This window comes from Drosophila willistoni (assembly GCF_018902025.1).
Source record: "Drosophila willistoni isolate 14030-0811.24 chromosome XR unlocalized genomic scaffold, UCI_dwil_1.1 Seg8, whole genome shotgun sequence".
NCBI lineage: Eukaryota > Metazoa > Arthropoda > Insecta > Diptera > Drosophilidae > Drosophila > Drosophila willistoni.
In genome coordinates, this window is record NW_025814059.1 from 570,441 (window position 1) to 642,529 (window position 72,089).

Sequence of the window (72,089 nt, forward strand, 5' to 3'; positions counted from 1 at the left end):
GCAGCTCCAGCTGCGTCTGCTCCATTGTCTAGCTTTGAATTTATAAATCTATAAACTAAGGGTTTGCGGTGAGGAAATGTGAAATGAACTGGTTTGAACATTTTCAAAAACCCGGAGTTCAAATCAACTTCCATCTTATGGCCCCGGACTAGATTTGAAGTGCGCCCTAAAATAGGAAAGTTTTTGCAATTATTAATAAATCCTGATTAACCTAAAAACAAAATGAAAATCTCTGAGTTATGAAACTTAATTAAAACCTTTTCAATTAGAATTTTATGAAGTTTAAAAGAAATTTATACAAATTAAAAAAAAAAAAATTTAACTTCATAAACTTTAGTTTATGATCTTTATTCTTTATACTTGATTTCAAACTTATGCAAATTTTTAGCACAAGATTAAGAAAATCGAGTATTACGTTTTTATTAGGTAACAAAATTTACAAATGTTTTAGTGTCAAGATAAACTAGTATATCGTTTTGGGAAACTTAAAAAAAATCAATTAATAGCACTCGAAAAACGCACGGAAAAACGCAATATACGTATAGATATTGGATTACTTAAAAAGTATAGTTTTAACTAGTTTTCTATTCCTGGCAAAAAACTTTTTGCAACCTCTTTAAGCTACTTTCTATGCACTTTCTAATGGAACTTAGACGTTGACATTTCTAAACTGTAACATATCTCAATTTACACCACTCGCCACTTCACTCACACCACAAACCCTTCACAGAGTTGACTATGCTAAGCACTCTTCCTGTATATGTTTTGGTATGTGTGTGTGTGTGTGTGTGTGTGTGAGTATGTCTCTCAACACAATTGTCATCATGCAATTGTAGAGGAAAGGATAAAAAAAATGGAGAAAAAGAAACCCCTCAAACCTTTTTCCCATACATATATGCATATAAAAATCTACAGCTACAACTTGTTACATATTTCTTCAGTGAGTTCTTAGTGGAACCCTTTGCCACTCACACTTACACACACATACACAGCAGTCTATTTGCCCCATCATTTCTGCTGGTGCTGCACAATAGCTATAGCTATATACGTTTCATTTGCATTGTGCTGCCCTGTTCTGAGGCTAAGCATACGTCGCGTATAAATTGCATAATTTATGTGAATTATGCCGCATAACATTGTCCTCGCGGTCCCCTTTCCCCATCACTTTATCCTCTTCTCCCTCTCTCACTCTCTCTTTCTCTCTCTCTGTCTCTCTCTCTCTCTCTCTATCCTTATCTGTATTGTGTTTAGCCCTTGGGGGTGCAATGAACTTGGAGGTTAAGTGGCCTTGTCCAGGACATTGGCATGCCTTGTCCACTTAATTGTCACAATTGTCAAAACACACACTTCTACTTCTATGGCAGAGAATCCAATTAGTTGCGGGTGGAAAGTACACGAACCCTACAACTCAATCACTCACTCATTCACTTACTCATCCATCCATCCACCCACTTACTCACTCACTCAGTAATTCAGTCAATAATTTAGCAAACGTTTTCAAAATGCCAAAGCAAAAAAAAAAAAAATAGTAAAAAAAATAAAATAAAAATATTTAATGGCAGGGAACTAGGATAGCTTACTTTTACCTTTTTATTTTGCGGGTCATTTGGCGTCAGTAAAACGTTTCGTGTTGTTTCAATCAATGATGCCAATCAAATATGAGAGATTTTTGAACTAACCAAAAGGAAAAGGGCAATGGGAAAGCAGAACGGGCGCCCTATATATGTATGTATACTTTACTTAGACAGGTTAAAGTGGTGAGGGCTTGGGGTCGAGGTTGATTCGACTGAAATGATAGTAATAAGTGACATCACTATTGGACTATTTAGTTAGTTCAATCATGGCGTTTTTTCTTTTCCTTCAGGGAAAGGGAAAGATAAAAAGAGTGTGCATTAAAAGACTGCCTGAAATGCTTATGCTAACCAATTAAATGAATGCTTAGATATTATATAGGATTACTGGGACAAACAAAACGAGTACTCAAGTCTTAAAACGGTTAAACTGAATAGGTTTCATTGCTTGCAAATGTCTATTAACAAATTGGCCAACTACTTTATTAACAGCTTATCACATAGATGTTTTTCCAAGTGTCTAATTTAGTAGGATACAAAGTTTAGAAGATCTTTGCATTAATTATAATAATTAAATGAAAAAGAATTTTTAAATTTTCGTAATTATAATTTGAAAAGTGCTGGCTCCTTGACATATATCAGCTAAAAAAATAATTATTTTGAAACTTTTCTCTTTGACATTTCTTTGATTAAAGAAAATGAACCAAATATGTAATTAATCTAATAACATTTAAAAAAACATTAAATTTCGCTTGATAAATTTTCATTTCTGCCTTCTGCCTTACACCGATCCTTACCTTTTTCAAGTCGTCTACACATTGAGAAATCCCCATAAATTTTGGCAGCCACATATTTAGAGCAATTTTGTTAAGAGTTCCGCCATTCGATGCCATTTAAAATGTAAGCAGCAACATGTACAAAACGTGCCTTAACCTTTTGGAAATTTATACAAAATTTATGTACAACTTTTTGGCCCAAAGTTTGGTTTGGTTTTCCTTGATATCCAGGGGGAGGAGTTCAAATGTATCAATTATGCATAAAAGGCTCTTAAATTAAATAATAAAGAAAAAAAACCTACATACATATATGGAAAGTTATATACTTAGGTAGGTATTGAATTCACCCACATATGCCTTTTTCTTGGTCTTTAATTATTGCCATAATTTAAGTTCTAAGGTTGCACAATCAAACGGGGCGTATACGCAATGTCATCAATAGAAATTGAAAAGATCTTTCAATTGGTGGGCGGTCGTGTGGCAGACAGCAAGCAAGTAAACAAAAAATCCTCAATATACAAAAAAAAAGAGACATTTATTCTAAACCAATTTTGTATAACATTGCGCCACGTTGTTCAATTACCGCCAAGAATAATGCTTGGCCAAAAACCCTTGAAACCAAAAGCAAAGGCAACACACAAAAAAAAAAGGCAACTCGATGTAGCCAAAAAACCAACGAATCTTCGTTTCGGTTTCAATGGTTCTGCTCCTCATTCTTGTTGTGTCCAAACCAAAGGAAGAAAAACAAAAACCGACAAAACAAAAAAATTGGAGAAAAAGGTAAAGAAATGCGCAAGCTTGTTTTCTCATTGTTTCTTTGTCCTCGCCCCCCCGTTGCCACCCTTTCACCCTACGACCATCAAGTGGTGGTAGCCCTTCCTTTGCATAATTTTTGGCATGCAAATTTTTTCAATTGAACACCAAAGAAATAAAACAAAACAAAGGCACACGATGAAGAATCAGTTCAGTTGGCATGGAAATTGTTGGATGAAAAAGTGCCAGCGATGCTACAATAATTTGTTCATGAAACGCCAAAAAAAAAAAACGAAAAACAAAATAAGAAAAATAAAATCGAAGGTCAACAAAATTTGGAAACGAAAATGGAAAGCGGTGAATTGAAATGGAATTATCGATTTGAAGACTACAATATTTTCTCTTTTCAAAATGTTCATCTTTATCTAATTTTATATAGACAAAAAAAAAACGAAAAACAAAAACAAATCAATGATTAAAGAATGTTAAAAGAGATTTCACAATTGATTTTTTTTGGTGCCATTCTTTGTCTATAACACGAACGAAATGTTTATGGCACAGATTAGTTGAGAGCTATTTGTCAAAAAAAGAGAAAAAATTAAAAATAATTCTAGTTTTTTTTTGTTATAAGTTTCACAATGCCTTTTGGTAAATCTGGTTCAATATTTTTCACCATCACCGTATTCGCTATATTGTTAAGCATGATTTTTATCTTTCGTTTATCTGGTATATCGCATGAGGCAAAGAAATTCAAAGCCATTTGGGTTATGTTCTTTTTGGTAGTGCTCTTTCAGTTTCTTATCGGTGATCCGATACGATTTGCCATTCAGGCCATCGATGGGGCCACATGGCCGCCACAACAACGTAAATTTACCCCCGATCCGGATGCAAGTCAACACAATCGTATGGATTATTTAAAATTAAGATTACGTAGCCTGCGTAGTCAACTTGTGATCACCGAGGGACATCGGAATGAGAAATTAAATTTGAAATATAAACATATTGCCGGTGAAATGTTGGTATATGCCAGTTATTTTGTTCTCTTATTGTGCATGATCCTGGTGACACGTGATGAATATTTGTATTACAATACATTGGATATTAAGACATTATTTCTGGTCAATCAAACGGTATCCATGGGCATGGATAAATTATTACATTTGTGGCATGTGTATTCATTCATTGAGCTGTCATTGATTAGGCCATTTAATCCGAATTTCACGGAAACCGGTTTCACTGGCTGGGAGCATGCTGACCAGGTTCGGATGCTGGGTGTAGTTCGTTTACGTCAATTGAGAGTTGCGACGCGTAATTATGGCCTTAATGAGCCCGAATTCACGGATATATTATATACGACCGATTGGAAGTTACCATACGAACGTTTACATTATACGGATAAATATTGGCGTATCTATGAGCCATGGCTGCCAATGTCATCGCACAATGGACTTGTTAGCTATTTGCTATTAAATTTCGTACATGAAGGCGGCTTTCTAAGCTATCCCGAACTGAAAGGTTATGTTGCCCTATTGGCACGCAGTAGAGAGAATAGCATGAAGGTTATCCATTATCTGCATAATCATAATTGGCTTAATTATAATACATCGGCAATATTTATGGATTTTACATTATACAATGCCGATGCGAATATGTTTTCCGTTTGCACACTGTGGGCAGAGCGTACACCATTTGGCTTAATGATACCACACGCCGATATCGAGAGTGTTAAAATGATGGAAAATTTATCCCAACTTCCAGTATCAGCTCTAGTTGTTGTATTTCTATATTTTGTTGTTGTCATACAGTTGGCAAAAAATCTGTTCCTTCGTCTGTGGTATGAGCCCAAGCAGATACAACAAGTGTGGATTAAAATCGATCTATTGATATTCATTATGAACTTTTTAGTAATTATAGTTATATTTTTACGTGAAACTCTGGTCAATTCGATGCTCAAGAAAGTCGAAGGTGCCAGTAAATTGGATTTTATTGATTTTCGACAACCGACAAGATTAAATTCATTATGCAATATAATGATTGGTCTACTCATCTGTACGGCCACAATACGTTTGTGGAAAGTATTGCAGTTTGCTAGCATATTTCAATTATTTACGGATACATTATATCTGGCATGGCATTCCATGTTCCATACGGCATGTGTTATAGCCATCTTGGTGATGGCCTTTGGCATCGCTGTTGTTGTTATCAATGGCAGCTATTGCAGTGGCTTCAATCGTCTGATCAAAAGTATTGTCGCCTGTATGTGCTTTTCCTTTGGATTCAGCTCTCAAGTCAATCCCAATGATCTTTTCTATGGCGGCACTGTGGTTGGCATTTTTCTATATGCCATTTTGTCATTCGTCATTGCGGTGCTGTTAATCAATGTTTTTGTTTCAATGTTAAGTGATTATTTCACAACAGCAAAATTGAAACGTGATCGAAGACTTGTATATCGTATAAATTTTTTAGAATTCCTTAAAGTTGAATGCGCCGATATTATCAATTATATAGCCAGTTTTTTTTGTCTTAAGCGTTCGTATAAGCGTGGAAATCGTACAGTCGCTCAGAATATTAAAAGGAAATTGGATTCAATTGATAAGAAGAATATAAAGCAGCGGCACGAAGCCTTAACAAATGTTAGGGGCCATATTGATCAACATCAAAACATCGATGATGCTAGACTGCATTTGAAATATCGAAGACGTATTGAAAGACTTTTTACATTGGCAGCCATTATGCAAACACAAATGGAAATATTTGAACGTTATTTCTTCTATGACAAAGATGGCAATCTTCTCTATAGAGAGGAAACTAGACATTCAAGGAGTTTTCAAAATCTACCCAGAGAATATAGATGAGAAGCAGAAGGCAAAGAAATTTTAGAATAAACCACAGAACATTTTCTAGATCTAACCATAGAGTATATGTAGATGAAAAGAAGGCAAAGAAAACTTTAAAATAAAGCATTTACTATATTTTAAATCTTGTAGTCCATAATTTAAAGGATGATTCGCCTCTTTAAGGGCAGAGAACAAACCAGAGCTAATACTGTGAATAATTGTGAGTTATTAAGCAGTTGCAGTACTAAAGATAATCCCTAGCAATGAAAAAACGTTAAGAATCATTAAAATTTATATATTTTAACACATTTTATAAGTATCAAATGAGTTTGGGCTTAAGTAACGTCAGTTGCACTTTCAAAACTTCAAGCAGTCTTTATCTACAAAGGAATAATAACCTTTCGAGCTAGGCAAAAAGGGCATCAAGTATTCGATTCTCTATGCTGCATTTCCATTTCAATTTCAAACAAAAAAAAATTTGTTTGTTTTTTTTTTTTTTTGTTTGCTGTTTTTTTTTACATTTTGCAAAGTGCAAAAAATTTTCTTTTGGTGGTGGAGAAGGAAGTGGGGGTTGAGATGCTTCTTCTCGACGACGTTTGGGTTCGTGCGGCGTAATATTATTATTTGATAAAGATGCTAAAAGTAACGAAAACACATTTTCTCAGTTAAAAGGGGTCGTTAGGGAATGAAATATGCGCACGTACGCACAGAACTGGCTGGTTAGAGGTTGGAGAGAGGGAAACAAGGGGCATGGGGGAATGAGAATGAGAATGAGAATGGGAACAACAACACCAACCAACTAGAGGAGCAAAAGGAGGCGACTCTAGATGGGTGTGTGTGTGTTTGTGTGTGTGTGTGTGTGAGGGATGCCGGCACAGCATGCGAGTTTATAGTCGATTTTTATCACAGTATTTGAATTATTATTTCAGGAAGCGCGCTATTTGCGCATCGCGCTTTTTGCGGATACGATTTTATTCACATATATATATATATATATATACATTTTTTTCTTTCTTCTTTTTTTCTGTGTTCTCTCTGGCTTTGGCCTTTTATGTATTTGCATATGAATGCGGCTCGACAACGGCTATGGCGGCGGCAACAATATTTGTAGCCTGCTTTTGAGGCGTTGCCTATGCTCTGAGTACGTGTTGGGAAAAATCAGTTTTAATGCTAAAATATTATACATGGGCAACACAGACTCCACTCAGCAGTGGTCAGGGTTGGAAAGAAAAAAAAAAACACACAATAAACCAAAACCAAAACCTTTTTCTGTTTTGATTTATTTTAGGTTAGTTTTTTTGAATTAATTAAACTAGTTGTCGAGTAGTTTATTTTAAAATAAAACTATGTATTAAATAAAGTAAAGAGGGAAAACTAAAAATGAAAATTGAAACTTCTTTGTTATTTGATTTTGAATAAAAAATAAATCAAATTCAATTAAACTTCTTGGTAAAATATTAAAGACACAGAATAGACCAAAAATTATAATTGAAAAAGGATTTTCATAGCTTGTAATTTTCTCAGGAGTTATAGCTGAAGAAATAATGGAAAATAATACTTTTAAATATATTTCATTAATAAAATTCTTTGTTATTAAAAAATTATGACCTAAAAATGCCCGAAATCTCATCGTTTGAGCTACGAGTATTTGCTGAATAAATTCTGTCAATTCAGATTGTCCATTTTCATCATTTTTTTTTTTTTGTCAGCCCTGTGTATATCAATTTTATTCAGTGGGGGCTTATATATATACATTTTTTTTTCCGTTTTTTTGTTTTTTTTTTGTTCATCATTCCTTTGACAAATTAATAAAAAAGTGAACGAGTGGGGGTAACTGAAATGCCCGCCCCTTTGCTACAAAAGTAAAGCAAAGCAAAGACGAGACAAGCCTGGTAATAACAATTGAGTAGAGGGCCATCTTTTTGTTTGGCTATACGAGAGATGATGGTAAAGGGGGGGAGGTGTGCGGGCGTTAGGGGAGGGAGGGGTTCATCGTCGCATCAAAAGGCATAACTGTTATTGTAAGAGATTTCATGTAAATATTGCATGTAAACGCCGTAAATAAGGCCGCTTTTTAGTGCCTCCACCGACCCAGGTCGCCATTGCTGTGTCCTCCATACTCAATGATGGTCGGTGTTGTTGTTGTTGTTGTTGTTAAGGTCCTGCGGAAACTGGAGAATCGGTTGGTTTATTGTTTACCAAACGCGCACAGACAGAAACACCCGAGTTCTTTCTTCCTTATGCCTGGGTAAGGTAAATAAAGAAGGCAAAAAAAAAAAAACAAAAAAACATATTTTGTGCGTGAGTGCGGTTTTTAAGCTGCGTGAAATTTTTTGGCTACCACCCCCACACCCCCTCACATGCTCCCCTTATCGCCCCCCTCGGTGTGTTTATTTTTTGTATGGAAATTTCGGCGCCTTTTTTTTATGTGGCATGCATCGCTCTTTATGTTTTGTTAGCAATGCCTACGGCAAATTGACTTTTAAGGTTTTTTTTTTTTTAACTTGTTCCTTGCTGCTTTGTTCTTTATATGTATTTTGTATATATTTTTTTTTCATGCGAGAGTTGTCTATCGGTTGGCGTTGCTTAGGGGCATGTGTCTGTGGCGGCGGGATTGATTGAAGTTTATTTAAAAATATGTTTATAAATGTCAAAAGAGACAATTATTAAAGCCACCAGAGACGATTGAGCAACAAAAAAAAAAAAAGGGAAAGAGTGAGGGCTTAAATTGCATTGCCTTGGGGAGAAGTGATATGACAATATCTAAGCTGGCTTATCTTGGGGTTAACTGCCAGCCATTAGGTTAAATTGGTCTAGACAAAATTTAGTTACAATATTTTGCTTTCATTTTGGGTCAAGTAAGTGACAGAGAGAAAGTCAGAGGAGACAATAAAAATTTCAAGTTGAAATTACCGCAAACAGAAATCGATTTAAGCTAAGTCGGCCACAAGACTTGTAAATCAATTCACAATTTTTAACCTTCCCCCCACTCGCTTTCTCTCTTTCTCAATATATTTTACTTTCCTTCACTTGAATGCACTTGACCAAATTTCCACTTAAAAAACTTTGCTAATTGCATTTTTGCTGAGGGCAACCAAAAAAAAAAAAAAAAATTGGTCCTCTTACCCGCTTTCTTTTCATATTGACTTCAATAAACAAAATGTTAATTTAATCATAGCAACATAAAAAGCATATTTAAAATTTTGTAATACAAATTCATGACTCGGCGGATTGGGCAAATGAAATATTAAAAGCTTTGCTTTTAGTCAAATGTTCAGTGCCTTTTACTGTGTGTGTGACTTGTGTGTGTGTGTGTGTGTTTTTTTTTTTGTCAATTTGTTTTCTTTTATGCGTGTTTTTTTTGTTTTTGTTTTATTTTATTTTATTTTTTTTTTTTTGTGTGACTGATACTTCATTTGTTTCCGTTTCTGTCAATGGCTTCCACAGGAGGCAAGCAACCCAAGTAATTATGATTGACAAAAGTTAAACAAATAATGGCAAACAAAAAAAATGTATAAAAGCCCAAGGGAAATGCATTAAAAGACGAATATTAAATACACTTAAAAACCAAACAGCAAAACGAGACCTTTCTACTTAAGCAAATAAGTAATTAGTTTGAGAGACAGAAATAATATTTTTAATCCTAATTCGTATATGATCTCAAGTTAAGCTCTTAATGGGTTATTCGGGATATTTTCATTTAAAAGTCAAAATGGAAGGCTTAGTCATGATGCTCGCTTTCTATTTGGGATTGTCATTTCCTTTTTGTACAATCCATCAAAACAAAAACGAAGATGAAAAAAAAAAAGATGAGTGCTTTTCAAGATGATTTCTCCATTGCGTCGTCTTCTCTTATATAGAATTTACCTAACGCCCCAGAAGTCTTTGCCGCGGCTCGTTTCGTCATTTCACATTTTACAGTCGCGCTTTTGCCTCACTCTCCCTCTCTTTCCCCATCTCTAGCAGTGGCCCATTTATAAATTTATGAGCTCAAGTGCCAGGGGAGTTATCGCGTTAAAATGCAGCACAAAGATACAGGACAGAACGAAGTTGAGAATGGAGAAGAATGAGAATAAAAACAAGAGGGAGAATAAAATAAAAATTAGCAATAAAAAGTAGAAAAGCATGTTTGTTTGTTAACAACAACAGCAACCAGCAAGCAACAACAATTGCAGCTGGCAAGAGAGAAGGTAAAAGGCAGACGACAACGGCGACATCAAATGGATTTCATGTCACGTTACACAAATGTGCCAAGGAATTAAAAATGAGCAGAAGTAGTAAGATGATGAGAAAGAGAGAGAAAGAGAGAGTGAGAAAAAGCAAGACAGAGAGAGAGAGAGAGAGAGGTGGCTTAGTAGGTGGCAGTTAGCAACTGTTGCTGCCGCCTGACTCTTGTAGTTGTTGCTGCTGCTCCTGCTGCTTGCCCCATTAGCGTGCTGCAGCACACTTAAATGCGAAAAGTGTGTTCATTACTTCGCCTGCGACGACTACAACGACAACAACAACAATAACAACAACGACGACGACGACTTTTCCTTCTTATACATACATATATATATTTTTTTCTACCTCATTCTCATCACTTGAAGGAAAAATTATTTTCATTTTTGCTTTGGTGCGCTCACTTGCCCAAAAGCTAAACACCATAACGCACAACTCGTTCTGAGTTTCTTTTTTTTGCCCACCCCCCTTACTGCCCTGGATGTCTCCTGTGCTCTTGTGTTGTTGGCCCCTTGGGTGAAAATTTCAATTATTTATTACGCATACGCAATGTTGTTAGCTTAATGACCAAAAGGCAAGTGTAGTTCAAGTAATAAAGAAAATTAGCCCAGTTTTTTGCAAATTATGATAAAGGCATACAAAACAAAAATAAATTTCATATACATACATATATAAGAACTGAAATGAGAAGACCAAGGGCAATTGAAGATACACACAATAGAAAACTGAAATATAACAAAATTAAGCAAAAATGGAATATTCAATTTTTTGTATGGGTTTACTTATCAACTTATGATAAATTCGCAAAAAGTTTACTGTCTGTCTCTCTCTCTCTCTCTTTCCATAGACAAGATATCATCTAGGCTGAAACGATGCCATCAGTTTTTGTAATAACTTGTACGACTTCCACGAAAGGTGAATAAACATTATTTTCTTTCGTCTATATTTTTCTGCTTAAATAAATTGATTAAAAATTTTTATTGCCTACTTTTTGGCTGGCTGTTAAGCTACCCTGATTTCTGATTTCCATGAATTTTACCATCCTTACAAAATGGTTACATTCCTTAGCCCCCTCCTGGTTTTTTGGTGCTGCCCCGCCTTGTATTGATTTCACAAGTGGCCCCAAAAATAAACTGAACGATTTCCATTTCCAGTGAAATTGTATTCTGTCGCCATTAGGTTGAAATTAAAATTTTTGCATTGCCTGCCCTTTTTTTTTTGCTTTTCGTTTTTGGTGGAAGGGCGCTCTCTTTGACACGTGTATAAAAAGACACTTTCTCTATTGCTATCTCTACTTTCGCCCTCTCGCTTTCTCTCTCCCTCTTTTTTTCTCTCTCTCCCTCTCTGTCTCCCTCGCTTCGGTGTCATGCCGTGTGTCTGGCATATAAAACACGTACTTACAGAGCATTTATATTGAGAAACCCAACATCCACGCAAATTTCCCATAGATTTTTTGTTCGTATTTCCCTCTGATGTGGTTAATTAGACTTTGAAAACAAACAGACGACCAAACAGAAGATGTTGGCTGTAGGATGTATACGATAGTAGGAGGATGCGGGAGGTGACGCCGCTGAGATCTGGCGTTGGAGCTGGGAGTTGGAGGTGATTGGGGCAAACAAATTGTACAATTGTCCTTACATTTGTTTCGACTGTTGTTTGTGTTATTGCATATTTTATTTAACAAGAGGACACAATGAGGATTGGTTGCCAGTTTTTGTGAATATTGGAATCGAACTGAAAATACCCTTTTGATAGTGATTTTGTTGTTATTTTATCTTTTACTATGCATATTAATAACAAATGGTTAGCTTAAAACATCAACGAAGTCGCCATGAATGTTGTTTTAAAGCTTTTTTTGTTTTATAAACACATATTTTGTCTAATTTTTTAGTAAAGGCATAATCTAAAGTATTACATAAATTACAATTCTCTTTTATCTATTTCTTTTGATTTTTCTTCTTCTTTTTCAATCCAATGATTCAAAAAGGAAAATATCTTTGGAGTACTTAAGATACTCTTTTCTTGAGATAGACTATAATCGACATCTTGGTAGTTGGCATAAAAAGTTTTTCATTGTTTTTCTCCCCTTGCCGGGACCCGTAACTGTTCTGGCACCCCGTACCCTTTAGGTTATTCGAACCATTTAGCAAAGTGAGTCACGTTCAAGACTGTAAATCGTTTGGGGCCCTGCAGCAAGTAAAAGCTTACACCTACACTCTCCTACACAGTACATTTTTACAGCTTGTCACTTGTTGTGAGGAAGCAAACTAAGATGAAGAGAGACTGGGCATGGTGGGACTATGACTGAAATGAGATGAGTGCCAGTAGAAGTATCAACCAACCATCCAGCTATCCAGTCATCCAGTCAGTCAGCCAAGCAGGCAACCCCTCACTCACGATTCCTACTAAGTTTACTAGGCCCTCGGGATGTCTTTAATTGAGTCGGGTTTTTCGGCGCGAGTTTATGGCCCAACCATCAACAATAATAAAACTCAAAAGCGCAACCTTTGGCGTCAATAAAAAATTGTTGAACAATTTTAAAGTCACACAACAGAGCACACAAGTCACGCATCCTGAAATGGGAAAGACAGCCATGATGATGGCTGAAGCAGGAGCAGGAGCTGGATTTGAAGCAGGATCAGACGAGCAAGACGACGAACAGCGGCGCTTGTGAGTGGGAATCAATTTGTAATAGTTTTGGCATATCTCCAGGAACAGACAGAAACCGCATTGCCATGGGCCGCACACCAAGACCCTTGTCATTTGGTTTTCATTTTTATGTCATATTATAGATTTTTCCTCGCTTCACTGACACACACACACACACACACACTTGCAATCACACATACATGTAGCATACAAAGAAGCACATACATCCTGAGTTCATTTTTCATTCCTAACATGGTTTAGTTTGCCGGAAATGTTGAGCCGCTTCGCTTTTGCCTTCTCCATTTCGCCTTCTCTTCTCTCTCTCCCTCCCATCTTTCTCCCTTTTAGCTCCCTTATTCTAAGCTTTGATTAAATGTTCGTTTTGTGAATTGATTTTGTTTATTGATATGGCAATTTACTTGCAGTTCGGACTTGTCTTATATATCAGTCATTAAATGAGCTTGCAACATCAACATAATCCAATCTTGAGGGCCTGGGGGCCCACCTAGTAATGTTGCGTATCAAGTGGCAAGGTATGGGGTCGCCATTACCAAATGCTACCCCTCTTAGCATCTGTGTGTGTTGTGTGTGTGTTTGTGTGTGCAACCTGTAACATATTTAATTGTTCAATTATAATTGAAATACCATTTAAATGGGATTACGATCAATTTCTATTTACCCCTGGTCAGGTAAACTTTGTGAGTAAATTATGGCCGGAAATGTAAGTTTAATTTCCTGTTTGAGTCACAGATTTTTGGGAAAATATTTATGAGCCAAAATGGAAACAAGTCAACACATATATGTACATACATATGTGAAGATGTTCTCATAACTGAAATATGTGTACCCGTAGCTGTAGCTCAATGCTGGAAGAAAATTAATAAGGAACTCTTGATTTTATGTAGAGTTCTATGGAATAAAGAAAAAGTATTTTTTTTTTGTGCATATTTTAAATAGTTATGAATATTACATAATTAATTTTATTTACTTTAAAGGTGACATCACAGTTTTTTGTCTATAAAAGAGCTGCATGAAAAACACTTTTAATTTGTAGTTTAAGTTAATGGCACCTTCAGACATAATCTATTTGTATATCTTAAGACTTCATTCATGATATTTTCATTCATTTAACCTAAAGCTTAATTGCTAAAACTAAAAGATTGTGGGTGAGGTTGTGGGAGTTGTTAACTCCTTACCTGAATTTCTTGTCTAGCCATAGAAAAAAGAGATTATACTTTAATAAACTCAAGTGTATGTTAAAGTTACTCTCTTTTTTGCGGATACTTATGATTATCACTTGCTTTATGCGAAAAATTGCTGCAGTTCTCGTGTTCTGCCTGGCTGATATCTTTTACCACTTGATTAAACTTTCGTTTTGAGTGGGCAAGTTTTCCTATCTATGGCTTTTATAATATATAATAATTTTTTTGTCATAATGGTTTTATTTTTTTTTTCTTGTTGTTTTTCTTATATAGAGGTTATCTTTGTGTCCACCACCCCTGATACCCCCATCTAAAATATAATTAAAATTTAAGCCAATGCAACCATTAAAAAGCTCTCACGCACTTTGCCAAAGTTTTTCCCTATTGCCACACAACCCGCTAAACTACCACTCACACCACCAGCACCACCACCTCTTCTCTGGTCCTCTACCCTCTCTCTACTCTTCCACTCGATTTATTGCCCTGCAAAAGAAAAAAATTAAAACTTTTATTCAAGCAAAAGCCGTGCGAAAACTTTTGCATAATAGACTCGCTCCAGCCGAGGCATGAGAGTTGAAAGTTCAAAGCTTTTGTAGGTTATGCAAATTAGAAATTAATAATACGCCCGACACTCTCCACACAGAGACAGAGTGTGAGATAGATAGGGGAACGGGGAGGGGGAAGATATACATATCTGTTTGTATGTACATGTTCAAATACAAAAGGGATGGGGGGAAGACGACTAAAGCAGGGTAAACTAATACCAATATACACATAAATTAGGCCCAAGCTCAACGTTTTTATCAAAACGGCGAATTGAGAGCTGCTGGGGGAATTCCACAAAATTATGATAAATGATTTGGAAATGCGCACAAGCAGGCGGGCCACAACCCCAACACACACCCGAAAAAAAAAGAAAGGGGGGAAACTGAACGGGGGAATGATGGTAGCCACAACGCAGAACCGAACACATCCTTTTCCTGTGTTGTCCTTGCCTGTACGAAAAACTTTTCGAGTTGAAGGAAATGTAATTTTTGTTGTATTTTCTTTTTCTTCCAACTGGTTTCGTTCTTTTTTTTTTCTCATGTTTTGCTTGCGGCAGCTGCCTAAAATCACTGAACTAAAACCGCTTGAGAGCAAACAGGGGAAATCCCCTACTAAAAAAGAGAGAGAGAAAAAAAAAAACTATTACAAGTGCACTGACGGGACCCCGGCGAAGAGAAGATGGGGATATTCATGTCGTCGTTGTCTAGCCACAGGAAGCGCTGATCATAAAATATTGATATTTTGCTGCTGCCTTTCGATATTTCTTCTTCTCTTTTTTTTGAATGTGTTTTTTTTTTTTATTTTCTTCTTATTCTCTCAACTCGCAGTGTTTAAGTAATGGCAACTCGGGACAACGACAACGACAACATGACGACAATTCTCATTGAAACCTCGAAAACCTCGACACTGTCTAAGGGCAAATGCCAAACCAGAGATAGAAACAAATATATATGTATATGTATGTATCTGCAAGTTTAAGTGTATATATGTATGTATATGTATAGGAAAGGAGCGCAACAATCCACGAATTTAGTTGCCATTTGGGAGGGTTTAGGCACAAGCACAAGTGTATGATGCTAAAAGATGCCCGACCATTTGGACTGAAAACAGAAACACTAACCCAAGACAGCGACTGAAACGTAGATAAGAAAAAAAAAAAAAAAACCAAAACCGAGATGAACGAAGATGGAGACAACAACTGCAGTCGTAGAGAGCATTCAACTTGTATCCATGGGTAAATAAGCAACAAACCGAAAAAGATGGAAAAGTTTTTGTGCCTGTCGCTTGTCGCTTCTTCTTCTTCTTCTTAGCTGCGGTTTGTTACTTTTCAAGTTTGATTTCAAACAAACAAAAAAAATCATTAAATAAATTTTACAAAATTTCTCTAATCATTTATTCACTCGAAATCGAAGGTAAATAACCTTTGCTAAGCCTGAGGTTAAGTTTTAAATTGGCAGCGATTTTATCTTTGAGTATTTTCATTAGATCTTGCGTATTACTAAAATTAAGTAAAATTATTCAACATTTTAAAGGAGCGAAAATGCCAACGACCAAAAGTAACTATTTGTTACCCTTGATGACTAAGTCATGAAATAAAATCACTTATTCGCAACGTTGTCCAACTATTTTTTGGTTTATTTTTCATAATTTTGTAATGCAATAAATTCAACTGACTTTGACTGAAATTAAAGGGTCATTTCATCTACATAAATAGAAGGTAATGCGTTTGTGTTAATAGAACAATATTATTTCAAATAGATATATCTCAATTACATTTAAATTAGCTTTGCATTTGTAAGGTATCATGTTAATCATTTTAATTGTTCGACAAAAGGTTTCAATGTTTCAACAGAAAAAAATTGCGTATACGCCATGATATATTGCAACCATTGAACATTTTCTAGTCAATATAGTTAAATTTAATGATTTGTGTTTATTTTTGGCTAGATGATATTAATTTAAAGCTTGAAAAGCAAAAAAAAACCCCAAAATTTTTTCATTAAGCAACTCAGGCTGCAACTAAATCCATTTTAATTAGTTTAATGTTTGAGATATATCTACATATAAAAATATCTTTCTATATATAATCCATTAAAATGACTTGACATGTGGGTGCGGCTCTTAAATAAATAATCTTATCAATAGCTGAAGCTGCAAATATGTCACTTTTTATTTTCGGAAATTTTTTAAATTTCTATGCAATAAAAAACACGCAAGCAAAGGCTAATAAATAAGTTTATATATGAACATATACTCTATATACGTATGTATGTATATATTTTGCATTTGTGTATAGAAATGAGTGTAAAAAACTTTCATTTGGAGAGCAAAAAGCGAAGCAACCACACACAGATAAGCCTAACAAATTTTGTAAAATAAATTACAGAGTAGAGCAAACAAATTTGCATATACAAAAAAAAGGTTTCTCTCTTCTTTTTTTTTTTTGCCTTTCTTTTCACGCCACAAAGCAAATCAAGCAAATTTTTGAAAGACTTCTTTTTCAGTCGCCCCTTTACCGCCAACCACCAACAAAAACACCCGTCCACCAAACAGAAAAATGAATTATAGCCCATGCCCATGTACACAGGATGAAGAGGGGAAATTGTAGGAGAGCCAAACTCTTGTCTAAGGTCGCAACACTTTTGATTATATCTAGGCAAAAGGGTCTACTATACTGTTAAATCTAAGCTAAAACGGAAAAAAAGAGAAGAGGACAAACAAAAAAAAAAAAAAAAAGAAACGAAAATTCGTGCTATGCGCTTAATAAAGCTACCAAGCAGTGGGTTGAGAGAAACGAGGAGTTAACAAAAAAAATGAAGAAAACTTCAGGAGTTTGGGTTTGAGGTTGTGAGGTCTTGGGTCGTTGGTCGGGGGTGTTTCTCCAAAAAATGTGCTCCGAGCACAAACTTTATTAAAACTCTTGAATTAAATGAATTAGTCAACCATATAGCCTTTGCCTGACTGGGATGTGGTGGGGTGGGGTGAGGTCTGGTCTGTCCTGGTCACCCTTTAGCCCCAACCAACACCCCAGTCCACCCACTCCCTTATCGTTTTGTCTATCCTTTATCTTTATTTTTTTTTTTATGTTGCCCCCCTAACTCGGCTTCATCTTCACTGAGTGTGCGGCTTGAAAAACAATTTTCGTAAGCAAAAGTGTAATGAGCGTAGAAATGAACTTTAGAGTCGTCGTCTCTTTTTCGTTTCTTAGATTCCAAGAGTAAGGGCAAGGGCAAATTAAATGAAATCCTTGGGCAAAGGAAAAAGAAAAAAAAAATTAAAAATAAAAAAAGGAAACATTAAAATATCAGTGCAAAATGTGTTGAAAAAGGAAACGGCTAAACGGCTAAAACTTTTTCTCAAAAAACCAAAAACGAAGAAAAAAAATGAAAAACTTTGGTGCCTCTCACTCTTTGCTTACCACTGCCTCCAGCCCCCTTACCACATTTTTTTCTTCCTTCTCTTCCTTTGGTTAACTGATTTGTACAGTTTTCTTATGATTTCTTTTTTAATTTAATCCAAAAGACGTTTTGCTAAATTGCTGGTAAAAATTCTTAGAGAAAAGGCAAAGAAACACTTGACTACAAAATAGCTGCATGTCCATTGAACCAAAAAATAAAGAAAAATAAAGGGGAAAAGTGTTCTCCATAAAGCACTCTAGTAGTTTTTATGAATATGAAGATTTTCTTCAAAAATTTGCAATGAAAATTTTAACATACCTTTTTTAAACTTAAACCAAAAGTTTGAGCAATAATTTGTAAAAAAAAAAACAAGTAGCCTTTAGGGGAAAAAAAATTCTCGTGCTTAAGTTATTTGAAAATAAAGAATAATTAAAATTAACCCTAAACCATTGATCTCTAAAGATAAATATATATGTTTTGAATCTTATCAAAATGAAACAACTCTTGTATTGTCATTTTTGGTTTTTGTTAACCAGTGTAATTACACATTCCTTCACTGCCGTTGACAACTGTTGGTCAGTAGTTGGTGGGACTCTTTGGGTTTAGTTTCCATTTATAAAACCCACCCGCACCCATAACATCAAGCCACCCATTTTCATCTTCCGCATTGTTAGTTTTGCCTGAAAAATCTTCTCAAGCAGCAACTGGAAATTGAAACTTGATTATGTGCAGAAAAGAGCAGAGAAAAAGTTGGTGAGTTTCGTTGGGTTTTGAGGGTATGCCTCTGTTGCAACGCGTTGAAATTTATATGCTCTTTGGCCGAAAAACTTGGCACTGGCCTCATACCCCTTGCTTTACTCGACTCGACTCGACTCTGTGATCTCAGGCCATGTCCAAGACTAAGAGGCATGTCCATTTTGCCCCCCCCACCCCTAGCATCCGTCTGTGGCCCTGTTTATGGGTCTGTGTGTCTGATTCTGCTCCTGGATGAAACTCCTCATAAAACTATTTGCTACTGGCCGGTCAAAAACTTCCTTGCATATTTCACTCCATTCTTCTGCCCTCTTTCGTACCAGTCTTTATCTCACTGTGTGTGTGTGTGTGTGTGTGTGTGTGTGTGTGTGTGTGTCTGTGAGTGTGTACATCTTTTCGGCATCATAAAACTTGATAGTTTATGTTTTTTGTTTTTGCATTCCCATGCTATGCCAAAAACAATAATAATAATAATAATAAAATACTTTTGCTCTGCTGCAATCGAGAGCAAACTCCATACGCATATTTATTTATTCATGCTCAATGCATGCGCAATTAAAATTTGCTGAATTAGTCACAAAATCGATTTGCGCAAATTGGCAGCAGCATCAGCAGCAGCAACAGCACCAGACGAAGCAATATTGCCAAAAACAAGAGAAAATATACATAAAAATATATAGAAATGCCAAAACATAACTAGAAAAACAGAAATAAAAACTAAGAACAACTATAGTTGAGTACCAAGTGGTCTACGATTAGTTTAATGTGGATAATCCAATACTCTTATGTATAGTCAATTTAAACGCTTTACGCATCATAGACTTTGGTAGTTTTTATTTTCTAGATAGTAAGACTAAAGTTAATTCAAATTTCTAACTTGTTGAAAGAACTCAATTGATTAGTCGCGTCAGACAATTTAATATGTCCAAAATATAAATGAAACAAAATTAGGGTCAAAGGGAAAATATATTCTAATGTATCAACTGAAGCATTGCTTGAATATATTCAAATGGACCTAGAAGTGATTCGGTTTTAAAAGATCTGACAACTCACTTTACTTTACTTCATTACACAAAGTATTTGATATTTCAAAATCGACCAGAATTTGTGGAAATGGAGCAATGATCTGTCTCTTCGTAAAGTTCTATAGCTAAGATAATCAGTGATAAACTGTGAAAAGATTTAAATATCGATATCAAAAGTCATTAATAAAATAAAAGATAAAAAAACCTCATTAAGTACCTAATCTAGTTATTCATTCAACAATTTAACTTTTATGAATTAAGAAACGAATCTATTTAATACCGAAATTAATCTATCTAATCTCAAGACAATTGTGAATTTGATTGATGCATTTGAAAAGCAGTTTCTGCTATTTTCTTCATATCCTTGAGAAAATTGTAACTGTAAATGCTAAGTGGGTAGATGACGTTATAAAATATTTGAGGGTATCTTAAAGTCCTTTCATGGTACCATATTTTCTACACACAAACGAGTGAAAGTCTTTAAAAACTCATCTATCATAGAGCTAGTGAAAGTGGAAAATGCTTGCGTCAAAGTTGCTTCTGTTGTTGTTGTTGTTGTAAATTAAAAACCATCAATCAATGTTTTTTTTTTTGGTTTTTGTTTCACTTTAAGTAGATATATATGTATGAATGTATATAAAAGGGAAAATTGCTTTAATATCATTTTAAGTTTATCAGAGAGTAAGTAAAAAGTAAAAAAAAAAAAAAAAAAACCAACCCTCAGCCACTTCTTTCCGTATGATGATGGAAGAAGAAGAACAAGAGAAACCGCATCCTTTAGAAGAAGTTTTCGCATCTAGAAATCTCATCGACCGCAACAAAGTCAAGTTGGAGTTTTGCTCTACTACCACTATTAGAGGGGAGAAGCAGTTTGGCGGGGCTGAACAACTGAAGAACGGAAGTGGGCGATTGAGCTAGTGGGTGGGGGGCAGTCAAAATGAATGAATGTTTAATGGAGACCAAAAGTCCGCTACTCTACAAATTCTAGCAAAACACAGCTAGGGTAAATATTATGCATTCTTTGCTGCAAAAACCACATAAATCTGCCAGGCGGATTCAACACAAAAACCTCTCGCCCCCTCCGCCTCACTCTTTGCCCCCACTCCTGCATTTCTTTGTCCACCGCCGCCGCCGCCGACCCCCTTTGGCAAATTGGTTAGCTGCGGCATTTTCAATATGCGTTCCACGTACGCATTAATAACTAATATATGCATATACACAGTAACATAACGCTCCGACTCCGACAACGTCTCTATGTCTCTGGCTCTGATTCTGACTTTATATTGTTTGCCAGAGTCTGGCATACACACACACACACACACATACATATAGTGGATATATAAATCTAAAAACTGCTCATATCCTTGCCAGGATATGTGTGATTATGTGCGTATGTGCGAGTATTTGCAATTGCGCGGCAAAATATGATTACAAATGCCAGAAAGGAAAGCGATGCTCGTCGTCTCTACGAGAGAAAGAGAGAGCGCGAAAGAGAGGAAGATAGACAGAGACTTAGTCATTCAGTTGAATCTGGTTAGATTAACGTTTGGTTTCTGTTTGTTGTGTATTTATTATATGGCCCATGGCTAATGTTTGCACTCGATTCGCTTGCTTTGGTCTAAATAATAGAAACGTTTGAGAGTCCATTCAATTGTTATTTGAACTGGTCTACATTAAGTGTTGGCTAAATAAACCAACTGATGCATATTGACTTGTTCTAGATATAATATTAAAAAAAAATCTACATAAAAAAAAAATATAACAAAAATTTAATTAAATGTCAAAGCAAACAATTTTTTAACAGGCCTAGCATTAGGTAAATATTATATTTACATTTTTGTTTACGTGAAATTCTATTTAATCGAACATAAACCTTAATAAAAAAAATGAGTTATAGAAGTATAAAATTAACCATACGCATAAAAAACTATAGAACTGTTGGAATATAATGTATAAATTTGGCCAAAAAGTTATTTTTGAAAAAACCTGCACGAAAATCTCTTTAGACTCTAATCTAAAATTGTTCTTTCAGAAAACACATTTCGTTTGCAATATCTCAAAGATTTTCAAATCATTTTCAAACAATTTCAATTTGGTTTGCTTAGTTTGTTAATACAAAGCTATCAAATATTAAGCTTATAAAATAATGTTATAAACTTATGTTATTTTTAACTTTTTTGATCATTGTCAAATAGTGTTCGACAATCTGTTAATAAATTTGTTATAATTCGTTTGCAAACAATTAGGAATTAAAATGTATTTGAGGTTTGTTATTGATCAAAAATCATTTAAAACCACATCGAATAAACAAATTTATTTAAAAACTAAAGCAAGATTTTTCTTTTAACAGATTTTTGAAACAATCATTTTTATTGTACAAGAAAGTTTATGTAAATGGCCAAGATGTTTGAACATATCGTTCTGGCAAAAATCGTCTGAAACAAAAAGTCTGTTTGTACTTTTTGTCCTGTTATTAAGATATAAATGTATATTGTTTTGTTACTGCTGATCGCAAATGGTATTTGTTTTAGAGCCCCTTCTCGCCGAAATGCTGCCGCAGCTCTGCGACTATCCTGGTCCAATTCCTCAGTTATCTAAAGCAAGTTCATCTCTACAATTCGTTTTCGAGTGAGCGTATTAAGTGGTTTGTTGATTGACTAAATGAGCAGTGTCTATTGTTTGGCAACGATCAGGCTAGTTTTGTATTTTGAAAATGTCTTCACTTCCTTCATTCACTCAACAGTCTCGTCTGCCTAGGCCCCGTTATATTTCTTCCCGTGTGCCTTGCTCTCCTTCCTTTTGCCGTGCGTGCCAAGTTTAATCTGTTACAGTTTCCTTTTACTGCCTCTACTGCTATTGCTATTATGGCTCAAAGTCCTTTTGCGCATTTCCATGTCCGCTCCAAAGTTCCGTTTTAGACGCCGCAGCGCCCAGGGGGCGTGGCCTTGTGTTGTTGCCGACTGCTGCTATCTCTGGGTCAATAGAGCGAATGTGGCAAACAGCAAATGGCGGCCCCAATTGTTTTGGCATTTAAAGCGCATTTGCTGTTAATTTTGCTGAAGCCTCGATGCGCACATCTAGCGGATATCCTGGCAACTGGCAAGCACGCACACACCACACACACACACACACACCAACACACACTAAAACACAATGAATCTGTGTACTCATTATGCATTTGCATTCATATATGTATATGTACATACGTATATGCATATGTATGTAGGTGCTGGAGCTGATTGTGTATGGTTTCTCATTCTTTCTTTTTTCGTTTTTTGTTTTTTGGTTGCTAATGTCTGAACTTTAATTGAATAATTTTTCTAATGGCCAAACAAAAATTTTATGCAAAAGTCTGGAATCTGAGCATAAAAATTGCCACTTGCTTCATGCCTCATGCCTCATGCCAGTTCCTACTGCTGCTGCTGCTGCTGCACTCTGTAGGGGCTTGTTTGTTGGCCTGGCTAGTTGGATGGATAGATGGATGGATGGCTGTGTGTGTGTGTGTCTGTTTGTTCGCTCTGTTTGCCTTTTGGGTTGGCTGCATTTTTAATTATATGCACACAAAAGGCCGCCACAAAAGCATTCGCCACCTTTTATTGATGGGGACCGACCACCCAAAAAACAACCGACCCTTCGCTCTTCTCTGTTCTGTTCGCCCGCTTCAGAGATGGCAGACAGGAAATTTCATCAACTTGCTCAAAAATTCAAATGTAAATAAATCTAGACGGGGGCTCGGGCACCAGGTTTTGGTTTGGTTTGGTTTGCTTTCGTTTCGTTTTGGTTTTGGTTCAGTTCGGTTCAGGCTAGGCTAGGAGTCTGGCCAAGTGTTTTGTTAGCCTGCCACAGCAATTTGCAATCGCCTGGACAAAAGTTTCGTTTGTTTGTTTGTTTGTTTGTCGGTTGGTTTGGGCTGAGTTGGTCGGTTGTCTGGTCTGTCCGTTGGTCCATCCGCCGGACTCGTCCGCCTGCCGATCCGTTGGGCGGTCTTGTTGTCCATTCGTCTAGTTGGGATAAATGCATCAGGCAGGTTCTGCTCAGGAAAATTCGCTGCACTCAGCACAAAATGCCTTAATATGGTACTCTCTCTCCCTCTCTCTCTCTCTCTTTCTTTGTTGTTTTCCCCCGATCCCCCCAGGGGATGCAAACAATGCTTTTCACAAAAGTACCATGGGCCTCAAATATATAAAAAATTCGATCAATTTAAACTTGTGACACGAATTTCATTCGCCTATATTTTTAGGATCAGAGCTTGTTTTCTCTGAAAGAATTTTCATTTTGGACTTTCTTAATTTTTACGATAATAAAAGTTGACTAACTAAATGGTGTTTTCTTTTGTTTACTATTTTTTAAATCAGTCTTAAAATTTAAATTATCAATAGGTTGATTATTACACACAATTTTACTGTAGTCAGCTTCTGTCAGGTTTCATTTGCATTTCAAAGTAATCGAAGTAAATCGTTTGAACCGTCTCCATAGTGGCCAAAATATGTCTACCTATATCCCTTTCCATCCTTCTCCTTGGTATATATACATAGGTAGACAGACTTGGTGTGTGTGTGTGCAACAATTGCCAACCTTGACTGCCATTTTGGGTGGGCAGCTAAATCTTTGGACATTTCATCCTCAGCCTTTTAGCCCCTAGCCCCTACACTCTATTGCCCTCTTAGCCACACAGCACCACAAGGCAAGTGGCTTTTGAGTGCTTTGCCTTTGGCCTGGTTGCCACTACTGGTGCTGCTGCGCATGCTGCTTCTGCTATGGCCGTTGTTGTTATTATCATCTCGTGGGAGATAAGTGCCCAGAAACCAGAGCTAAGGTAGATACATAATAGTGCAGAGAAGACATGGCTTGCGGTGGTAGGGAGAGGAGGGAGGTGAAGAAGAACTGGCTCTATAATTATTTGCTATAATCCAAAATTAAATGGGATTTGACAGTTGATGAATTGCAGAGTAGTTCGATTGGATATGCACAGCAACAACAGACTTGAAAGGAGTCTATCTAAGTGCACAAATTTGGCAGGTGGACCATAACGGAAGAGAAGCAGCATGATGGAGAGGGAGAGGCAGAAGAGGAGAGTGGAGAATAAACGGATTTTGGGCCCAATGCTAATACATTTTCATGATGATGGCTTTGATTTTGCTTCTGCTTCTTCTTCTTCTTCATCTGTTTTTTAACCTTTAAGGCAAATTAATTGATTTGTCTAGCAAATTGAATGGAATTGAAGATCAAACAAGATTTGAACTCTGATTGGCAATATACATACTTATTAAATCTCGATGTATTTAAAGCTTTTTAAATTTAAAATATTTTGACAAGTTTCGGCAACAATTATGTGATACCCTGTAACTAATTTCTTATTCGAGATTTTTTACCCAACACTTTATGAACACTTTATATGTGGACCCATTTGAATTCGCTCCTGTAAGCGTTAATATTATATACATTACTTGATTGGGTATAAGGAGAGTGATTATTAGGCTATTCAATTTTAGAAACCATCTATTGAAACTAATGAAGAAATATGAAATTATATGCCATCACATAGAAGAAAAAACTCTGTTGAAATTGTTTCAGTTGCGGCTTTAGCCTTGAATTAGTCACCTTGAATCGTTTGCTGCTTATTCTAAATGGCATAACCAACTAAATTAAAAGCGTATATTTCACTTTTTTTTTGCTACTTTTCCAAGTTTTCTTTAGTTTTGGCAGAGATATTTAATAGCAAATTTAAATAGAATCAAAATTTTAGTAAAATGCGAATTGCTTTTATATATTGTATTTTAATAATTTTATTCACAAATTGCCAAAGTAATGAATACAGCTATGCAGACTATGATGAATATTATAGAGAATATTATACAGAAATGTATAGTACAACAGTCATGGGTTCGGTCAAATTATATAAATTGGAACAAGAATTTATGCAAATTCTAAAAAAATCAACCATTGAGTTACAAAAACAGATCAATATGATTCAAATGTGAGTGAGTAATCAAAGATTTGTAAAGCTTTTTTCTGCTAAACATTGATTTTCTTTAGTTATTTAAAATATTTCAAACGTCCCAAGTGTTCAAATCAAAACGAATGTAAAAAATATGTTGCAAAACCATTAAATGCTTTTCGTCTTATGCGACGCATCCATCAAGATTGGCCTCAATGGTTGAAACTAATCAAAAGCGGCAACGAAGCAGATTATATTAAACAACTTGAAAATGAGATTGTGCCCAAGTTACCCGAATCGCATGATATGTTGGAAATGCTTAAGAATTTGCATCGTGTCGAGACAACTTATGGGATACGAGTTCATGACTATGCCAATGGAAAAATGCCAAAAACACAATCAAAGTGAGCAAATATTATTGCGGTTAAAAAATAACACAAATGACAAAAAAAAAAAAACACATATTTCATATAGTTGGACCTTAACAGTCCGCGATTGCGTGACAATGGGTAATTATGGATATCAAATTCATGACTATCAACGTGCTGGCATGTGGTATCAATATGCTCTGAATCAACGACCCGAAGTAAATGGCGAAAGCTATAAGCAAATGCTTGGCGATCCATTGGACCATGCTCGTTTAAAGTATGCTCAAACTATTTTAATACATGGTGGGTATTTCTCATATATTGTTTAGAAAAGTCTTTGACTCATTGTCCTCATTTCGAAGCAGAAGTTCATAGGAATGAGCCAGCACTGGCCATGCAGGAAATTCGTGATGAAGTTGAACAAGTATTGAGCGAAGTAGATGCCAAGTCAATAAATGATTTAGTCAATGACCGACTCCATCAATCAGTAACAGAATTTGAATTAAACGACAACCAAACAACAGTGTATAACCGCTATAAACATCGTTGGGCTCATATGTCCGGTTGTCGTGGCATGTTTAGACAGCACACAAATCTGGTTTGTCGTTATAATTTTACCACCAGTCCATTTTTACAGTTGGCCCCAATGAAACTAGAGGAAATTAGTCTTGATCCATACATTGTGCAGTATCATGATGTATTGTCCGACAATGAGATAGAAGACCTCAAAAGGGAAGGCATTAAAGGCACAATGATCAATGGTTGGACAAGTCTTAAATCGAGTAACGCTACTGAAAATGAAAGTCGAACAATTGTGGCACGTGTCGCCATAATGAGCCCTAGCTTAGAGATTGTTCAACGCATCAATCGACGCATTATAGATATGACCGGATTTAATATAGAGGAATCCAAAACAATACAATTGGCTGCCTTTAGTGTCGGTGGATTCTTTATGCCCCATTATGATTATTTGTACGATCGTCTATTAGACACGGATGTCCTTAAAAAACTAGGTGATCGAGTAGCCAGTGTTATATTTTATGTATGTAAATGCAATAGAGATCTCGTTTTGGCTAGTTGTTTTAATTAATGTAATTACAGGCTGGTGATGTAACCGAGGGTGGAGCAACTAATTTTCCCCGCAATCAGTTGGTGGTGCAACCCAAAAAAGGCAGTGCTCTCTTTTGGTATAATAAATTCGATGATGGCTCACCAGATCCTCGTAGCTTACATTCAATTTGTCCTGTTGTAGTTGGTTCACGTTGGAGTAAGTTGGATTTTATCTTATAGTTTTTGATTGATTAAACAATAACGATTTATTTTCCGTCTAAAGCGATTACTAAATGGATTCATCAGGATTCACAAATGTTTTTGCAACCCTGCAGCCTGCAACCGTCCTCCTCAACTTAAGTATCTACATTATGTGTTTTGAAATAAACCAAAAATGTTTTTAAAAATGATCTATCTCAAAACATTGCATATAAGCTGTAGGCTGCTACAAACTCAAACATTATTGAAAATTTACAATTATATGGTTATAATATTATTATATAATGATTGAAACATTATCAATTGGCCATTAGGTTGATTTAGTACTTTGCGGTTTGAAATAGAAGGCAATTGTTTACATTTATGTTACGTGATGTTGGGTTTATATATACATATAGAGAGTTTCGTTCAGTAACAAACACAGACAAAAGACTAATTATAAAATGGGCATTTCGTTTGAAGTTTCGAGGGAAAGTAACAATGGCCGCATTTTGCATTTGTTTGATAGGCGCAAAAATTTCAAAAATTACAAATGTTCACGTTTCAATATTTGTTGCATACTTTTCTGCTGCTGTTCGTTGCTGCTGCTGCTGTGCCTCTGTTCATCGTAATTAAACTTTGTTGGCTGCCGCCGAAATGCTTTCGAAGCTCAATTTGCTGCAACAAAAGGCAACAAATAGAGTGCCCTGGAATGATGGTGGTGCGAGGACAACAGCAGTTTACATTTTTGAGCAATGGAAATGGTCAGGACATAGACACAGAGCCAAAGCGACATAGACAGAAAACGACACAAAAGAGTAAAATAGGGAGAAACAGAGAGTGAGAGACAGAGAGAGAGAGAGAGGGACAATGAGACAAAGGGGCAACTGGAGAGGGCTCGGTCCTGTGCCTCTGTAAAACTGTTGTTATTTTAACGCAATTTTCAAGTGGAATGCAAATTGTTTAATGATTTCAATTGGAAAATTGCTGGAATACTTGACGAAGAGCAAAGGCAGAAAGCAAAAAGCCATAGCCCTCAACAATGGGGGGTGTGTCCTGGTGTGCCCCTCCTTTGCTCTCCCTACCTCCTCCTGCCTTTTGTCATTTGCTCCTCTGACTGTTACTGGTAGCTGGTACTCCTCTTTTTCTCCACAGGCTACGCTTTTGTGAGTCCACGCGTAGGCATATATATGCAAGTATAAAACAGAAAGGGAACCATCACCTTTCTACGCCTCCGCCTCTGACTGACTGGCTACCCCATCTTGTTGGCTGCAATTGGGTTTTTATTTTATTCTTCGTTTTTTTTATTTTTTCTTTTTTGTACACAGAGTGTCTGATTAAATTAAGTTGATGAGACGCAATCTTTTCAAGGACTTCTCCCCATTTTTGTTTTTTTTTTTTTTTATTGTATATGGGTTGCTGCATTGTTCTTTAGCCCTACCCCACTGAACACTTTAGTCTGTGCAACTCCGTTTTTGGGTTTTGTGTTCGTTCGTTCTATTTGCCTTTCATGTCGCTCGTGCCCAGCAGATGAGCCAGCAAGGGTGACTCCCTCCCGCCTCTCTCTTTTTCTCTCTCAAGCCCCAATTTCGCTTGTCTCCTGCTGAATTTGTTTATCATTATTGGCATTAAAAGGATTCGAAATTGTTTATTGTCTAGCCAACGTCTCAGTCTCAGTGGCAGTCAGTCAGCCAGTCATTCAGTTAGTCACACAGTGAGTTTGTTTGCTTGCCTACGTGCCTGTTAGGAATGCTGCTGCAGTCTATTTAGACATTTTGTTGCTGACCGTCCCTGACATTGTCGCCAGGACTTTTACCTCAAATGCCATACAGTGGTTTTAGGTTCATTGCCATTGATGGTCAACCAAAGGATAAATGATATTCCAAAAGCAAAGGGTTGATTAATATGTATAATTGTGTGAAAAGTGTTTTTACTTTAAATATTTTAATTGGAATTCTTTGAAAAAGTTTAAAACCTGTAAAGCATATCTTGAAATATTTATGTAAGAAATTCCTTAAAGCAAGGAAACAAGTAGGTTTATATAGTTTCTTCATATTTGTTTATTGTTTTCAAAGATTTATTTTGGTTTATTATATGGTCGTGCAATTTCTAACCACTTAAAATTAATTGAAAATGCAGAGAGCAGGATTAAATTAAAAATGATCATCCGAAAGAACTGTAAAAGAAAAGTGAAAAAAGAATCATAATTATATATCACTCAACCTTTTACGATTAGTCTTAAATGTAAATATCTATTCCACTAGTTAAGAGCTTCATCCTGTAATGCATTGAACTTTAGATCTATTCGAGAGTTAATGTTAGAATATTGGGGAATTTCGAAATGGTAATTTTCTTTTGTGGAAAAGTTTTCCACTTTATTTTAGTTCAATGTTCTTATATAAGCCATTTCCTCTTCATTTCCATCAATTGCATCTCTCCTCTCTGTCAATATTTTTACTCCTTTTTGTTTGCAAGTCAACATGCTATTTGTAATTAATTGTTTTTGCTTCATGGAGCTTCACCATGCAGCTTTCCCCTCTAACTCTCGTTCTCTCTCTCTCTCTTTCGCTAGCCCGCTTTCTCTGTCTATCTAGAGAAGATTCTCCATTGCTACACATTCATCCTTTCTCCGTCTTTCCTGCTTTGTTCGTTCATTTCAGGCAGTTGAGGCAGTGCATTGCACGATTTATTGAGAAATCAATTGTTTAACAACAGGCAATGGAAACCACAAGAGTTCTTTGCAAACAAACTTCTCGCCTCGAGGCTCGAGTATCGCATCGAGTTGTGCTGCTCACTCTCACTCTCTCACTCTCTCTCTCTGTCTGTCTGCTGTTTCTGTTGCTTCGTCTTCTTCTTCTGTCTTTGTCTGGCACTTTTCAACTTCCGTTTGGGTGGAAGCAAAAATTGTATGGACATTTAATTAAATCGATGACAAAATTACGCCAATTAAAGGCGTCGTGTTCAAAATTGTTGTCGACTACTACTACTACAACTACTACTAGTCCGCCAGGAAGCGAACGATTACGTTTGCTGTCACATAATTGTTGGTAGAACCAAGAAACACCAGCAACAACAAGAACAACAACAACAATATTGCGAGAAGAAAGTTATAAAAACTTTCTGCTTCTTCTTTCTTGTTGACACTGAAACCCATCAATTCGTGTCAATTAATTTGCAAAAGAGGGACAAGACAATGCCCAAAAGAACAAAAAAAAAAAAGGCAAACGAAAAAAATAAAAATATGAAGAAAAAGTCAAGAGAGAGTAAGAAAAAGAAAAAGTGAACAAAAAAAAAAACGGAAATTCCTTTCTTCTGCAGCAGTTTCTTCTAATATAATTAAAAACTTTTGCCAGGTGTTGCAAATTTCTTCGACTTAAGGTTCGGTGGCTCCGCTCTTTCCTGTTGGGCATCATCGTTCCTGGTTAGTTTATAAAGTTCTCTCCAAACCCCGCACCCCCTCCTCCTTCCACAATGTCATGTCGTTTGTTACTTTAAAATTGTTGGCCCCCTGATTCTCCTTGGTTTCCTTGCTATATTACAGTGAGCTTCTCTAAACAGCATTTTCTCTCTTGTTTACACATAGGGAGAGAGAGAGAGAGAGAGCAAGAGGGAGGCTAGGAGAAATGGAAGAATGATGATGTTGGAACCATACGGTTGATATCGACTTAGTCCTAGTAGTCGTAGGCATTATGTAAGTTTGATATATGTGTATCTTTCGATTGTTTGAGTTGAACTTGAACGATTGTTGTTGTGGTTGTTGTTGTTCTTGTTGGCAGTAAGAGAGACGCAGTCAGTCAGTCAATCTTTAGTACTAACTATCTACCATCATATTGTGCAAAGGTTGTTGACCATGTTGTGTGCTTTAGGTATGAAGCACTAAGGAGGCAAATGTATGTCTACATAACTATGCCATACAACTTTCAAGAGCTTGCTGGTTGACTAACTAACTAACTGACTGACTGACTGACTGGGGCCATATGTTTTCTAATCAATTAAGTTGTTGGCCATGTCCTTTCAGCCCACTTATATTAGACCTGTTTTCACTTCACTTGCTATTACATGGCAAACAAGTTTCCATAAGCTGATTGTGAACTATACTTCAAATATTTTTCATTTTACCAAAAACCAAAAATTTTGATTAGTTTTTTGCAACAATCAAATAGAAATTTTTTGGGGTGGGGGCTGGGCTAAATAGTTTTGACTTGGGGCTAAGAAAAAGTTAACTAACGCTTTGTGAAGATTGTTTGGTTGTTTTATGAAATTCTTTTCATTGAGATTTTGAGAAATTGTAGGGTTTTTTTTCAATGATAATTTCAAGACTTCTTGAATCTTTCTTAAAATTTTCCTAGATACACATTTCGAAGTAGATTAGAAGAATCATTTTTTTTTTGTTTTGCTTTTAAAAAATCTTATTTTAACATTCTAAGCTGAAACTAATTCTAATTTAAAATAATAAAATTCGTTAAATTGTCGATTATTTTGGTATTTAAATCCTGAAAACCAAAAAGGTGTCGATTATTTACTTATGTTTAAAAGGAAAATCGTCAAATTTTCGACTATTTTGGTATTTGTATCCTAGAAACCAAGAACTTCTGTATTATTTTTATAAATTTCGAATGAAAATCTATAAATTGTCGATTATTTTTACTTAGTCGAAAATTTATCAATTTTTTTCCGATCTCTTGGATAAACCTAGAGGTCGATGAACAGAAATACAAGAACAATGCAATTTATTCAATATTCATTATTACTTTACCTAACTTAACAACTTTTTGAAATGATTTATTAGATGTTTAGATGTAATATTTAAAATTTTGATAAGATTTTAACACGAAAGGTCTTTTTTTTGAGAGAGAGAGAGTTTTACGCTGGTTTGTCAGTCATTAGATTATTTAGCACAATGTTGAGATATGCCCTTAAAACTCATTTAGAAATTTTCGTTGCCTCGTTTGGTGTTGTTGCTGATGGTGCTTTGTCGTTTCTTGTGTTTAGTCATGTGCCCAGTAAATTCATAAACTGTGATTCCTCTGTCAGAGTTCGCTTCGCACAAAATCTCTGCCACAAAAGACCCCTGAGACAAAGATGGAGAAAGACAGAGACTAGAATGGAGAATGCGAGAGAGAGAATGAGAATGAGAGAGATAGCAAGGAGATGAAGCGAAGTTGCATTGACCGCTTTATTGTTGTTGTTGCTTATCCTGTGTGAGCAGCTTTTTTGTGAACATGCGGAGAGCGGTGGCACAGAAGATAACTTCACAAAGTGCAGTAAAAACTTGCGGTGGCATAAAGACCTAAGGAGTCTGAGCTACTACCATCTCGTGTTCGCGTTCTCATACAAAAGACAAACTTTTGCGTTGCAACAGAGGCGAAAAGTTTGTTGCCTGCTGCCCCAGTGTGAGGTGGATGAGGTGATGATGGGGGTGGTGGGGAAGGTGTAGCAGAAGCAGCAGCTATGTTTCGGGGGGCGGGGAGTGGCATGTGCAGCCTGGCTGTGTGTTTTTGTGGCTGCGGCTTGAATTTGAAATTCGTTGGCAGCAAAAAAGCATAGATCACATTTGTGTGTCGGAAGAAGATTCGGCGAGAAGCGAGAATAGTAGTGGCTGCCCCGCCCCCTAAAAAGTGCGGTCCAAGGGCAGCGCAACAACAACAACAACAACGAATGAAAACATCGGCATCATAAAATGTGTTGCATGTTGAGCCTAAATCGTTAAAGTTTTTCTTTTTTTTCCCTCCCCGCTCCACTCGTCATCATCCCCATCTATCCGCGCACCACAAATGCAAGGCGAAATTACATGAAAGTTTTCAGCCGCTGCCGCCGCGCTGTTTGAGGAAAAATTTTAATTTAAACTTGCGCCATTTCGGGAGGCTTTAAGTGGTTGCCAGCTCGTTGACAGTTGGGTGTCCTGTCAGGGCTACAACAACGATCCTTGCCCCAACCTCTTCACCCTCATTCACCCATTTCTGCCCCATCCTTCCCTTTCCCTCTCGGTTGTTGTCCTTTACCGCAGCAGTTTCTGTGTTATTAGTGCTCTCTCTCATGTTGCCGCTGACGCTGTTGCGTTTTTATATTGCAATTTTACGCCACTGCCACTCATAGGCGAGGGTTGCCACTAAATGCCTTAAAAATTGAAAGGACCTCAAAAGTTGGGAAACAGGACTTACAACAACTTTTTTTGGCAGTTGCCTGTGAAATTAAGTTTTCGTTGAACCACTGAGCCTAATTTTAGCAATTTTCCTAATTTTATGGAACTTGGTTTAGAAATCATTTCTCTTGAACTTAATTTCAAATTTAATTCATTTCAAGTTTCCATTCGTTTTAGAGTAGAATTGACTTATTCTAAATTTAGATGATATGCCTAAGGCATTATTTTCATTGTCACAGTTTAACCTTTTGCCATAAAGTTCAAAGTTGAGTAATAATAATAAAAGCTTTAATTTCAATAATTTTATGCTACGCCTTTATGAGAGTTTTTTAAATTCAAATCTCTCTTCTTGGATTACGGCATTAACAAGAAATTTTTTGATTTTTATTATTTTTTGAATGTAAAGACTTTGAGTACTTGGGTTTGAGGAACTTTAGCAATTAGTTGGTATTTTGGTGTATCGTTTTTGCGTAGGCTCTAACTCATACACTCACACACACACACATAAAGAAGGCTCAATGCGGCCCTCTCAACAAGTAGCCCGAGTTGACTATTCAGTCATCATCGTCATCATGCAACAGCAATCTACCGCCCATCATTGCCCATCGCCCATCGGCCACCGCCGCTAAGCCTTCCCTCGCCACAGCTAACAGTAATAGTAGAAGCATCAGTACCGTTACATGTAGCCAGCCCAGCCCCCGACCAGCTTCTATCCCAAGCCCATTCCCAACATCAACATCATCATCATCACCATCATCATCATCATCCTCCTCCTTCTTTTTTTTCGTGTTTTTTTGTTCGCTGTTGCACATTTTTAGTCAGCCTGCAGCCATGTAAAAGCTTTGAATATTTATGTAGCAGCAACTAGCAACCCACTTCAGCGGGTGGTCTAACCAGAGGTTTCGCGTGGTGCCGTTGGCTGGCTGGATGGATGGTTCGGGTGGGGTTGGTGGTGCTAGGGGGTTGTGGGTGCTTTTCGCAACAGTTGCTCTTCACTTGTAGCTCTGACACATTTTCAAAAAGTAGGGTCATCATCAGGTTCTGCCTGACATTTGCTTAAAACTTGCCATGTCGAAAGAGAAAAGGGAAGTTAAAGTGTGCAAGTGCGAGAGAGAGAGAGAGGGTAAGAATGAGGGCGGCGGGGGTTAAGAAAACTTTGCTGCTTTTTTTTTTACGCCAGCACGCGTAAGTGCCCTAATTTTTTTTTATATGGGCGTTCCCTTTCCCCCTTTCCCCGGCAACCGTCCCGTATCGTCCTGATGGTCTTTGCTTGTTGGGTGCCACTTTTGTCTGCTGACGCTTTGAGGGTTGCCATTGGAGCCCGTTGGAGCCGTTGATATTGTTCGATTGTTCACTGGCGGCGGCGGCGACGACGACGTCGACATCGTTGGTGATCTTTTTAATGAGTTGGGTTTTGTGTCCGAGTCTGTGTGTGTGTGTGTGTGTGTTTGTGTGTGTGGGTGAGTGGTTGAATGCGCAGAGGCGAAAGTTTTCTTCTAGCCATGAAATGAGGTCGCGCTAAAGCTTTTGTTGGCCGCAGTGCGAGAATTTTTTGTTTTCGTTAGAAGAAAAGACGCAAATTTGTTTACGTTTTTCTTTTTCAAAACAAAAAACCGAAAAACCGCGACTTGAGTTCCGGATTGGCCTTGGAACTTAAGTGAATGCTAAACTAAGAGCCTTCTGGGCTACAACTGAAAAATATACTTAATGATGTGAATGCTCTGGTGTCGAGAGAACAAAGAGCAAAGAGAAGTAAAGACTTGAAAGTGATGTTTGAAAAATCAAAAAGAGGAAACGATCAAATTTATGAACCTTTAGCCATTTGTCTGTAAGATTAATTTGCGATGCACACACAATCGTATATTGCTTTTGGGACTCGCCTATTCAATCTTCTTTGCGGTTATATTCATAATGTTATAAACGCACCCTTAACCCTCCCAGTTGGCCTCAGACCCCCCCCCCTCCCCATTCGGCTTGTGTCATTTCATTTATTCCCATTTTGTATGCACTTTACGACATCTGTTTGGTGTAACCCGAAAGTTTTCGTTGTCATTTTATTGCCTCCGCAGCCCATCCAACGAATCAACGAACAACGAACCAAGCAACCAACCATCCAACCAACCAACCATTCATTCCTTCATTCATTCATTCTATCATCCTGGGCCCCTTTCAACATTCTCCTCCCTCCCCCACCGCACCGCACCCATCATTGGATTGCCCCCGGAAAAGTGAAAGAAAAATGTTCATAAACCCGAGACGAGGCTACAATTTTGCCTCAGCTTTTTCGGTCACATAACTCCCCGTTTAATTATGAGTTGGTTTTTGAGTTCATTACGAGGGGGGTATAGCAGTATAGCACGTGAAAAAAAGCAAGAATAAGAGAAGTGTTGGGAAGGGGGGTGGAGGGCGAGGGGCAACTGCAATATTGGGGAGCCAGTGCGAGAGAGAGAGAGGGAGAGAGGCAGCAGCTCTACACAATTTACATTTCTTACATTTGCAGTGTGTTGTCCCCAAAGCGCGTGCTGTTCGTACCCCAATTCCCCTGTCTGGCTGTCAGCGCGGTTTTTACGCTGCTGTCACAACACTCACACACACACACACACACACACACACACGCACACACACACTATATTCTTCTTTTCTCTCAACTATCCATCTATCCATCTCACTCTCACCTTAACAAACTTGGTGTCTCTTATTGTCTCCCCGTTTCTCTTTCTCTCGCTTGGTCGGTTGGCACTTTCTGCGTTGCATTGTGACGTGACGTCAGCTTTTGGAATGACATACACTTTGGGGATTTTGCGAAACAATGTTTTTAAACCAAATTAAAATACGCAACGAGCACTTTACTCACTTTTCTCTTTCTTTCTTTCTTTCTTTCTCTCTCATTCTCTCACTATCTATCTTTCTCTATCTTGTTCGTCTCTTTGCATTTGTTTGCTGTGTTTGATGTTTCTTCATCTTCTTGTACTTTTCGTAGTTCTTAACTTTTCTGCGAGTGTCCTGCCTAGGACTTTGAAGGGTTTCCCATCTTTTGCTCTATCTCTCTCTGTCTCTCTCTCTTTCTTTGTCTGTCTATCTATTTGTCTGTCTGTCTCTCGCTTGCTCAGTCTTTCGCGCTTTCCCGTTACCGTTATGCCCTTGGTTGAGCTTTAAGTTTTATTAATTTAATTAAACTACTTACAAAGTTGTATCCCCAGCTATCTTCACAAGGTCCAACTGAAGATGCCCGCTGACAAGCAAGAGGAGAAGGTAGTTAGATATCAGAGCATAGCATAGAATGGAATAGAATACGGAGGAGGGCAAAAAGGTAGCTAGCTGAGCCACGCCATGCGCTGTTTAGCACCTAACTTGCCTTGGCCATGCTCACTCTATGTGCTACATGCTATTTCTAGCTTAAGCTGGCAGTTAAATGCGACGTCTACTCAAAAAGTTTCACACAACTAAAGACACAACAGTTGGATCAGATAGTTATTATCTCTAAAGACTTTATTGATTTAGAAAAGTCTATGTTGATGGTTAGATATTTCCATGATAATCCTTATGATACCATGTACCCACCTCCAAGCGGAGGTCCATCGATATAAACTAACTCTAAATAAGAAATATTATAAGCTATTGCTTTTCCCTAATTTAAGTCGACAATATCATAGAAAATTCAGAATTACTTTAAATTAGTTATTACTCAGTCTTTAAGTAAACTTTTGCTTCACCTCTCGTTTCAGTTTGCCATCTTTTGGCTCGTTTTTCCGAGTTGTTCATTGCGTATACCTTGCGTACATTTGATTATTTAGCATTTAGCTTTCTCTCTCTCTCTCTCTCTCTCGCTCTCGCTCTGTTTCTCTCTTTTCAACAACTTGCATATATTTTCTTTCACCAAGGAAAAACATGATTTCAGTTTTGCTTCCCAGTACTTACGCTCGAATAAATTTTAATAGACATTCGCAGTCGTAGACAGAGTTGTTGCTGTTTGCCCCCCCCGCGCCACACCCAATCTCCTGTCCTGCTCTCTCACACCATTCTTTCACTGTAGGTTGTTTTTGTTTGCAGGTTGTGTGTACGGTGTATGTGTATGAGTGTTGTGTGTTTAGTTTAGACTTGGACCGTGTGTATTTGCATATAAATTATACCTAGCCGTTGACTTTGTGGCCTCTCCTGCAATGCCTCAAGCTTGGTCTGTCTCGGCATCTTGTTGAAGGGGCGACGATGTTAGGGCGGCGGGGGTATGGGGCGATGGCCGGGACGGAGGTGGAGGCGGTCGGGAGACGTCAGTCTCAAAAAGTCCTTGGCATATGCTGTTTGTTTGTCCATTTCATATCCTTTGGCCATGGTTATGTAAATTATTTCAATAGGCCATAATATGTGGGCTGCAAAAATTATTTAGCCAACAAACTACAGAAAGAACAACAAAACATTAATTATTAAACAAACCCGTAGACAGCAGAGGGGCCGGCGAAGGGAGTGCAGGAGAGGAGAACGAACGAACCAAACAACAAACAAACTGAGAGAAAACAAAGGGGCAAAAAGAGAGTGAGAGAGAGGGGGACTGTAAGGTGCAGGAGGTATGAGATGTTTTAGTCGCTCCTATGGGGCGGGAACCATTTGAAATTATAATAAATTTAAAGCCATGTTACTGCCGCTGCTGCAACCCTTTAGCCAGACGGACCGAAAACCCATTACGAGAGCCGCCAGAAATCACAGTCAACAGTCGACGGGAGGTCTCCGACTGGACATTTTAATGATCCAAGCGGGCAGGGGCACAAAAATGTCGATGAAAATTCTTTTTCACTTTTTCCCCCTTAAACTCGAACCCTTAAGTGGGAATACTCTTTTGTCTGTTATGAATTGGGACAAAAGGTAAGACAGTAGAGAAATTTCAATTCTTTTTGTTAATATTTTGCCATTTCGTTCCATGATCTTCCTTGAAAAATGTTTAACAATTATAACAAAATGAATTGCATATTTTAAGGAGCGATCATAAACTCGTTAAACATTTCAGAAACGTTACAAATTAGAATGAAATTGAACTCTCTTTGTTGTTATTTTTCCACATCGATTAATGAACGTGCTTATAAGTTCTTTTTGTGTGGATCAGTTTGGCAAAATCCATTGCATATTTTAAGGAGTTTATCTCAATTTGGCTATTAGTGAAGTTTTTTTGTTGCTATTTTCAAATATTGAAATTTTATTTTATTAATTGTCAAATTGATGGCTTATTTCAGTGAGAAATTCAGAGTTACATTTATTCTATTATTTTTTATAAACTAAACTAACTGTTTAATGTAGCAGATATAAGTACAGAAATTGTTTTGGCTTAGATTATAAAAATCACTGAAAATAAACTACAAATATGTGTAGGAATATATATATTTATTTTCCCTAGATGGGTACTGTGATCGATGGCTTACTCGACTACCTTTCATTTTGATAGGGCATCGCACAAGTGGACAGCTATGTTTGACATTGAAATAAATAATAGGAAGTCAGGCAGGATAGGACAGGCTAGGGCAGGACTGGGCCGAACAGGTCAAACACACACACACTGACAAAAAAAATAAATAAAATGAATAAAGAGTGCGGGAAACCCAACAGCCACGCCCTGGTTTTACACTAATAAACTAGTAGGAAAACATGTTTAAAGTGTTTTATGATTGCCCAACCGTGCGAGAGGTCGTCGAGATGTCGCGGCGTTGGCATTTTTAGTTAGACCCCATCCATCCCATGCTGCACAGTCATAGTCACACAGTTCCCAGCCACTGCCCTGTGTATCCTGTGTGTGTCGTGTGTCCTGGCGCTAACCGCAAAAAGCAATCTACACGTGTTTTCAAAATTAATTGTTATGATGGCTTTTGTTGACGCCGTTTTTTTTTTTCTCTCTCATTCTTTTTTTTCCTGCCTTGTTTTTACTGTGAGGGCCAACCGACTACCGTTTGAATATTTGATGAGGGGCGGACCTGAACATTTTACGGTATACACCGGCAATTTGTTGTTGTTGTTGTTTCTGTTGCTGTTGTTTGCTTTTTTTAACGCCTAAAATTATGCAGCATTAAACAAACGCGACATTTGCGCCTGGCATTTTTCACCTTATTAAAAAGCTGCGGTGACCGCAAAAAACATTTGTGAGCCGCAGCACCTCCCCCCCCCTAAAACAAACCGAAATTGAAGGACGCCGATGGCAACGATGGGGACACGGCCCGATGCAGTTAAGATATGAAATGCCAGGAAATAGTTTGGATAAACACATTGAAAATCTTTCGTTTATTTGCTTGGCGTGAGCGTAGCAAAGGGAGGAAGGCTGCTTGGTTGAGGGGGTGCGGAGGGGGGCGTCGGCCTAAAAGGGGTCAGGGGTCAACAGTTTGGAAAGCCGAGAAAATGTTCAGTGAGATGTTGATTTTTCATAGCCTGCTTTCCGGCTGTGCGTTTAAACGCGCTTGGCTGAGCCTTCTCAACTTTGAACTTGTTTTTTTTTTGTTTTTGTTTTGCTCCTCTGTTTTTGGGCTGTGGCAATTTTTAAATTGGTTTTTTGATTTGAACGCATGACCCCCCGCCAGAACATACCACTTTCAACTCTTCCCCCCTCCCCTATACTGTCCCTAAGCAGTAGCAGTCTTTCGTTTTTTCTGCTCTCCGCTCTCTTATGCGGTCAATGCCGTTTAGGCTTTTGGTTGGACCAACAAAAAAAAAAAAAAAGAAGGCCGGTGCTGAAATGGTGATGGGAGATGGGTATGAGGGGTTCGAGGTACATTGTAGGTTCCGACATGCGGTTTGTTTGGTTTTTGTGGGCTGGCAGCTGTTGATTTTTTGGGCGTTATAATTTTCTACCAGTTCTTTGTTGTTTGGTTTAAATTTCAAATGTGTCTACACATAACGGTGGTCGAGGTTGACAGCGGCGGTGTGGAGGGGGGATGGACAGGGTACAAAATGGCTAGATGATGGCAAAAGATGGGGGTAAAAAGGTGGAATGGTTGGATAGCTATCGGCCATACCAATAAATTAACAATATAGCCTGGCCAATGTCGAATTAGAGCTGGCCACCGCATTGCCATTGCCATCGCCACATCTCGTTTGCCTGCCTTGGCTATTGGATCGTAAATTAGCATGCAAGTCAAATAAATTAATTCTTTTTCGCAATATTTGCATAAACAATTTTGCATAATATGCAATAGTCGAAAGCAAACAACAACAGCAACAACAACAATAATAACAATAACACACAGCCAACTAGACTTGGAGAGTGACAGAGAGCAACAGACTAGAAAGAGATGGCGTAAGAGCCTAAAAACACCAAAGGGCAAATCAACACACACACACACACACACATAAAAAGATTCACGTATGCTGGTCCAAAAGTTTTTCATTTAAGGAAAATATAGGAATTGTAATATTATATGTAAAAGTTCTTTATTTATTACTTGGTGCTTGATCTAAATATTATAGCTTAGTATAAGAAAAACTATAGCTTATGGATTTATATTTATACTTTGTTAACTACGTATATAGAGCTGACTTCAGGGTAACTTAAACCAATTAGAAGAGATTTTGTGATATTAATATTTATTAGTAAAATCTTCTGATTGAAAATCTATTAAATTCAACTTTTGAAGTTCTCCTCTTGATGATATTGTCGGCTACCTTTTAACTAGGATGCATGACTAGACATATTTGCCTACTTTTCTATAGAGTAAACTCCAACAACCACAATGTTCTTACACTCTTCTCTCTGGCTCTCTCTCTCTCTCTCTCTCTCTCTCTTGTGTTGGCAAAAGCAACAACAAGTCAGCATATCCCACACATGGCAGGCCAATTGAGCAAAAGCTGCAAGCAGGGCTGTATAGAGCAAATATTCTCGGTCCCGTGGGAAATTCCATATCCAGGCCCCCATCTCAAAATTTACTTAATTCATAAAAATATGTAATTAAGAATCTCTCAGATCCTGAATTGAAGTAAGGAGACCCTTATGCCCCTTCTATCCACGCCACTGGTTAGAAGGCTATACAAGAGTTACCAATCGCAGGTGCAGGCTATGTCTATGTCTATGTCTGTGTCTGTGTCTATAGTCTGTCTGCCTGTTTGTCTGTCGACCTGTTTGTCTGTCTGTCCGTTTGTCGGTCCGTCTGACTCTATGTCTGTTGCCATTTTGGCATATTTTAATATGTAAATGTAATTTCTCCAATGAGTTGAACTTCCCCATGTCCGAGCTTGTCTGCGGCTAATCAAAGACGAAAAAGGCTCTCTACAAACTCCAATATAGAAACCGAGATGGGGCAACAGAGAGAGTAGGAGAGAGAAGAGAAACAGGAAGAGAGATGGTGAAATGCAACAATTAATGTAGGCAACTATCCACCACCACAAACATTACCTTCTCTTACTCCACCTCCTCGTGGCGTGGCATTGTTGCGTTTTCATAAAAAATGCAAAGGGCAAACTGAATGCGAGGCGAATGTTCCTATAAACGACACTACATAGATGATGCCGTACACTACGCGTGGAAATTGATAGGGCCGAGTACTAGAGAGTAAGAGCAACCCCCCCTCACATACAGATGGTGCACCCAGCAAAAGAAATAAAAACAGAGCACACACACACACACAAACGGATTAAATTTACAGCAATTTCGCTTTTGTGCTTTTATCTTGGTATTAACGGAAATAGACGATTTGTGTGCCACCTACCCCAGCCCAAAAAAAAAAACAAACACATTCACAGAATGAGAGTCACACATTTGTGTGATAGCAGAAGAAAAAGGCAGATTTGCCGTAAGTGGATTTCAATGGGCTTATTAGATCTCTGCATATCTAACAAATATCCCAATAAGGTCAAGTTCAAACCGAAAAACGACGACGAAATTAATGGTAAAAGCAAAGTTTGAAGACCAACATATATACAATTTGTAGCTTTTAAAGAATTTAACAGTTCTATGAAAAAAATAATTCTATAATCATTTCCATGAAGATATACTCCACACTACTACATACTGTAGCATACTTTTTTGGGCACATTTTGAAGTGATCTGCCATTTTAAACAATTGTATAGCATACTTTTTTGGGCAAACATCGACCAGCAATACATGTGGTCAAGTACAAATTTCTATAGCATACTATTTCGGGTATATTTTATTGTTTCCATATTTCTATGGCAAGCAATGGTAGAGCATTTGGTTGTCTGTGCTTCTCTGCAACAAAGTTGTTGTTATACTCTTCCATTTAATTTTCTGCCCCCCATAAATGCATTGAGCTTTGTATATATATTTTTTGTTTAGTGATTTGTTTACGTCGCCCTCCTCCCATTCACAGCATACGCTAACAAGACCAAGCTAGAAAAAGAAAAGCATGCCGATGCCAAAGGCTACCATACTCACACGAACACATACGCATAGAGACAGATATACATACACACACACACACACACACATGCAGACACATCAAAGTCGAAGCTCTGGGGCGGCTTTATATAAAATCTGTGCGGCAGACAGGCCATCAATACAAAAATGGCATAGAGTTGAGTGGGCGTTAACAATGACCTCCCCACTAACCCGCACTTTTCGTCCAATACCCCGCCCGCACCCCACACCGAATCCCCCCCTGCCAAATACTCGCTCTCGTTTCCTGGCTGTAGTGCCTTATAAATGCTGCGTATGTTTTGGTTTTTTGGCTCAACAACTCAACTCGTTGGCAATTTCTCTGCTGCCGCTGCTGCTGCTGTTGCTGCTAAAGTGTCTGCGAATATGACGCGTCACTCTGGGATCACACCAATTTGTTAAAAAACGTGCCCGGAAGAGGAGGCGTTGGTGGTGGTAGAATGACGGAGAGGTCGATGGTGGAGGAGGAGATGGAGTAGGGGTAGCTATATGTACGGGATTGTGTTTGCGGGTAAGATAGGCTCGTTCATTCACTCAAAATGTCATCAACGTTGAGACGACAGATTGCAGTCATTTTTGCTAGCACTTTTTTTTGTTTTGTTGTTGTCGGTTTCTCTTCTATATTGTTGTTTTTTATCAGCTGGTTTCGTTTGGCCAGAATGAGATTGAGAAAGAGTGGGTGTGGAAGTGGAAGCTAGAGAAGTGTAGGGTATATGGCAAACTAAAAATGAGGTCGATTGGGGTTAAAGAGAAGCTTAGATATCATCGAGTTAAGAGCAGTTCATGGTAAAAGATTTTCAGGTATCTTTTTCATCTTTCTTTTGCTATACGATAAATCAATTTCAGTCATTTTTTTTTCTGATCTGATAGCTAGAAAAAAAATATTAAACTTAAGCAAAGTGAGAAAATTGATCTATAGAAGAGGGTATAAGATTACTTTTTGCCGTTTTTCTCTCTCTCTCTCTCTCTCTCTCTATCTCTCTCTCTCTATCTCTCTCTCTCTTTCTCTCTCTCTCTTTCTTTTCTCTATATTCCTGTATACTCTTAGTAGAATTCATTTTCAAATTTGTAGAGTTTTACTGTATTCTTCTTAGCCGATAGAATTGCCAGTATATCTGTTCATTGTATGATTCTTTTTTGCCCATATTATGTATGGGCAAGGTGTGTGTGTGTGTGTGTAGACCCGCCTGTGACATTAAGGTTCAATCCGCTCGACTGCTGCCCGGCAGATCCCGTTCCCATTCTATATACTATTCCTCCTGTTTCTGTCACTCAGTCTATGTGTCACTCATTCGAGTTGACAGTGTCGACAGTTGGAGAATTAGATTTAAATTTTCCAACACAAAAATTTGCTTTCATTTCCCGTTTTTTTTTTTTTTGTTAAAGGCAAACAAGCTTATGTTTGAGCTGTGTGTGTGTGAGAGTGTGTGTTTAGTTGAAGTCAAGACAGAGTCAGTTCATAAATTTCTTTCTCGTTATCCACCTCCTTATTCATTTCATTTCGCGCCGTACCTGCACATAAACCCATTCATATTCATAAAATTGCATAATCTCGAAGAGTCATAATAATCAAAAACATATTTGTGGCATGCAGAGAACGAACGGTTGAAAAGTGGATTTCTTCTTGCCACCCATTTTCTCATGCCATCTTCATTCTCATCTCCATTTCCATTTCCATTGCCATCGCCATTCGCCATCGCCATTCTCATACTTTTACAGAGAATTTTCCCACATAAAACTTGAACTTTTGCTTTGGTTATGCTGCAGATTTTTGATAGAGAGCGAGCAAGCGAAAGACTGCAATCGGCAATGGCGCCCAAGTAGGCGGAAATAAATGGTACTGAGCGAGATGCCAAGACCTGCACACTTCAAGTGGAAGCGAGAGAGCAAGTTGTATGATTTTATTTATGCCAGCATTCGTCCGGGTTTTGGCTCCTCTCTCTCTTGTCCCAATCTTGTTCTTCTACCACTACCACTACATAGCTCGTAAAGTTTAGTTGGTCTAGCAGCCGTAAAAGGCGTTGGCAGTGGCACACTCAGCAGTCATCATAAAACTATAAATTTCATATTTGCCAGCACACACACAGAGAAACACACGCAAACACATATACAGAGACTTTGAGAAGAGAACAGGGAGACGCCGGAGTCCTGAAGGTGGAACTGCTCGGCCTGTTATCATTAATGCTGGGCAAGAATGAGACAGACAGACACAAAGAAAAAGAGAGCGAGCAAGAGACTCCTGTGATCATTGTGATGATGCTGATGCTGATGATGATGATGATGATGTTGCCTTTGGTAATGTTTATGATGACGCCTGGGAGGTTTTCGATGGAGCCCACCATGGTTTCAGTATTCTACACTGACAAAAAATAAAATCTAGCCAACAAAAGTTGCCAAAATTCGAAATGTAGACTGAAAAGTTGTAGTCATCCTTTAGCAAAGTATATTATCCATCTCTACTAAGATTCTTAACACTAAACAAAAACAAAAACCCATAAAATAATAAACTAATGAAAGTATTTCTTACGGATCTTGTCAAACGAGAAACTTTACATTCGTAAATTATGTATACACTCAATTTCGAAAAGTAACTTTACATTTTTAATGCTCCATAGGTTTCCAATTTAGAAGCTTCTTAATAAAAACTAAAAATTAAATTGTTCATTATCCAATAACTAAATATTTAAACTGAATTCATTTGCAGAATGAACTCTAACATAAAAACGTAAATCCGTTTAGTTTTCGAGTTGTTTTGTAACCAAAAATGGATTTTAAATATTTTTGAACTAATATATTTATTAAAAGAAAATTCGAAAGCGAGTTGAGGATTTTAGATAAACACGAAAGCAAAAAGAGATTTGACTTTCAATTATAACAGGTCTGATTGATTTTCTCTAGAATTGCATTGTTATAAACTTTTGTTGGACAGTGTTTGTTGAACAAAAGAAAATAAATTTAAAATTTTTGGGCAGTGCATTACCCAAACTTACTTCCTTCCCTATGCCACATTTGTCTTTCGACGCTCTACCTGCCGCTAAGTGTTTTGCAAGTAGATGTGTGTTTTCTCTTTCTTTCTCTTTCACACACTCGGTGTGTGTGTGTGAGTGTGTTTGTGTCTTTGTGTATGACTGACTGTGCGTTAGTGTGTGTGTGTGTGTGTGTGTGTGTGTGTGTGTGTGCTCTCTATGTTGCTGTTATGTAGAGCATGCAATCATTTTATGACTCTGAGTTGAGCCGCAGAAATGTCAGGGGCAGCCAACCTCTTGCTACTCTTACTCCTTCTGGCCTTCCTCCTCCCGGTCACCCTATACGTCCGCCCGTTCGCATACTTTGGCCAACTGCCTCCTGCCTAAGCACATCATCCATCCATCCATTCATTCCACCCCTCTCCACCCCTTAGTTTGATCCAAGTGTTGCCACAAATTTAATAAACTGGAGACGTGCGTTTGAGCTTTGGTTTTTATTTTTGGTCCGACGGCCAAAGGTTGCCTTTACTTAAATAGTTTACCCAACTAGATCAAAGTTGCTTCTTTATTTTTACGTTCTTTTTTTTTTTTGCTTTTATTTTTATTTTATTCGGTTTGTGGGTCAGTAAAAAGTTAAAGTTTTCTTCTCTTTTTTTTCCCTGTGCCCCGGCACCGGGTGAGGATAATATAATTTAAGCCTGATTTTGCAGAGGAAATGACAGAAATTCTTCTTTTTTTTTTGTTGCTGTTGTTGTTGCAGACAAATTTGTTGCACACACAATTTGATTGAGGTATACGGTTGAAATAAATGTAATACTGAGGGGTCAGAGAGAATGGGTAAGTTTTTGTTGGGTCGTGGAATTTGTAATACAAGATAACGATTCAGTTGAAATTTCCCAATCCTGTTTCCTTTTCTCGTTCTTTATTTTGCCTCTTTGACAAATGTTAATTCATTATTTTGAAATCATTCTAATCGAAATGCTCTAATGGGAGAGAACAAACTGAACTCAACTCTGTTTGAAGCAATTTAGTAGCACAAGTTGAACGTTCACAATGAAATGTTTGCCTTTTGTTCCTTAGAGAGCGAGTGAGAGAGATAGAAATGTAAATTTGAAAATTCCTTAGCTTCATTTGGTCAATTATGATGACATCAGAGTTAAAATTTACAATGTGCTTCAAAGTGATGTGCATTGTCCTATAGATAGATATGTATGTATGAAATGCCAGGACAATCCCCTCCTCCCGACAACCGACCGCTACGAAAACTAGCCCATTCCGATATATCGACAATCAATGCCAGCAAGGGCAACCAACTAAAGAGATAGTGAGGCTAAGAGAGGGAAAGCATTATTGCGGTTATTGCAGCACGAAATTTTGTAAGCGAAATGGAAACTACTCGTAACGATTTCAATGAAAAGAGATGACAGGCAACGATGGAGACGATGGTAGTCCATGGAGGCGATACTCAATGCTCGTTGGTGTTCCTGTTCCTGCTGATGATGATGATGATGATGCCGATGACTATGACTGCCAAATCAGACAAATGTACGCAAAGACCACACGAAAAAGTTTCAAAAGCATCAAGAGGGAATCACCTCAGGCGGCATTTGATGGTGTGGCTTTCCCACCCACGCCATATTCCCTCCCTCATAACCATGCCAATGTTACTGCTGATGCTGCTGCTGCTGCCGCATTGCAAAAACTTCTCATACTGTACATTGGTTGCTCCATCATCATGGTTCTTGTTCCTGTTGCTGCTCCTGCAGTGGCTTTTGTTTTTCCCTCCTAATATGGATGGAGTAAGAGGAGAAGAAGGAGCAGACGATTGATGTGCAATAATTATCCAAAGTTGATTTGTTTGTTTGTGCACGAATCGACAAAGCGTAAAAGCCAAGCCAGGAGGCAGATTCCGTGTAGTGGCCATGTCCCACTTCCTCCACACACTTTTCAATCGGTTTCTCACTCTTACTCTCTTTTTCATCCATCTATCTATGTCTTTCTGTCTCTCTCTTGGTGATGCTCTTGTGGTAATTATTATGGAGCGCCTTTTGCCCAATTCAAAGTCGTTTTTGGCAAGTTTTTCAAGTTTTCTATCGCTGCTTTTCCCATAGTATTCTCGTTCTTGGCGTAGTTTACCAACATTAACTCTCTGCTGATGATGATGAGGACGATGATGAGAATGTGGAAGATGAGGATAATGTTGTTGATGCTATTGCTGGTGGTGGTGCTGGTGCTGCTACTTCTAGTGCTGTTAGTAGCTGGCTGTCTGGCTGCTCAATAAGATAAGTGCACTGTTTAGTTTTAAAGCCACAAGCCGACAAAACTTTTTGAGATGTGCTTTGTAGCAGAACATGAAGAAGTTATAGATAAAGTTAGAGTATAGCATTGGGTATACTAACAATTCATGTTGCGACTTGATGCCGAAATAACATTTAGTAAATAGATTTAGATAAACAAGCTGGTCGCAATCTGCCCTATATCTATATTTTTGTAAAGTTTTAAATCATTTCTTTTAATATATATTTTAGAATAGAATTTCAAAGTAAAAAAAATACTCAACGGCCCAAAAAAGTATGCTATAGAAATGACCATATTGGCAAAATCAAATAAAGTGCATGACAAAATGATTTAAAATAAAGGTTTCAGTTGAGAAATGAGAACTTTTATTTGTTTTAGGCATGTCTAAGCGCCTTGGCATTTTTGGCCATAACAAAGAGTATACTCTATTCGTTTTTTGCTTTATTTGTTATCCTATCAACTATCTTTTTCAATGGATGAGTTTTTCTATCTCCCCTATCTTCAATTTTAGCTTTCAATTGAGAAATTAGTACATTAACTTTTCCTTTGACGCCCCCAACAAATAAATGGTGATATTTATTTGAATTGCTCAAACGAGTTTTCGCCACACACACACACACACAGACACACACAGAGACACACACTCATACAGACAGACAGTTAGGGAGAAGAAGTTTTAGTTAAACTTGCTAACCCTACACTGCCCCTCCTGTATCCTCCTTTTGTGTCCCCCGTTTTATGCTCTACTTGCTTGATTTACTTTAGCCTATTGCTTTGGCATTTAGTAGCTTTAGGTTTTCAGTTTTCTTTTCTTGTTGTTGTTTTTATTTGTTTGTGAACCGGAAATACTACATTGAACACAGGTTTGTTTAACCACCCCCTTTAACAGTGTCCCCTTTCCCCTTTCACCCACTCGTTTGTACTTCCTCCACAGCTCACCGCTCTATAGCAATCAAAATACTTTGGCTATACAATTTATTGGCGCAAAAACAAGTTCAATTTCAAATGAAATTCGCTTTTGCTAAAAATGGCAGAAGAGCAAGAAGATAAACACACGTATATATGTGTGTGTGTGTGTGTGTGTGTGTGTGTGTGTGCATAGTACGACTGTATGGTATGTAGTTAGGAGACACAGTCAAGATTCAAATAAATATCAAGCAAACATATACACATACACACACACACACTCACACAAAGAGACAGACAGACAATTGCACCTTGTGCCCAGTTTGGCTTGTGTTTCTAATATAGAAAATAGTTGCTAGAGAGTTGGCAAGACAAACAATCAGTTAAGAGCTTTGAGAAAAACGATACAATGTATGTATGTACGGGGGAGAAAACATCTCTTTAGATCTCATGTCCCTCCTTTTCCGTTGACTTTGCTTTTACCCTGCCTTTCTGTTTCTTTGGTTTTTTTTTTTTGTCTTCTTTTTTTCCTGTTTGACTCTTGTATTTCCTAGTAGTTTCCTTCTTTTTTTTTTTGCTGTAATAAATATCCAAAAGAGTGCTTAAGATCAAATCAATTGATAAACACAGCATAATAAACTTGTGTATATCTTTGTGCCCCCGTTTCCGCTCGCCCTTCCAATAACCAGAAGAGCAGCAAAACAAAAAAGAAAAAAAAGAAAACCTATATATTTACATAAAAATTTCTCTCCAATAATAACGAATCACTTGAAGAGTTTTACTCTGCATTGTACTTACTCTCTCTGTCGCTCTCCCTATCGCTATTTTGTTGTAAATTGAAGTAGTTTTATTTTCATGTATCTATGCAAAAATATTTTCCTAAACATAAAATGTTATTTATTTTATATGCACTAGCAAAATCTATTGAATGTGCGGAGAAGAAGCAAAATATACGGTGAACGGCATAGGGAGGAATAGAAAGAGAGAGAAAGAAATAGAGAGAGAGAGAGAGAGGGAGGGAGGTGTATGAATGAATGGTATAACATAAATTTTGTTTATACATGGCATATACAGACATATACAATATGTATGTATGCAAGTATATATGACTATTGAGAGATATATCTTCTGTGTAAGTTGGTCATAAAATGAGGTTATATCTGCTTCACTTACCTTCAGATAAAGTAATCAATAGTTACTTTTACACAAAAACTAAAGACAACAACAAGCTGAAGGAAAAAACAAAAAAAAAAACAAAACGCTGCAAAGTTTTAGAAACGAAGAAATGTTTATGATTATAATACGACACAGAGAGAGAGAGAGAGAGAGAGAGATAGACATGAAATCAACTCAAATTTAAATGTAAATTGTCGCAATTAATTGAGGAAGAATAAAATTTTATTATTCTCATTTTGATAGCATACATTTTGGGGCGAACGGAGAGAAGCCCAATCAAATTGGCTGTAAACTAAAGACGCACAGTCATAAAATTTTCTCAATAACATGGCAACAATTTTGATAAAATTCTTGCCAAAAGCCAGCCAGGATTTTAGGAAATTTATTTTAAATGCAAATCTTTATTTTACCTATGTATTTATATGAAAATGTTTCACATTGGATTAAAATACCGAAGCCTTATTTATGCTAAATGCTTTCTTCGATTGATTACCTGTTTTGCTTTGATATTGCCAAAGAAACAAAAGGTTATTAATTTAATTACTCATTCTCTTTAAATTGAATTATTTAAAACGAACCCAAAAAAAAAATAAACGACAATCAATTGGCGGGCGTAATCAAAGAGTTGACTAATAAATTGTCTATTCGATTTAGCAAAACTTTACCATCACTTAATTTTGCATTCCGAATCCCTAAAAATGTTTCATTTTTGAAATTTATATTAATCGACTAAATATTTCTTGGAATGACAGTGAATTTTTGTAGAATTTTTTACCTTATTCACAGTTGTCAAGCTCAATGATTCTTTTACTTCAATGTGGGAGGATTTCGAGATATTTTTTTTTTGCATTCCATATTAACTAGAGCCAGTCGACATTGCGCTCGAAAAAATGCCAACATATTCATAAGTATATGGGGAATTTCTTGTTGTAGCTTTTTGACATGATATTGCCATCAACATTATAATCAGGTTCAAATTGGTCGCCCACGATCTAAACTATTTCCCGCCATCCAAAACCAAAAAGTCTTTCTTTAGTCTGTCTGCCTCATATTAGAAATTGTTAACAAAAATTTTGGGATTTAGTTTATGTCTTTTGAATGGATTTTTTGTTTTACCCCCTGCATTCTCTTTGGCAATGCTTTGCATATCTCTATCTGGTAGGTTGCCATCTGATTGAATAAATAAAACTTTATGCAGTAACATGCGGATTTATGTACATATGTATATACATATATACTATACCTATCTCTATGTGTGTGTGTGTGTGTGTGTGTTTGTGTATACTCAATCTAAGCCATATCTCATGTACATTTGCTGGATGTCAACTGGCTGAAAATTTATATGCACATGCAGTTCAAGTTGTCGTGGAAAAAAAAAACACAGATATTTTTATTGGATTTCGTGTTACGTTCGTTTCGTGTAGTCCCTTTTATGCTGTTCTTTTGCTGCTTCTTCTACTATATAGAATGTATTTTTTTTTTTTTTTTTGTGTTATTATTATTTTTTTGTTACTTATACTTTTATTGTTCGTCGGTTGGCCTTGGGCCAATTTTTTTCAATTATACTAATGACATTCGAAAACGAATCACACATGTATGTGGCAACCCTGTTTTCGGGGCTATGTTTCGGTTTTTTTGTTTGTTTTCTGTTCATACTGTCGTCTGGCAAATAAAAACAATTTGCGCCAAATTAAACTTATGAGGCATAAAGATATTTTTGGCAACAAAAACAAAGAAAACAAGACAAAGCAGAAGCCAACAAGAAAAACATTAAAATCTTTGCCAGTGTGTGTATCCATCTATATATATATATGTAATAAAAGTATGTCTGTGTGTGTGACAAAGTGATAAATCTAGGCTAAGACTACCCACCCATTCCACACATATAAGACAAGACGTCACAACAACAAACGCCCAAAAAGAAAAGAAACGCAGAGAGACAACAGCAAGAAAAAGACCAAAGTCAACGCTGAGAAAGGATATTAAAGATTAAATGATATAAGCAAAGCGAAAACACATAGCTAAAAGTGCTGGGAAGCGACCCCCCCAAACAACATGCCAAACCATAGGCGTAGTCAACATAATGAAATCAATACAAAAGTATTGTCAAACTCTCTCTCTCTCTCTCCCTCTCTCTCTTTTTGTCTCCCTCAAAGCATCACAAATCATATAAATGAAAATACAGGCAAAACTCTTAGTTAACCCCATGCCAACTAAGACTCTGGGGCAAAGCAAGTGAAATCTGAGCTCTGGCTTGGCGATTTCCACTGTTCATTTCAAGGGGGTGGGCGGTGGAGCTTTTGGTGCTTTCTAGATAAAAACATGATGCGTCGTGTGTGACATTGAAAAGGATAACGACAACAACAACATGGCTGGCTAAGCTCCCTTCTTCTTTACTCACCCCTTGCTGACACGATGCCACAATGCTTTCCTTACTTCATATTACTGATTCGGCTCCCCTTCAATTCCATTCAAACCCCTCCCGACCGTGCTCCCCGCCGTACTCAGCTGTGGCCTCCTTTTTTTGCTGTGTCTAATTAACCGCGTGCGTGGCGCATCATAAATCGTTTCAACCCATACACACACACACACAGGGACACACGCACACAATGCCATTAAAATTTATATATGTTTGTGTACATATACATATATACATATGTATAGAACAAGTGCGTTCTGAATTTCAAAGCATACTTTTTGGCAAATGCCAAAAATTATTGAAAACAATATCGATTGAGATTAGTTAGAGAATAACAAAAAAATTACAATAAATTAACAATATCTTGGGCTATGGACATGTTGGCTTGCCACAAATGAAACCCAAATTAACATTAATTTTTGGGCAATCGCTAATTTAAGGACCCGAAACACTCTACGATAATTGATTTATCAGGTTGATTTGGGTTGATGAGTATAGAAAATTACCTAAATGGCTTTACCAAGTTTCCATAAAATATTGAACTTTTCATCGATATTTTGTACTAAAATTTTACAAATAAATTTATATTTTATACCTACTGTATAAAATTTCCTTTTCCTCATTTGGTATGCAAATTAATTTTCTCTACAAGAATTTATTATCTATTAGTTTGAATGACCATTTGTCTGTAGTGAAAGTTCAACAAAGAATTTTTCTAATTCACTTAAATCCTTTTCAGAACAACCCACAAAAATAAAAGTTAAGAGAGAGAGAGAGAGAGAGAGAGACAAAGAGAGAGCAGATTGAGGTAAAGAGAGAGGGAAAAAAATTCCCATACATATGTAAATTTTATGGTCATATTTAAATATCATATAACTGACACTTTGGCATAAATAACCTTGGATGGTCATAAATTATGAAGCGCTACTTAAAATTTCTTCTCCAATTTGCCATTTACATATACATACATATTTTGTTTTTAGTAACTTTAATTTCTATTTCTCAAATGCAGTGGGTGGGTGGTGGGGCGTGTGGTGGATTGAGAGGGGGAAGACGATGGCAGTTGTGGGAGTGAGGATTGGCGGACCACATGCGAGGACTTGTAATTATAATTTCCACTTATTATTTCTCCAACTTTTTTTTTGTTGTTGTTCTCTTCTTTCTCTTGCTGATGATGTTGTTGTTGATGTTGTTGTCGGTTGTTTTTGGTTTATGTTAGTGGAAAAGCTGAAAAGCTGTTTTCGACATATTTGCGACAATTAAATTACTTTTCTCGTCCAGACGTCGTTGGGTGTGTGTATTTATAATTTCATAATTTACCGAAAAATGCTTTATGTATGCTTATGCGTGTGCATGTATTTGTACTTGTGTGTGTGTGTGTTTATATGATGAGTGTGGAGCAAGTTTTGTGGTTGAGATGTCCTGCTGTGCGTGTTGTATGAATGGGCCTTAATGCACTACAAATTTGTTGAGAGGATTTTGGTGAGGCTCGACTAAATATACCTAGATAAGTACATATATATGTAAGTGTATATATGTATATGTATATACATTAATACAATATACAGTTACATACATATGTATGTATGTATGTGTATTTCCACTACAGAACATTACGTCAATCATGGTTTGGTTTTCTGCTAATGAAGGAAAATTCTTCCATCTTAAATTTTCTTTTTATTTTACAGTAATATCTCGGATTCATATTTTATTTAGATCAAATGTTTTAACCATACTCTTAGCTTTCTGATTAAACAGAATATAATTAAATATATAACAAAAATTTAGGTTTCTTGTACTAAATTGTTGTTGTAAATGTTTTAACTTCTTTAGTTGGGCAACAGTGTTTAAAAACAGATTGATCAATATTTCTATAAATTATATATTGATTTCTAAAAATTATACAATATATTATTTCCGAAAAATGTGTAACAATTTAAATTAAAGGAATCAAGAACAAAAATTGACTTTTCTATCGTAATATTATTACTAATATAAACCTTTTGAAAGTTGATTGTCTAAAGTTCTGTAAATCCAAGCTAACTCTTGACTAAGATTTTTAAAATTTAAGATTACAACACTACTTTAACGCCAAAACAAGTTGAGAATTACAATTAGGTAAAGCAAATCTTACATATTTAAAGTTTACTTAATATTAACAAATAAAAAAACCAAATAAACTCATAGACAACTTTTGTTTAGGCCATAAATCTAAAGAAAATTTATTGAAAATGGAAACAACATGGATCATTTTTTATCTAAACATCTTAAAACCCTTTAGCCAATAATAAATGTTAATCATATAGGTACATACATACACACTGCCTTCTACATACATATGTACATACATACACACATACAAACTTTCTTCTCACGGCCTTGCGGCATGGCACACAAAGGAAAGTCGGCAAATCGTTTCAAGTCATCTATCAACATAATTAGACGCCTGTCGCCTCTTGTTGAAAGTAGATTTGCAACTATGTTCTTACATCAGTACACATACCACCCCCCGCTCCCGGCTCTTCTTCCCTGCTCTCCTCTTCTCAACCACCATGCGTTGTTCTTGCCTCTTTTACCTACCTAGAAGACCGCCCAAGTGCAAATCTGGTAAACGCACCCGCTGAGAGAGATGGAAAAAGTAAACTTTGCCAATATGTTGAAAGGGGCATCGAAGGAAAACAACCCTATAGCAGTAAGTCTATATACATATATAGTATATAGTAGAATATTGTTTCCGTTTTGGTGCACCCCTTGGTTATTTCATTAGAGTTTCAAGAAGAACACGCCCCACGTAACGCCCTCAAATTGCGGTGCACTGTCAATTACATTCCCTCCGCCTGAAACTTAATTGCCAAAAACAAAATAATAACAACAAGAAAAAATTCCAAAAATTATTTATCGGTTAGAGCAAAAAAACAAAATTATCTAATGAGGCATAGCCAAAAAAAAAAAGTATAACCGAAAACCCATAAAAAAAGGAAGAAAGAAAAAGGAGGAAACATCTGTCTAAAGGCCTGATCTTTGTCTTGAGCCGAAAATCTCTTAAATTTGACGGAAGCTATGACAAGTCAAAGTCATTTGTATATACGCTTGTGTATGTAAGTGTGTGTGTGTGTGTGTGTGTTAGTGTGGGTGGGATAGCTGGTTATACTGATGAGACTGTACCCACCTTCCACCTTTTGCCTTCCGTTCTTTCTGATGGTACTGCGGCCGACTGACGTGTTGACGCAGTAATTACCAGATGATGGATTGTTGCCTTGCGTTTAAATTTAATTTCTCTGTCACACACACACCTACACACATACGCACACACACACACACACTCATTCAGCCATACAAACACAACAGAATGGATGCGAGAAATGCGTGCGCGACCAAAGAACTGTGAAATTATCTACATGAAAAGTGCGTATGTGCGCCTCAGTCAGGAAGCGGAAGTTAAGTAATGTGTCAGTTAATGCAGTGGGCGTGGCGGAGGTGGAGGTGGAAGCAGAGGTGAGGCGAGATGACAAAAGGGAGTTCACTGATAGCAAACGAGGGGCGAAGGCTAGAAGGTCTATGCCAATAATTTGGGTTATGCCTTGTCTATTCCACATAATGATTATGACTAGCTTAGATAATGCTAAATGGCAGGCATTATTCATTTTATGATTTTTTTTTTTTTTTTTTTTTTTTTTCATTTTGAATTTTAATCACAGAGCAAACACACAAAACTGTGTATGAATGAAAAATTAGATTTGCATAAGGTTTACGTCTGTTATGTATGCTTGAATAATATAATTTCAGTCCTTGACAATCCAAATGAAACTAACAAAATGAGGGCAAGGGAAAAGTTTCAAACTTTAATTAATTGTCAACTAATTTGTAATGCATGTTACAAATAGTCAGAGAAACTCTTTTGTCTTTTAGTTTTTACAAAACTAAAATGCAATGCAAGCAAAATAATTTTCAGCCCTTTTGTTGAATTAAAAATTTATTAACCCAACAGAGATTCAAGCTAAAAAGAACAAACTGAAAAAGTTTTGTATATATCTAAAAATATGTGAATATATTATAGATGTACATATTAATAAACTGAATCGATATAATGAGGCTTTAATTTTAACAAAATATTGTAGATGAAACTTTTGTAAAGGCTGAAAAAACGATTATTGCAGTTAAGATTGAATATATGCCTATATATGTAAACAATATCTGCTATTTACCACAAGATCTTTTAAATATAAAGCAAGAAGGTACAGACTGAAATCAAAACTGGTTCCAATTATATATTCTAAGTATAGATTCTTCAAATATTACAACAAAGGGGTAACAAAGTTTCAAGAAACGCCAAGTTCTAACATTGTTCTAGCAACAAATTCGAATGAGAAAATCTTATAAATTTTAAAAATATCTTCTGCAGTGTGTTGAGTCGTTTTTCTTAAAGTACTTTGCGCTATTTGCCATTACAAAACCTTTAACCTTTTTTTTTGTTTGGCTTTCACATGAACCTCTCATTTGACTTGGTTTTTATTTCTAGTCAGACATTCATCCTCCCTCATGCTTTGAGAAGTTTTTGGGAAATTACCATAAACCCAACGTCATAATTACTATGACGTTTTTGTTGTTGTTGTTGCCTTTGTTGATGTTGTTTTTGTTGTTGCTTTTATAAGCCGATAAGAAGGCAAAGTCGTTTGTTGCGGGTCGACGGCGCCCTATTACACACTTTAATTTAATAAAAAGCTTGTAAATGCTTGCACACATGCGCCACCAAACAGAAAAACAGAAAGAACAAAGTTGGATACACCTTTTTCTTACGTAATGAGCATAAAACAGCGACCCAATCGCCTTTTTACAAGCGCGGGGGGAGAGAGAGGTTTTCTCTTTGTGCGTGTGTGTGTGGTTACACTTACCTTCTCAAAACTCTCTTTTAGAGCCATCCACTCCATCCACTTGATCTCATTAGAAATTCACGAAGTGGCGTTTCCTGTGTGCGTGGCCATTCAATGCCCTGCACCTGCATTGAGCCTTTGCCATACTCTGCTCCCTGCCTCCACCTTCTTCTTTTCAAACTTCTCGCTGGTTTTCCTTTCTCATTCTCCCACCTAATATACAACTAGTGGGTAGTTTGCTCTCTCGCGCCTTTGACGTGTCGGACATTACAAATTATGCCCAGGAGTCGTCTCAGAGACCACCATCAATGTCCATTCAAGAGACAATGACGAGCGTTGACGTTTGAGCTGGGTTCTACTTTCGTTTGCTCAGGTAGGCGAAAAATGAAATCGAAAACGAAGAATTCTCACTCTGTCTCACACACACACTACCTCTCTCTCTCTCCTTGTCCCTGTCTTGCCTTATCTATGGGTTTTTGTTATTTAATTTGTTTCGCTTTTGTACGTTGAAAGATTCTGTTGTGCATAATTTATTGTTTTTTTTTGTTGTACGTTTCTGTTGTTGTTGTGGTTTTTGCTTATAATACTACTACTACTACAGAGTACAAAGGAAATATCAAAGAATAACGAAAAGGTGTTATATCATTTCTTCATCATAAACGTGTGTGTGTGTATTTGTGTGTGAAATCTTAAATTGCATTCACCAAATAAATATATAATTAAATTCATTGTTGCGTGAACTGTTTCCTTTTACAGAATTTGTTAGAATTTTATAGAGCAAGCAATGCGGGCGGTCGACCAAATGTAATTAAAAAGTGCGTGCAGAGCATAAGTGTTATTCGATTTCGATTTCCACACTAGAGGGTATTTAGTTATTTAGTTATGCACAGCTGGTTATGTTGCCAGTGACGGGGTCGACGCGTCTGATCTTTCAAATTGTAGTCAGTGTTATGTTAAGTGGGTGGTCCTTGACCATGTATCCTTCACATAAAAATACACTTTTCCTGTGTGAGTGTGAAAAACCTTTTAAACTTGTGCCCTCAAATAATTTTATTCTGGTTTCTTGTGAAGGACATACCTACCTAAATGGCTGTAAAAAAAGTTTGTCCTTAACATGTGCTTCACAATTGGCAAAGTGTCTAAATTGTCCACCTATATTTTTGGTTTAAGGAAAACGAAAGACTAACTTTTAGCTTGTTTTCCAAACCAAAATCAGATGCTTTTCCGAACCTATATTTGATCCTAAGAATCTCATAAACAATCATAATCAATTTTCCCAATATTTCCCATCTGATCAAAGTTACAACTTTAATGCATGGATTTTTAAGATAAATAAGTGATACATCTCTGGTAAAAAATCAAAAAATTGACAACATGAAAGCCGGACCAAAAAAAATTAATCAATAAAAATAGTCATGTACCTACGATTTTATCATATATTTTCGTTCTTTTGATGACAATATTTTGCAATAAATATTTGCTCAATAAAGTTCTTTGCCTATGAGTTAAAATTTAAAATTTCATATGAAACATAAATTAATAAAAATTTCAATAAAATCTTTGCTTACTTTTCACATCAATAGATAATCAAAAAAAATCAATACAAAACTTAAATAAAACCAATAAACAACAAAACCTTTGTGTGTAATTGTTTAAAAATAAAGAAACGTGAATAAGATTTCAAATACGATTGAAAACCCATTTAGCGTGTTAAAAAATCTCATAATTGGCCAAGTTTTTCTACAATCAAATAATGTAGTGACCAATGTTTTAATGGGAACAGAAGGGGCGTAAAAGAGCCGATTTAGTTGAGTTTTGCAGTTTAAGCCACTTTATGAGAGTCAGAGAGTAGAGTATAGAAGGCATTAACTCTCCTGTTGAACCTATTTAAGCTGCTCAGCTGAAAAGTTTGTCGGCTCGTGTATATATGTGTGTGTGTGTGTGTGTGGGTGTATGTGTGTATTTAGCCAGTCCTCTTATCATTTTTGGGCTTTTTACGCAACGTTGGCTTTGGTGTCAGTAAAGCTACTAAAAATGTTGGGGCTTTTCTTCATCTCCCTCCCTCGTCTCACTCGTATTACAAACTACCGTTTTGTTGTCCTGCCATCTGCCACCCACCGCTGCGTGCCTCAAAAATGTCATTGTCAACAGCTTAATGGAGCGCATTCCAGATCTCATTCTCTATTTATTTTTTTCTTTTTCTTTTCTAGTAAAGCTGAACAAGAACAACAACAGCCATAATAAAGATTATACACGGGCAATAATTACTAGAAAATTGGTGTAGTTGTCGGGACGTCCTACAAAGGCAGCTAAGCAGCTGTGTTGAGTCTCCAACAGCAACCACTCATACCTCTGGCCCAAGTCCCCCCCATCCTCTCCATCCCCATCATCATTCTCGTCGTTGACTCTATGGACTTTTACTTCTACTCAAGGTTTCGCGGTTCGTTTGCTCCTTGCGTAATATGCACCTAATCCTTTTTACAAAATTATAATCGCATACTACGTAATCACAGTGCCCAAGCTCAAGCTAAACAGAAAAGAGAGATATAAGGACTAAGACGAAGAAAATTGTGGAATGGCAAAGAAGAATGAGGGACGACAGATCCACTGTAGTGGATGGGAGTTTCATAACTCGTGGATTCATTCGAGCAATTAACGTGCTAGTCCCTTTTTGTGTAGCCTTGAAATCCCTGCCACGACAATTAATCAACTTTCAACTTAACCTCAACTCTTCCCAACTCTTTTCATACTCTAAACAAAAAAACAACAACAAGAAATTCTTTTATATTTCATATTTATTTAGTCAGGGTAGAAAAATTATAAATTGATATAAAAATTCACCCTACCTACCCCTGCCTGCCCCCCCTTCATCTGTCTGTCTGTCTGTGTCCGTCCCCATATTGCTGACATATTTGACAATAAATAAAGTATTCGGTTTTCCATTTTATACATATATATATATTTATTTTTTTTGGTTCAAGTTGCTCAATGATGATGGATGACTCTCGGCTTGGGTTTGATTTGATTGGGTTGAGAGTTTATGCGTCTTTTTATGGATCGTATGAGGGGAGGTGGTTGAAAAGTAAAAAAAAAGAATAAAAATTAAAATTAAATAAAAATAAATTAAAAATTAATTAAATGAAATTGCTTTGGCAGCTTCCACTTCTCTCTCCCCGATTTCTGAGACTGAATGGGGGCTAAATGAATCATAAAATATGACAGCTTGTAGGCAATTTTTTCCTTGATTCTCTGGGTACTTTTCCTTTTCTTGCCCTTTCTGGTGGGTGAGGAGAGCGCGAAAGAGAGAGGGTCGAGCCAGACGATAACTATAGAACTGTATATGTACCTAATGACTTAAGTATATGGGGATGGATTTGTTTTGGGATTGATTTGGGATTGTCTTTAATGATTCGGAAGTAAGTAGAATACGCTACCGAGTTCTTTTCCTGTCATTGATTGATCTATTGTATTCAAGTTAATAATTTTAAATGAAGGATTATATGATAAATTCCATACTTCAGAAATATAATTTAATATATCATCAATTGAGAATTTGTCTTATTGTGTGGGCAGTTTTATGTTTTCTTTTTAGGGTCATAGTTGGCAAAATAAGTACTGGTTATTGGTTTCGATCCTTGTTCGAATTTTATTGAATACAACTCTCCTGCAAAATCAAAATCCAGAATTTAAGAATCCACATTGAAAATATACTTCAAGGATCTCTTGTTTAACATTTCCGAGTAATTTCATTTGTTTTTGTACTACGAAAAGTTTCCTGCTATGTGTGACTCTATAATTCTCAAAAGGATTTTCGATTGAGAGATCAAATCAGACTAATAAGCAGACCTTGTTTTCCTGCATTTTGAATTATAATAGTAGATATGTATATTCTATTTTATAATCTCCTTGTGACATATGTTTTATGTTCTTGGCAATCAATGGAGAGAATTAGAGAGAAAGAGAGAGAGAGAGATAGAGATAGAGTCTGTGTGTGTGTTTGTATGTAATCTCGTAATCAGCTTATTATTTGCATTGACCTACCCTAATCAAATTTCAAGCGCAAACCTTTTCTAATCTACAAAAGCTTCGGCTGTCAGAAAGGGGGAAACCTTCAATCAATCCTTCAAGCAAGTTTCTCAACTGTCACATTTTCTTCACAAATCCCAGTCAATCCCCTGAACTACCACCCAAAAAAGAAAAAAAAACAGAACTCAAAAAAAAAAAAAACTTACCCCACAAACCTCTCCATCTTTCAGTTCAACCATTACCAATACGAAAACTGGAAGGAAAAGATGCTACGAATTTTTGTAATCCTTTAGAAGAATTTTTCACTTAACGCCTGGAGGACATAGATATACCTTCCCGCCCTCCCATGCAAACCCTCCCCACCCATACACACACACACACACACACTGACAGTCGTCTATGATAAGAGTTACATATTTAAGTTTTACTTTCTTCTGTGTTTTTGTTGTTCATTTTTCATATATGCCATAAGTTATTTGAGCCAGGACCTCTTCCCTACCCCCACCCTCTAGTCTTGTCTTTCAGTCTGTGTCTCTTTCACTCTTGCAAGACGAAGGAACAACGAATTTGTAAAATTCCAATTAAGAATCTTTTGGTTTACTTTGTAAGTTGACTCTCAACTTATTTAGACACTACACAAGGACAACACATGATGAAGCCGCCGGGTGGATGCGGTGGCGGGGGGAACAACGACGACGAGAGAGGCAAAAGAGGACCTCGGGAAATCCTTACACACACTTAAGCGAAACAAAAGAGGACAAGGCAGAATACAGAAACACACACACACACACACACACACACACATGCCCACTGTGGAAATCCTAGAAGGGGGCCAGTTGTGTTGTCCTTTCTCGTCCTTCCTCTCTGTCTCTCTAATGGACGAATAAATTGCTCGTGAATGAAATGAGAGTACGCTTCTCGCCAAACCCACTAGCAGAAAACCCCTCAAGTCCATCCACCTCGCTTACATGCGTGTGGGCGTGGCCGGAGGCAGAAGAAGAAGAAGACGAAGTTCTGCCAAAAAGGGACACGCAGAACGCAGAATGGAAGAAGGAGGAAGAAGGCAACAGCAGCACTCATACGCAAAGCAAAGCAAACAAACAAACAAACAAAACAACAAACTGAAACGAAACGGATGCCCGAGACACACACACACACACACAAACACACACGCTTACAGGCAGACACACACACACAAATTCAAAAACTAAAAGCGACATGCAAGAAAATCTTTTCTTCTTGAATTGAGAGTAAAAACTGAGGAGGGAGAGAGGAAAATGCGGCGAAATTGGCGATAAAATAAAATACGAGACGCGAGCCAAGACGACGACAAGACCAAAAATGCAAGTCAAGACATGGGACACTATTCTTGGTTTTTTTTTTTACCAACTTCTTTTCTGTTTTCTGTTCATTTTTTTTGACATACTCTCTGGAGTGGCTTTCAACACTTTTCGATAATGAAGGAAAACTTTGTTTCATAAGAAAATCGGTTGCCACATCTCTACATAGACAACGTCCTGTTTGACTTTAACTTTCAAACATAACTTAATTGGTGGCCTAGACCTTAACTAGATCTTTACCTAGACAGTGGTAACTGGCAAAGGATGTCCTTGTAGAAGCACAAACAATAACTATCTTTGCTATAGGTTTTAGGCGTAAAGGTATAGATTTAAACTATATACTAGAAAATTGTCTGTATAGATATCTGAAATATTTTGAAATTTTAAATGGGTAATAGTTAATTGTTCTCTTTCAGTGCCAAATACTTCGGACAAGGAAATATCTTTCCTAAGAACGATTTATATCCAACTTTTGAGATCTATGGCCATTCCCCTCTATTATTTCATTTCTTAAAGGACTCTGTCCTCTATCTATTTCATTCACAGACTTTCATGAAAAAGACTAATTCCAAACACTAAAACTAAAAGTGTAAAAAAAAATGGTTAAAAATTTCAACTTTGACTAGAATTAAGGCCAAAAGTATGCAATAGAAAATGTATTCCATATCTTTAGCTAATTTAAAGTTACTCTACTTAAAGGGAAACAGGATTTCGCATATTCTGGGCTAGAAAATAACTAACATTCGCCCCTTGCCGGAATCTCCCTCTGCCCTTTTCGCTGTTTGCATCTTGTTGTTTTCATATGACATGACCAGACTCCAACTCAGACACACTGCTGCCGCTGCCGCTGCTGCTGCTGCTGGTATCTCTTCTGTGTCGTCCTCGTCGTCGTCGCCCAAGGAGTCAACGCAGATTCAGAGTCAAGCAGCGAGCATATGTAGGTCAAATACACAATGTTCAGAAGGTTTATGAATTACCAGCTGACTTTAGATGGCAGCAGATTTTTTTCATCTTTCTCGCTTTTAGTTTTTTTTTTGGAGAAGGAGGAGGTTTTTGTTTTAGCAATTTTACAGAGCGAAAATCAATAACCTGTCGTCGGGAGGACACAATAAGATAAAATTGCGACAGCAAAATACCAAAAAGGATAAGCAAAAGCGGAAAGTAAGGGCAATAGAGAGAATAACAAAGCAAAGAAAAGGAAGAAAAGCAGTAATAAAGCAATTAGCAACTGACAAGGGAGATGATAATACAACTAATTAAATGTAAAAGTTATGCGTCAGCGAATGAGATTTTTATTGAGAACAGTTACCAAACGACTTCAAAAAAGGATAACGACAGTCAGTGAATAGGGGACTAAAACAGGAGAAAAAAAATCTAAGTGTGGTTAGTGGGGTTAGAGTAAACGAATGATAGAGAGAGAGAGAGAGAAGGGTGAAAATGTATGTGTGTTTGTGCCTTATGTGTAACTTGGGAGTATTAAAATGTTGTTACTCACATTTTCTCACAACAAATTATGCGATTATAATTCACAATTAAGCAAAAGTAAGCACACATTTCCATAATTAACACCGAAATGGGATACTAAAAACTAAATTGTTTATCACCCTCTCAAAATTATTATATATGCAAATAGATATCTCTCTATATTATCTAATATTTATACAATTTAATGTCTTTTTTTCTTACAAAAAGTGTTGAGATAATTGAATTTGAAGTAGTCAAAGATTAAGTAAAATTATTTACAAATTTTGATAAAAGTCTCCTCTTCTTTGTTTTATCTGGCCAATCTGGAGTTAACAATCCATTGAGAGTTTTCTTTTCTATACATTAACAAGTTAAAGGTAATTGTTTTATTAGGTAATAGGTGTTAAAAATTGTAACACAATCTACCAAATTCATAAAATTTGATTGAATAGTTAATAATTTTTATCCAACTGTCATTCTAGTTTTCAATTAATACATTCTTCAATTAAATTGTAAAGTTTTTTAATCTATTTATTTATAAATAATAATGTATAGCCTTTGACCTTTTAAATATTTAGTTTGGATACCGCTGCCTAATTAGTTAGAAACTTTATATAGTTATTTAGTTTTTAGTTTCATCTATTTCTTTTTTTTTAGTAATTTTCGACCAATATTCAAGTGATGCAATTAATTTTCGTTTTGCTTTTAATTTAAGCAATTTATTAATGAGCTTTCGCATTTTGTATTTATTGCTAAAAATGCATTAAAATTTGAGAGATTATTTATATTTGCCATTAACTGACAAATTTTACTAATTGCGTTGGCACATTAATAAAGTAATGCAACAAAAGCAACAACCAAATATTTTCCTCCATAAATTATTTAATATACATACATATATGTAAAATTTTTGGTTTTTTTTTATTTCTGTTTTTGTTTTTGGTTGTTTTATTTTTTTTTTTTTTTGGAGTGTGGCTGAATGTTGTTGGTATTGTTGTTGTCGTTGGTCTGATGATGGGCAAAATGCAGTCTAATTGCTGGTAAACATTAAATCAAAGGAATGCCATTCCGACGACTCGACTGTGTCTGCGTATGCCATAAATTTGCATCAATGGTAGAGCACCAATAGCCCCCACCTCCCAGCTCCCCCCGCATACGACATCTCCCTGTTATTTCTCTGTTCGCTTGGTTTCTAGCCCCTCTCTCTCTCTCTATCTCTCTCTTCCTTTTTCTCACCCAGTGTGCAGGCATTATAATTTAAATGGACTTTGCGAAAAAGCAATTATATGAAATTAAATTTTGTGTGTACATGTACATGTATGGATGAGTATGTGCATGTGCGTGTATGTGTGTGTGTTTGTGTACTCGGCTTAATCCTGGCGCTGAGCTGCATGCATAGTTCATGTTATCCTGTTCTCCTCCTTCCTTTACTCTCATCCTCTGCTCGTTTCTACTTTATGCTCTGATGTAAAAGTGCGTGCCGCCGCATCAACAGGCTCGCTTTTTGCCACCATCGTCGACACCTCCAAGCCGAGACGCACAGACAGAAGGACACAGGGACGAACGGGGACGGACTGACAGTGAGACAATGAGTCTGCTGTTGGTCAACGGAATGAACATTTATGGTACTTTCCATATGAATATGAATTGCGGTTGCGTTAAGTGGCATCCAAAGAGACATACACACACACAGAGAGAGGGAGAAAGAGAGAAAGAGAGGAAGAGACAAAGGCGTCACAATCAGGCAAGAGTTTATTACCCATTACTAGTACAAGTAAATCAGTTCATTATGTTTAACAAAATGTTTTTTTTACTGCTTACTACATTATATAATGCAATTCGAGTCGGAAATTCTAATTTTAGGCAAGGCGTAGACCATGAAAATGAATTGCTCAATTCATTTAAGCCTCATATTCTTCATCATTTTTCTATAGATGCCATATTCTAAATCATTTCAACAGAAAGCTTGAAAAGTTTAATAAACTAGAACTGAATCTTAATGTCCTGAAAGTTTAGACAATTGTGAGTCCATCCATCTACTTACCTCTAACAATTAATTGTACATATATTTACATACTAGCCCCCCCCCAAAATGAAACAATTTTTGCATTTATACCAAAAAGTTCAATTGTTGAAATAAATTTGTTTATTATTGTTGCTTGACTTGTTCTCTTTCTTTCTTATTCTTCAATTCTTATATCGTTTTTCGTGTTTTTTCTTTTGTTTTTATATTATTATTCTCTATATCTTTATCTCTCACTGACACACACTTTTTGCGATTATTTAATTATAATAATAATCGGAAAAAAAAATTATTCGACTTACATACTAAATAATGGGCCATGCTTTCATTTTATCATCATCTAAAACGAAATGATTAACAAATAGGACAAATACAAATACAAAAAAAAAAAAAAACTTGCACAATTTTTTGCATATTATTTTTTTTTTATTAATATTATTTAGATTTTGTGTTTTTTGTTTTCCATATATATATATATTTATTTTCATTTTTTGCTGTTGCGAATGTTGTTGGTTTTTTTCGTATATATATATATGTATATATATATATTTTTGTATATATATAAATTGTTATTAATTGCATAAATGGCATTTTTAGGAACACAAAAATATCTTATAAAGTATCTTATGCTGCTTCATCCTTCGTTGTTTGTGTATTGCTGGGAGTGTGTGTGAATCTGTGTGTGAATCTGCGTGTGTATGTGTTTGTGTGTGTTAGTATGAAAGTGGGAGGAGTAGGCGAATGAAAAGTGATTAAACTTTAAATTGTATTTTACTTGCGTACTTATTATTTTTGTTTTGTTTTTTTCTTAAAGGAGCTTGAAAAATTGGGTATTTTGTTTGGTTTTTGTTTTTGTTTTTTTTTTGGCTTTGCTTGGCTTGGCTGGCTATTCCCTTGCAATAGAAGGACATTGTACATTTTCTCTAGCTATTTGTCATCTATGGAAGACGACAATGTATAACTAGATATATATTTATTCAATCTGTTTTAACTATTTCAATCTCTCTGGAAAACATTTTGTTTTGAAAAGCTGTGAAGATTTCATTGAAATTCAATTGCCATTTGTTGAATTTCTTTGAATCTTTTTTGGGATACAATTTAAGATTTGAGTTGGAATTTTGTAATTCACTTTTTAATCCATTTTGCCATCTCTTGCAAGAGTATAAACAACTTCGGCTGGGCCAAAGTTTTTTGTTTCGCTTCCTTTTTTGGTTTTCTTATGGTTGATTTTGCCAAGGCACTGCTTAATTGAGATCGATTTAAACAAATTTTCATTCAGCCTTTTATGTCCTTTGGCAATAATTATTAAATTTGGGTCAAAGTTTCTTTTTGTTTGTGGCCTTTTTTTGAATGAAGATTGTTTGAGAGTTTTTGAATCGATCCCAAATAAGTCGTGCATATACATATAAAGTCCTGGTTTTTCATATACATACATAGGTATATAACATACACATACATACATATATGTATATTCTTTTGTTTCATTTGTTTGCTGCTGTAATTCGATTTTAAATTTAGCTTATCGAGCGAGAAAAAAAAACTATTTGATTTCTGTTTTATTGTATAATTTAAATGCTAGTAAATATTCGTTATTTAGTATCTCTCTGATGTTTTTTTTAAGCTTTGCCGCTTCTTCTTCACTTTAGTTTCCTTTTTTTTTCTGTTCGTTTTTCTTTCTTTATTTGTTTTACGCTTTTTTTTTTTTGGTATTTGCTTTTTTTTATATGTATATTGTTGTTGTTTTTTTTCGCTTTTTCTGTTAAATTCTGTGAAACATTTTTTATGCGCTTTTAATTTATTTGCAGTTGTAAATACAATGCAGATATATATATATAGATATATATATATATATATATATATATATATATCCTATATATATGTACATATATATATTATATATATATACATATATAGATGTGTATGTATGTATATGTACAATATTATTTATTCATGTGTATTTGGTTGTTTGTTTTAAAAATATTTCATCTCCCTTTCTCTCTCTCTCTCTCTCTGTCTCCGTCGGTCAGTCCATTGGTCTCGGTATGGATCTCTCTTTGCCTCTCTGTTGTCCGTTGTCCTGGTTTTCAATCAACAATAATATTGCTGCTGCTGTTGCTGGTGCTTCTGGTTCTGTTTCTGGTTCGCCTTTTGTTATTTTAATGGCAGGCCATTAAATAATTTCATTAAATGCTTTGTATGAGCAGCCAGCGATACAACATAATAATATTAATAATAATAAATGCAGAGCAACAAAATGAACAAATACAACGAAAACAAAAAAAAAGGTCAGCTTTTTGTTTGTTTTCTGGCTGGTTATTATTATTATTTTTTTGCTCATGAATTTACTGCAGTTGGTTAAAATTGTGGGAATATCCTTAATGAAATGGGTAAACATAAGCAGCAACTAACAAAAAAAAAATAACACTAAAACAAATGCAATCTATAAACTATATAAATTAATTTATTTATATAGGAAATAAAACATAAAATGTAAAGTAAAAAATTGTCATATATTTCTTTCTTGTCTCGAGTATGCTGTCTCTCTCTCTTTGTCTCTCTCTCTGTCTCTCATCTATGGTCTCTGCAGTTCGTCAGATTGCTTTTTTATGCTGTATTATTAATTTTTTTTTGTTTGTTTCTTTTCTTTTCTTCTCCTTTTTTTTAACGTTTTGTTGCGGTTGGTTTCGAGCTTAATTGTTATCAAGTGCAGGCCATGGACTGCCTCTGCTCATCATTATCGCATTTTCATTCATTGTACACGTCTGTGAATGATTTACTATCAATTCATGTATTTATAAACAGATATATGTGCAAACATATATCTTTGCAATTCGTCGTTGAGCTGTCAGACATTTAATATTATTATGATGATTTATTTGAAATGTACAAATATTTTTTTAAAACATTTTTTGCGCTACTTTCTTTTTATTTTGTTTGTTTGCTAAGGATTTTTTAAACCATTTTCGTTTTGAGGCTAACTCCAAAGCCGAATTCACACAATAATTTTGCAAATTTGTATTTTCCATTTGTATTTGTATTTGTATTAGCATTTAGTTGCTGGTTCTCTCTCAGCTTGAGGACAAATCAATCTTTAGAAGAGATTACGTTTTGCAAATGTATTGGTCAAATAAGTTTGTTCAATTACTATTATTATTATGATTATTTGAACTTGGCTTTAGGCCACAGAGACACACAGATAGACAGAGAGAGAGAGAGAGAGAGAGAGAAAGAGAAAGGATAATGAGAGCAAGGGAGAGAGAGAGTGAAAGTCAGTCAGGCAAATGACAAATATTTAAGACTTTTGTCAAATTTTGTTTTATGTTAAATCTTCTAATATCGGTCTCTCTCTCTCACATTTCGAATAAATAAAATCGTTTTTCATTTCCAATTAAACATTCATCATAATTCTTTGCTTTTTATTTGTTTTAAATCTTTTATATATATCGTATGTATCGGTATCTATGTACAGGCCCTAGATTTATTTTATATATTATATATATATGTATATAAATATTTTAAATATATATTATCTTTGACAAAAAAAAATTGTGTTTAATTAATTAAGTTAGGTGTTAGTAGTTTAGTTTTAGTTGTAGTTTTTAGTTTTTGTTTTTTGTTTTTTTTTTTACAATCATAAAATGATAGTTTTTTGTTTTTGCTTAGAGTGTTTTTTGTTGTTGTTGTTGTTGGGTTGGATTTTTCTTTCTCGTTTTGTTTTTTGTTTTCGTTTGCTCTATTTACATACATTTTGATAATCAATAATTTAAATATATATATATATATTTCAACTAAAAGTATCAGTCTGTTTTGAACCAAGAATTAATTTATGCTTTATAATTATGTATTTTATGTTTTGGTTTTTTTTTTTTCTTTTTTTTTTTGCTTGTTTTTTAATAGTATAATTACGCCCACAGATCATGCAGAGGCGGCTTGTCGAGGGGCATATCATTAAGACTCAAATTCGATTCGTAGTGCGTTAATTCGGGTTGACGACTATTATTTGAGCTGCTGCTCATGGTGGCGCTACTTTGGGTGACACTCTCTTCGCCACCATTGGCCAAATGTCCACCACAACCGCAGAGCAGATCATCTTGAGCTGCGGCTGTGGCATGACAATTGCATGATTTGATGAGATTGATGCCACCGCCGCCGCCGCCTCCACCTCCAACTCCAAGTCCAACTCCTCCTCCTCCTCCTCCAGTTGTGGGCGGCAGTAAAGTCAGTGGTTGTTGTGGCGGCTGCACAAAATTCGAACTAAAACTGGTGGGCAGACCAGCCGATGAGGCGCCGCCAATATGTGATGATGATGGCGGCATTAATATTCCAGATTTGGTTGTTGTATTCGAGTTGTAGTTCATTTTTGTAGTTCCTCCAGCTGCTGCTACTGGCAAATAGCTGGGCACCGCATACTCATGATGACTGCGACGCTGTGATTCCAATGTCTTGGCCATGCCCATATCCCGATCACGTTGCTCTCGCTGTTGCTGTTGCTTTTTATGGCTCAGCTGATTCATGGTATTAAATTTACAGGCAGCTGCTGCTGCCGATGCCGATGTCGGTATGGGACGATAGCAACTGCGTACCGTTTGGGAGCATTCATTGATGGTGGCATAGTTATTGACGGCTGCCGCACAATCGGCATAGATCCGGCCATTTGCCGGTCCCATATTGATGGCCGAATTCCTTGACTTATTATTCGATGCCGGCAGGGCGAGACGAAGTTTCTGCCAGAATTTCTTATCGTCCCATTCGATGCAGGTAGATGTGCGTAGATAGTGTCGCATATCCAAGTCTATATCCCGTTGCGGCAAATCACCATAGAGAATGAATACAACACGCTTGCGACGCTTCACTAGCTCATGCAGGGCCGACTTGTATTCGAAACGGGTCCATTCGTTGTATAGGAAATTCTTTGATAGCACCAAAACGAATTGTTTGGCACTTTCGGCTGCCTCGATTAGAGCATCAGTTATGTAGGCATTCACATTGACATCCCTGTAGTGTAGACACAAACGATAGCCCATCTCACTTTCCAAATTCATGGCCAGAATTTGATTGACAAAATGCTCATCCTGCAGACTATAAGCGAAGTATGCATCATACGGACGATCCTTATCGAGACGTGGCGTGGCACCAGCAAAATACAAACTCCACCACATTTTCAACTCATGGCGATAGCAGAACAGGGCGAATATCAAACCAAAGAATGCCACAAAAGCGCATGTGGCAATGAGGAGCAAGGGCAGCAATCCCTCAATCTCTGTCGTATGCATATAATGGGCGACACCATCCCGTAAAGTGCATTTGGTGCCATTCTTTTCCCTTAGCACGCTGGTGGCATTATTATAGATGCAACTGACCTGCGAGGCATCAACAATACGCTCCGTATGCTGGGCCAAATAAGTACGAAAACGTGACAAATAGGAACATTCGCAGCTCCATTGATTCGATGAGAGTGAGATTTCCACTAGATACGGATTCGATGACAATTGCCAGACCTCAAAATGTATTAAACGATTATTATCCAGACGTAGTACCTCTAGTTTTCTTAGCATTTGAAAACTACCATTGGCAATGGTCTCCAAACGATTCGATTGCAAATACAATTCACGTAAATTTTCCAAATAATTAAATTCCTGTCCCTCCAGTGTAACCAAATGATTATCCTCCAAATGGAGAATCATTAAACGTTTCAAGCCACTGAATGTATTATTATAGATATGGGCCACATTCGAGTTATTGGCATAAAGAACAGCTAGATTTTTACGTCCCAAAAATGAATGTCCAGCCAATTCGACAAAATTATTACCATCA

The 72,089-nt window shown here is 36.6% G+C and overlaps 3 protein-coding genes across 3 annotated transcripts in view; 2 read left to right on the forward strand and 1 right to left on the reverse strand.

Annotated features, from left to right (window-relative positions):
• Positions 1 to 3,711: 3,711 nt before the first annotated feature.
• Positions 3,712 to 6,131, forward strand: LOC111519038 (polycystin-2-like). Its single transcript, XM_023177709.2, has one exon. It carries the CDS (start codon positions 3,739 to 3,741, stop codon positions 5,953 to 5,955), a length of 2,217 nt encoding a protein of 738 aa, XP_023033477.2. The 5' UTR covers positions 3,712 to 3,738; the 3' UTR covers positions 5,956 to 6,131.
• Positions 6,132 to 25,446: 19,315 nt separating this feature from the next.
• Positions 25,447 to 27,497, forward strand: LOC6645763 (prolyl 4-hydroxylase subunit alpha-2). The gene is made up of 6 exons (XM_023177661.2): positions 25,447 to 25,708; positions 25,768 to 26,073; positions 26,144 to 26,340; positions 26,403 to 27,079; positions 27,139 to 27,304; positions 27,371 to 27,497. Exons 1-6 carry the CDS (start codon positions 25,482 to 25,484, stop codon positions 27,445 to 27,447), a joined length of 1,650 nt encoding a protein of 549 aa, XP_023033429.2. The 5' UTR covers positions 25,447 to 25,481; the 3' UTR covers positions 27,448 to 27,497.
• A 42,543-nt stretch (positions 27,498 to 70,040) lies between these two features.
• Positions 70,041 to 72,089, reverse strand: part of LOC6645764 (toll-like receptor 6) — a 4,742-nt gene continuing 2,693 nt past the window's right edge. Inside the window, exon 1 of the mRNA XM_023177711.2 lies at positions 70,041 to 72,089. This exon is cut by the window's right edge and continues 2,693 nt beyond it. Within this exon, the coding sequence (XP_023033479.1) occupies positions 70,178 to 72,089 (1,912 nt within the window). The 3' untranslated portion in view covers positions 70,041 to 70,177.

What these genes read in the sequence shown, in the direction of transcription:
- LOC111519038 (XM_023177709.2), top strand. Translation starts at nt 3,739, where the DNA reads ATGCCTTTTGGTAAATCTGGTTCAATATTTTTCACCATCACCGTATTC.
- LOC6645763 (XM_023177661.2), top strand. Translation starts at nt 25,482, where the DNA reads ATGCGAATTGCTTTTATATATTGTATTTTAATAATTTTATTCACAAAT. An exon ending in CAGATCAATATGATTCAAAT is followed by an intron (nt 25,709 to 25,767) that starts GTGAGTGAGTAA and finishes GATTTTCTTTAG; the next exon opens with TTATTTAAAATATTTCAAAC. An exon ending in TCAAACTATTTTAATACATG is followed by an intron (nt 26,341 to 26,402) that starts GTGGGTATTTCT and finishes ATTTCGAAGCAG; the next exon opens with AAGTTCATAGGAATGAGCCA.